General features: G+C 53.2%; 2 protein-coding genes across 2 annotated transcripts; one reads left to right on the top strand and one right to left on the bottom strand.

Moving 5' to 3' along the window:
• The first annotated feature begins 12,891 nt into the window (after positions 1-12,891).
• PTGIR (prostaglandin I2 receptor) lies at positions 12,892-39,355 on the top strand. Its single transcript, XM_077318516.1, has 2 exons — positions 12,892-14,245; positions 37,852-39,355. Exons 1-2 carry the CDS (start codon positions 13,415-13,417, stop codon positions 38,098-38,100), a joined length of 1,080 nt encoding a protein of 359 aa, XP_077174631.1. The 5' UTR covers positions 12,892-13,414; the 3' UTR covers positions 38,101-39,355.
• Positions 39,356-49,704: 10,349 nt separating this feature from the next.
• CALM3 (calmodulin 3) lies at positions 49,705-58,573 on the bottom strand. Its single transcript, XM_077318438.1, has 6 exons — positions 58,398-58,573; positions 54,686-54,716; positions 54,181-54,324; positions 53,526-53,632; positions 53,075-53,210; positions 49,705-51,310 (listed from the first exon to the last, which is right to left on the bottom strand). Exons 1-6 carry the CDS (start codon positions 58,398-58,400, stop codon positions 51,282-51,284), a joined length of 450 nt encoding a protein of 149 aa, XP_077174553.1. The 5' UTR covers positions 58,401-58,573; the 3' UTR covers positions 49,705-51,281.
• Between the last annotated feature and the right edge of the window lie 9,579 nt (positions 58,574-68,152).

Raw genomic sequence — 68,152 nt, 5'->3', positions numbered from 1 at the left:
TGACGGAGGGGATTCAGGAGCATTGCAACACCTCTTCCCGCTTGACTATTGGCTGACTCTAGTGGAGGAGAGGAAATTATACAAATGCTCCACATCCAGAGGCATTAATCCTCTGAATCCCAGAGCCGGGAGGCTACACTGGAGGACGGAGTAAGCCTCTGGGCCCCATTCACAGTTTCGGTGCTTTTCTGGGGACCAGACACAGACTCTAAAATGATCTGAGCTGATAACTTTGAATTCTTACCAGCTAGGAGTGCTTTATCCGTCTGTGTGGACCTTCAAGAGCAGGGGGAGGCAAACTGTGGCCCTCCAGATGTCCATGAACTACAATTCCAATAAGCCCCTGCCAGCATTTTCTGGCAGGGGCTCGTGGGAATTGTAGTCCATGGACATCTGGAGGGCCACAGTTTGCCTACCTCTGCTCAAGAGGAACAGATACTTTTCAGGTGACAGAGGACTCCATTTTGAAATTGAAAGCCATGTAGTCCCTTTCACGAAGACCAACCCAAGTAGCACACCTGTCTCAGCAAGCGTTATGTACTTCCCCGAGCACTTTAATAGACAAAAGTCCCACCCAACAAAACAACACCTCTTCGTATCCGCTTGGCCGTCCATATCCTGTTCCCAAGCATTACTGACTTGCCCAGGGACTCTTGTCTTCTCATACTGGACCCAACCTAAAGCAGCCATTTTAGCTTCTAGGAAGAGTTCAGATGTGATTTGATCGAGAACCCACAGATTTGTCTTTTTGGCAGCCCCTGGGATCCGCAAAACTCTCCTCCAATGACACAGTTCAAAGGAATCCACTTTGTTCTGGTCCGCTTTCTTCGTTGTCCAATTTTCACGGCTACACATCTTGCTTGCTGGCCACGTATGCCTACCCGTAAGGAACTTCTGTGGAACCAACCAGAACCACACAAAACATCTGCAAGAGCCTGAGGGCCATTCCGCACCAGGATCTATGTAGCAAATTGGTTGCTGAACGAAAAAACGCCATTTTAAATAGTGGAATTCGTCGTTCTGCATACCTGCCTTTGTAGTGGAATCCAGTTGCGTTTCTATCGTTTCCCACAGGTTTCCGGTCTCGGCAAAAATCGCTAGCCAGGAAGCGATATTGTCGAGCTTTGTCCCGCCCCTGGCCATCAATCAAATGAGTAGCCAATGGGCGGCCGTTATCATGCTCCCAAAAAGCCCCTTTCCCTTTAAGGAAGGTTTTAAAAAAAACACGTTGCAATGAATCTGCGTTGATTCGTTGCAACGGAGAGACCCATCTAGCTAGCAGGTGGTGTGTCAGCTGCCGTTTCATCGTTGCCACGCTCCCCCTGAGTGAAACCCCCCCCTGCACAGGCGCGATTTTTGGCCGAAAATAAAGTGAAAAATAAAGGGAAAATAAACCAGTAAACGGGGCTGTGTGGTGCTTGGTGACTTAAAAGAGCTCTGGGGAGGGACTGCAGCCAGGGAAGCCTCGCTGGGTAAACGAAGGCTCGCTGGTACGTTGATCTCCGCTCGCTCCGAGAAAAAAAAATGGTGATCGCTTCGCTGGAAGAACAGAGGAGAGAGCCAGGGGGAGGGGCTTTGCAGTAACCGCAACAATGGTAACGCACAGAACTTTCCCGCTAGTGTTGCAGATTAGTTGCAAGAGTGTAGCGCTTTCCGGGGGGGGGATCCACTTTTTGGGATTTCCCTGAAAGTGCTACAATGAAGCGCTTTTTGCGGATTGATTTCAGGTGGCAGATTGTCAACAACGTTGTGCATAATTGCAAATTAGTAGCAATTTCAATTTGCAACCATTGTGCAATTTTGAACTAGTGCGGAATGGCCCTGAGTTTTCCTGAGTGCTCAGCGGCTGAGAGGACCACCTGATACCAGCTCCCCAAACAAAATGTCACCTGTTCATATCTGCTTGATTTCTGTACAGCGTTCTATAGAGCAGGGGTGGCCAAACTGTGACTCTTCAGATGTCCATGAACTACAGTTCCCATGAGCCCCTTCCAGCCCTCCGCTGCCCACAGGAACAGCTCCCTGCCCTCCTCTCAGCAACAGCCTTTCAAAGACTCGAAGCCATCATGTGTCTCCCCCCCCCCGCCCCCCAACCTGCTCTGTCCCTCCGCCTTTTTTCGTAGGGTTTCTCGGTCTCCAGATGATTCCGTAGCCTTTGTGGTTTCTGCAGTTCTAAACCACGGGGCCAACTGGGTGGTTATGGGGAACTTCCTGCACATTCTGGATCTCTTTCTGGACCCCTCTAGGATGGGTCTGCAACCGGAGAAGCTGAAGCCGACTTCCCAGCCACCCCCCCCCCCCCTGTTCTTGCCCCTTAATAATTTCCAGTCCCTTTCAAGACATTTCTCCTGCGACCTGGCTTTCACTGGTGACGGTGACTGAGTCATTTCGGCCATGAGTCAACGATGCAAACCGTTCTCCGTTTCTTGTGGAACTGAGCTGGGTCTCTTCTCTCTGGCGTAGCCCACTGTGGGCAAACCAAGTTATGGCGGTCATTTTTGGGCCCAGTTTGAGACCCCAGCAGCAGCTTCAGTCAGGCCCGATTGAGCCTCTCTCTCCTGGGGTTGCTTGGGGGGGGGGGTAGTGTGTGGGACCCAGGTTTGGAAACTCCTGGAGATTTGGAGATGGAGCCTTGTGGGGGGGCAAGCCTCCATATTCTACCGGGGAACCGATCTCTACGGTCTGGAGCTGCAGTTCTGGGGGATCCCCAGGTCCCACTTGGAGGCTGGCATCCCTAGGGTGAAGGCTGGAGATGGCGGGGTTTGGGGAGAGGTATGTTCTCACTAGGGCAGGGGTAGTCAAACTGCGGCCCTCCAGATGCCCATGGACTACAATTCCCAGGAGCCCCCTGCCAGCGAATGCTGGCAGGGGGCTCATGGGAATTGTAGTCCATGGACATCTGGAGGGCCGCAGTTTGACTACCCCTGCACTAGGGCATAGTGTTATACGGTCCCCCCTCCAAAGCAGCCACTATCTCCCGGGGGAACTGATCCTGTTCGTCTGGAAATGAACTGCAGTAGTGGGAAAGTCCTGGGGGTTGGCAAACCTCCAGCCTCCCCAAGTTGCATTTTATGCTGTGGGCAGAAGGGAGGGGATTTGCTCCACGTCGTCCTCCCAACAACGCAGGAAGCCTCATGGCAGGGTCAGAATTGGAAGCCAGGCCTCCCCAAGCCTGATATCCTAACCGGCGAGAAAGTGTTTTCCTTCTCTCTTTTCATAATCCCGTAGAGAGAAAACAAACTAATCCACAACACGGGGAGGGAAGGGGGGAAGCCTGGATCCGTTCTTCCACGCCTGCTGCCTCGGATTTCTCTAACGGCATAACTGGTCCCGAGGGACCCTCATCTGAGGCCTGAAACGTCGCACGTGGGGCTCGAGCCAAGCTGGTGCCTTTCCCGAAAGCTCTCCTCCTTGGCTTGATTTCCCACGATTCCAAATATATCCCAAGTCCCCCAATTCCTCCCAATTCCTCGTTCAAGCAGCGGCCTGGCTTTTCTCTTCCCGTGCCTGAGGTTTCCTGGATGCATGGGTTTCGTCTCCCAATATTTCCCCTCATCCTGTGACTCTTTTGCTGGAGTGAATCAGCCCTCCGGGGGGGGGGGGGGGGGGCTGCGTAAGTGCTCCAGCCGGGTGGCTTTCGGAGAAAGTTTCCCAAATGTTGTCACTTCGAACCTTCTGTGTCAGATCCCTGAAATTAAGATGACGGACTGTTCGAATCCCCTTTGGCCACCAGAGTCTGGGTTGTTTTTACTGTTTATTTTTAGGTTGGCGGAGAACAGATGTTTGCTCTGGATGTGTTTTCTCTCCGTTTTTTCGTCCTGGGAGGGAAGAAATCCTACTACTGCTGAACATGGAGATCTCTTTCCCCCCCTTTTTTTGACCTATGGCAACCCCATAGGGCAGGGATGGCCAGACTGTAGCTCTACAGATTTCATGGACTACAATTCCCATGTGCCCCTGTCGCAGTGGCAGGGGCTCATGGTAATTGTAGTCCATGGACCACTGAAGAGCCACAGTTTGGCCACCTCTGTCGCAGGGTTTCATGGCATGAGATGGGCAGAGGTAGTTTACGGCCTGCCTCTGTGCAGCACCCCTGGTATTGCTTGGAGTTTGCTGGCAGGGGCTCATGGGAATTGTAGTCCATGGACATCTGGAGGTCTTCAGTTTGACTACCCCTGAAGTTCCTTCATTTGCAAAGCATTCGAAAAATAAAGAAAGAACAGGCCAAACATCTAGAAACAGAATGCTAAGATATTCAGATGAGAAGTGGGGGGTGGGGGTTGCCAACTGACCAGGTGTTGTGCCTTTGACAATTAGCATCAACAGAGAAGAAGAAGAGTTGGCTTTTACACCCTGCTTTTCACTGCCCAAAAGAGTCTCAAAGGGGTTCACAATCGCCTTCCCTTCCTCTCTCCACAACAGACAATCTGTGAGAGAACCTGGAAAGAACTGCTCTGTGAGAACAGCACTACCAGGGCTGTGAGTAGCCCAAGGTCACCCAGCTGGCTGCATGTGGAGGTGTGGGGAATCAAATCCAGCTCGCCAGATATTAGAAGCCGCTGTTCCTAACCACTACACCTTGCCAGCTTTCTGGGTAGACACCTGGCTACCTCCTAACATCTGTGGAGCAAACAGGGTAGTCAACCTGTGGTCCTCCAGATGTCCATGGACTACAATTCCCATGAGCCCCTGCTGGTGTTTGCTGGCAGGGGCTCATGGGAATTGTAGTACATGGACATCTGGAGGACCACAGGTTGACTACCCCTGTATTAGAGCACAGCTGCAGGGGCTGATGGGAACACTGGCCTCCCTTGGAACAAGCAGGCGCCTTTTCACCCGGCCTCTTGGGACTACAGTTGTCATTGGAAACAGCAAAGGGATGGTGGTGTTAAAGTGAATGCTTTGGGATGCTTTGGGGTGATCCTGCATTGAGCAGGGGGTTGGACTAGATGGCCTTTATGTCCCCTTCCAACTCTATTTTTCTGTGATTCTTAAATTACTTTAGAATTGGTTTCAACCCTTTGGACAAATCAGGTTCCAGTTGGAGTTCCAGCTTTGGGTTGGGAAAGACCTGGAGCTTTTGGGGGTGGAGCCTGAAGAGGGCAGAGTCCAGGGAAGGGAGTGACGTCAATGGGGTGGAATGAGAGGGAGTCCCGCTTCAAAAGTGGCTGCTTTCTCCGGAGGAACTGGTGATCAATTGTCATCCAAGGAGACCTCCAGCTACCATCTGGAGGCTGAGACCTCTTCATGCTTCTGCCACAATGAACTCGTCTCTGAAATTTCGGTGGCAGGGGGAAATGCGGCTACTCTGCCATTTGAATCCTCACTGTGATGTTGTTATAAGGTGTAATCCTTTGGTCAGCCAGAAGAGGTCGCTGCATGATCTGATTCCCAAGGGCAACCAGCAGGGCCCAAACGGATTCTTGTTGAGGAAGGGGTGGCTTAGATGCTGGGGGGGGGGGGGACTGCATTTGGTGCGCAGGGGTCATAAGAGGGCACAGCCACTCTCTAATGAGAAAACACAGGGTGATGGGCTGTATTTCATGAGGATGCAGAGAGACACACCAGGACTGTGCTTGATGCTGTGTGTTTGGGTCAGGAGCCATGGAGAGCTGTCTAAGCATCGCAGGGAAGAAGGACTGCAGGCCCCATGGACATCCCGCAAGCGTTCGGCATCCCGTAAACCTCCGATCAGGTTTCCTAATATGTCAAAAGAAACCCTCCGGACCGCCACAGAAGAGAAAGCAAGCTAGACAGAGTCCATAGTTGAGGCACTTGGCAGGCTGTGCCAGCGTCCCCTTGGCAAGGGGCGGGCAATCCATCAACCAACGGCTGTGCCAGGAGGACGTGGGCTGGAGCGGGGCCCAGGCAGACCCTGAGAACCCAAACGCTGGCTTTTCTCCCACCAATTTAGGGGCTTTTTTCAGGGTCCTGGTTAGCAGCCCTCCGGTGGTGAATCTTCTTACACGAAAAATCTGTGGCAAATTGTGCACAGAGCAGAAGGCATCCCGAAAGCATTTTCAAATTAGGTTCATGGTGCAAATCAGAATTTGTTTTCCATAAAGGGGGCGGAGGGTCCTCAATTCGCTTGGTCCTCCCTGGGCTGGGTTGGGGGGGGTGGAATTGCCAGCTCCATTTTGGGAAACTCCTGGAGATTTGGGGACAGACCTTGAGGAAGGGAGGGATGTCAATAAGATACAACGCCCTTAGAAGGGGTGGCCAAAGCGGGGTCCTCCAGATGTCCATAGACTACAATTTGGCCACCCTTCGTCCACCCACCAAAGCAGCCCTTTTCCTCCAGGGGAACTGTTTCCTGTCATCTGGAGATGAGCTGTAATTCCAGGAGATCCCCAGGTCCCACCTGGAAGTTGGCATCCAAAACCCTAGGGAAGGAGAAAGGCTTCTGGATAGGATGGTCAGCTCTAATTTGACAAACACCTGGAGATTTGGGGAGTGAAGCCCAGGAGGGTGGGGCTTGGGAAGGACAGGACCCTCTGTGGGGTACAGGTGCCATAAAATCCCCCCTCCAAGGATGCCATTTTATCCAGGGAAAGCAATCTTGGTCGTCCAGTATTCAATTGTAACTGCAGAGGATCTCCAGGTGCCGCCTGGAGGATGGCAGCCCTGCCTCCGGAACTGATCTGGAATCCGATCTAGACTTGGCCTTTAAGCGGCTACCAGTTGCTCAGATCTGTAGCGAGCCTAACCTTCAGCACAGGGTTGTTGTGAACTGGGGGGGGGGGTGAATGAGGTAAGCCGCTTTGGCCCCTTCCTCCTGGAGGAGAAAGGCCAGACCCCAAAATCAAGGCAATCAAGAAATGGCTCTTTCCTGATGAGCCACTGGTGCATTATTAATGCTCCTTTCCCAGCTGGGTCGAGATGAAAACGACGGGTGGGAAGCAGCACCCAAAAAGGGCAAGCCAACGAAACCCGCTCCATTTCCAGCCAACAGAAGCCCTGGCAAGGTCTCTGCCTCCCCCTGCAGCAAAACCAGGGCCGACAAGGGGGTTCAGCCACGGGACGCCTGTCCCGGGTTTGTACCTGGTGAGCATTCCCCGTTTTGCGCCTCCATCAAGGTCTCTGGAGGGTTCATCCTCCTTAAGGAAGCATCTGGCTGCATGGACGGGCACCAGCGTTGGGGGCCAGCAGTGAGAAAGCTGCCTTCTGCCCTTAACAGGCCAACATCTCTGCCAAAGGATGCCTCTTCTGTCTTCCGGCCCTGTCCGAGAGCAGGAAACACGTCTGTCTTCTGTCCGGGGCCAACAAGCCTCTTATCTAGTCAAGACGAGAGATAGAGGTGAATAAGGGCTGTTTGTTCTATTTTGGAAGCTGCCCTGGTTCTCTCCCTGCCTGTCTTTTAGATCTTAATCTTTCTGCACCAACTGGAGGGTGGCCAGCACTGGGCTGGGGACAACCTGGAGGCTTTGGGGTGGGGCTAGGACCACCATGGAGTCCCCCCCTCCAAAGCAGCCCCTTTCTGGAATTCCAGGCGATCCCCAGGCCCCATCTGGAGGCTGGCATCCCTAGTGCCAAGCCACCCTGAACCAAAACAAGCCGTTCAACAATTCTTCCTTCTCATTCTTTCATCCGAATGAAGAATGTGAAATAGATTCTCCTTGTCAGAACCATCCCACATTTTAAAAAAATGACCCAGTAGAGCAGGGGTAGTCAAACTGGGCCCTCCAGATGTCCATGGACTACAATTCCCATGAGCCCCTGACAGTCAGTTAGAGTCAAGATGCAGAGGAACTGGGCGATTATACCTGAGATTGTACTATGGCAGGGGCTGTCGAATTGTGCACCTGCTGGCAGGGGCTCATGGGAATTGTAGTCCATGGACATCTGGAGGGCCACAACTCGGCCACCCCTGCTCTGTACCCCCTGCACAGCAGCCGTTTTCTCCAGGGTAAACTGATCTCTATCCTCTGCTTTAGGATGCTTTGGGCTGATCCTGGGTTGGGCAGGGGGTTGGACTAGATGGCCTATGTGGCCCCTTCCAACTCTATGATTTTGTGATTCTGTGATCTGGGGATCAATTGTCATCCAGGGAGATCTACAGGCTCCATCTGGAGGCTGGCAACCCTAGCTTGAAGCAAGAAGATCCCTGTATCATGAGAGGAATTCACTCCTACAAAATCTAACAGGTAGCCACCAGATAACAAGAGGGCCCTAAAAGGAAATTTGGACAAATTTAAGGAAGAAAGATAAACAAGCAGCTCTTAGCCAGCATGGTGTTGTGGTTAAGAGTGGCGACTTCTAATCTAGTGAGCTGGCTTTGATTCCCTGCTCCTCCATGTGTAAACCAGAGCAGTTCTCTCAGAGCTCTCTCAGCGCCACCTACCTCCCAGGGTGGCTGTTGAAGGGAGAGGAAGGAAAAGTGATTGGAAGCTGCTTGGAGACTCCTTCGGGTAATGAAAAACGGGGAATAGAAGCCAACTCTTCTTCTTAGCACTAAGGGCTAAACAGAACCTCCATGTTCAGAGGCAGTCTATCTCCATGATCTTGCTGCTGGGAGAAGTGTTGGCCTCCTTGCCCCCGTTTCCGGGTCTTCCCTTATGGAGGCAGCCTAGTTGGCCATTATGGAAACAGGATGGCAGACTAGGCAGACCTTTGGTCTGATCTCATAGGGCTGCTTTTATGTTCTCATAGAAACCCTTTTTGTGACCAGCGCTCCCTTCCTGCAGCCTGCCTCCCCAACCCCCTCAGCCAGGCCATGAGCTTCTGGCCCCATTTCTCTCTGGGCGATCGGCCGGTTCCCTTCCGTGCAGCCTAAGTGATTTCACGCTCAGGGCTGTAGCCGCAGGATCTCCGGGGGAAAGACCTCATTGGCCTTGGAGCAGGGGTAGTCAACCTGTGGTCCTCCAGATGTCCATGGACTACAATTCCCATGAGCCCCTGCCAGCAAACGCTGGCAGGGGCTAATGGGAATTGTAGTCCATGGACATCTGGAGGACCACAGGTTGACTATCCCTGCCTTGGAGCACAGGTGGTCACACTGTGGCCCTCAGGATGTCCAAGGACTACCATTGGGTGGTGGCCCCCAAGCCTTGTTGGCCTGGCTTCACATTACTTGACCACCCAGCCGAAGACATTCTGATTCTTGATTCTTCCAGTGCGCTGTGTGGTCCTCTTAACCTAGAGTGCGGTTTTTCTGGCAACACGGGGTCCGATTTCCCCCAGGAAATGCAAGCTCGTGGGCTTGCCAACCTCCAGGTGGTGGCTGGAGAACCGGGGATCATCACTGGCCTCCAGCTGACAGGGATGAGTTTCCCTGGAGAAAACGGCTGCTTTGGAAGTTGGTCTCTTTGGCATTATACCCCACTGCTATCGGGGAAGGAGTGGGGAATCGAACCCGGTTCTCCAGTTTCAAAGCTACCGCTCTTAACCACAGCACCACCCTGGCTCTGTTCTCCCTGTCTCTCTGGGGCTTTCATGGCTCTTTCCCAAACAAGACTTCTTGCAACCCTGCTTGGAAATGTCACCTGGATGGAGGAAGATGTCAGAACCGTCGACAGAGGGGGTCTGCAGAGGAAGCCCATGGGAGGCCCCCTGCCCGCCGCTGCTGAGCGTTACCCAAACTCTCCAGCAGGGGGACCCAAAGCGTTTCCCTCCTCCCTGATTAAGCCCGCTCTTCTCACTTCCCACTGCAGGCCTGAGAAACTCACAGGAGGCTTGGCAAAATTCCAGCCTGTAAGGTTGGACATGGGGGAAGGGGGGTGCAAGGATTAGCATGGCCTTTCTCTCTCCCTTCCATCTCAAGGCCTGCAAGAGGCAGAAATCCAACAGGGCCAACGGACACGCAGCCACACCTCTCTGGGCTGAAGTTCGGACACCCCCACAAAGAAAAAGGCAACCAGATCCAGGACAAAGACTCAACTCTGGGTTCTGGAGTGGGGGGGGGGCGGGCTGCAGGGAGCATGAAGCTTAGGGAAGAGTAAAAGCTCAGTCTGAGAGTCCCCCCCCCCCATTTTCTCCAGGAGAACAGACTTATTAAATCAGGTAGAATTCCAGAAGATACCCCACTGATGTCTAGGCAGGCAAAAATCACCTGCACCTGGAATTAGAAATGGCATCCATGGAACCAATTGGGGAGGGGCCCCAATTTGCACACTGGAGACCCTCAAAGCTGTTGATCACCACCTGGGGAAATGGGTATATTCAAGTGTACGCTTAGAATACACGGGTGGAGTTTACAAGAGAACAGAGCAGCCGTTGCTTAAAGGAGTCGAACAGTTTTGTTAAGAAGAGGAACAGACTTTGTGAGGAAGGGCGATAGCCTTAACAGTCTAACCGACTAAGTGTTCTGGAGGTGAGCAGAGAGGAAGTCTCCAGCCGAGCCGGTGGGGACACTGGAGGAGATAATTTGAAAATAGAAGGGAGAGCCTCATCTGACTATGCTCAGGACTCATCTCACCCGATGCCCCCTGCAGGACAGTCTTCAAATCCAGGACACAACACATTTTGCGTATTGAAGTCCAACATAACAGCCCGCTGTCAAAGGTGGCCCAGGCACACATTGTTTTGCAGCCCTCACAACGGCCTTGAAGAGTAGGATTGTCTACTCCAGGGGTAGTCAAACTGCGGCCCTCCAGATGCCCATGGACTACAATTCCCATGAGCCCTTGCCAGCGAATGCTGGCAGGGGCTCCTGGGAATTGTAGTCCATGGACATCTGGAGGGCTGCAGTTTGACTATCCCTGATCTACTCCCACGTGGCAGAAGGGGACATCAACTAAGAGGCTTCCCAAACACCCCTTAAAAAGCTCTATAGGCAAGATTTGAACTGGGGGCCTCCTTGAATCACCGGCTGCCCTATTGATCACTTGGCCGGCTGTTGTGTCACCAGTCACTCTCCAAATTTCCTCCTACCCAGAGCACAGAGGGAGGCCCAAGTCCCTTACCCCCCTCCAAAAAAGGCCTCCTATATATTATTTATAATCTCCGTCACCCACAAATGCAGCAGTAGTCTTTTAAAGGCATCCTTCTTCCTGTGCTTTTAATGGCATCCAGATGAGCAGCAGCTACGTGGGTGAAGCTTTCCCCCTTTATCACTCCGAAACTTCACTGCCTTCTGAGGCCCCAGAATCCACCCTCCAAAGCAGCCAGTTTCTCCAGGGGAAGTAACACAGACCAGCTGTAATTGTGCCTGTAGGAACAGCAGAAGACCCCAGGGAGGGCCCATCCAGTCCAGCCTCCCGCCTCACCCAGGGGCCAGCCAGTTCCTCTGGAGGGCCAGCCACAGGGCAGGGAGGCCGAGGCCTTCCTAAGGACATCAGGGGAGCCCTGCTGGGTCAGACCAGGGAGGGCCCATCCAGTCCAGCCTCCCGTCTCACCCAGGGGCCAGCCAGTTCCTCTGAAGGGCCAGCCACAAGGCAGGGAGGCCGAGGCCTTCCTAAGGACATCAGGAGAGCCCTGCTGGGTCAGACCAGGGAGGGCCCATCCAGTCCAGCCTCCCGTCTCACCCAGGGGCCAGCCAGTTCCTCTGCAGGGCCAGCTACAGGGCAGGGAGGCTGAGGCCTTCCTAAGGACATCAGGAGAGCCCTGCTGGGTCAGACCAGGGAGGGCCCGTCCAGTCCAGCCTCCCGTCTCACCCAGGGGCCAGCCAGTTCCTCTGCAGGGCCAGCCACAGGGCAGGGAGGCCGAGGCCTTCCTAAGGACATCAGGAGAGCCCTGCTGGGTCAGACCAGGGAGGGCCCATCCAGTCCAGCCTCCCGTCTCACCCAGGGGCCAGCCAGTTCCTCTGCAGGGCCAGCTACAGGGCAGGGAGGCCGAGGCCTTCCTAAGGACATCAGGAGAGCCCTGCTGGGTCAGACCAGGGAGGGCCCGTCCAGTCCAGCCTCCCGTCTCACCCAGGGGCCAGCCAGTTCCTCTGCAGGGCCAGCTACAGGGCAGGGAGGCTGAGGCCTTCCTAAGGACATCAGGAGAGCCCTGCTGGGTCAGACCAGGGAGGGCCCGTCCAGTCCAGCCTCCCGTCTCACCCAGGGGCCAGCCAGTTCCTCTGCAGGGCCAGCCACAGGGCAGGGAGGCCGAGGCCTTCCTAAGGACATCAGGAGAGCCCTGCTGGGTCAGACCAGGGAGGGCCCGTCCAGTCCAGCCTCCCGTCTCACCCAGGGGCCAGCCAGTTCCTCTGCAGGGCCAGCCACAGGGCAGGGAGGCTGAGGCCTTCCTAAGGACATCAGGAGAGCCCTGCTGGGTCACACCAGGGAGGGCCCGTCCAGTCCAGCCTCCCGTCTCACCCAGGGGCCAGCCAGTTCCCCTGGAGGGCCAGCCACAGGGCAGGGAGGCCGAGGCCTTTCTAAGGACATCAGGGGAGCCCTGCTGGGTCAGGCGAGGGTTCCATCCAGTTCAGCCTCCCATCTCCACAGATCTCTCTAATCCCCTTGTCAAGCTGTCTGTGGCCATCATGACATCCTCTGGGGATGAATCCTACGCTTGAATCCCTCTCTGTGTAAAGCAGTCTTTCCTTGTCCCTGTCCTGACCCTACTGCCCATCAGCTTCACTGGCTGCCCTGGAGTTCTAGTCCTTTGTGGAAGGGAGAAGAAGTCCCCTTGGTCGACTCCATGTGCAATTTATCGGCCTCTCTCCTGTGCCTCCTTAGTACTGCCTTTCCCAAAGGGCCCACCCCAGACTCTTCAGCCCGTCCTCCCAGGAAAGGGGCTCCAACCCCTTCCTTGCCTCAGTTGTGGGGAAGGCAGATAGAGCGCTGAGCAGGGAGCTGAAAGAGCTGGCCAGGCCTCTCTCCTCCCCGTCATGAGTGCGAGAGAGCGTGGGAGTGAAGGCAGGCGGGCCCTGGGCCACCCATAGGCCTGCCCAGGCCCCTCCCTGGCTCCCGCCTTCCTGCCGGGCTTGAAAGCTGCTCTCCCTCCCTCCCCCTCCTGCTCCGGCTCCTGACAGCTCAGAGAATCACCCACGCCGCTGAGGAGCAAGCAGACACGCAGGGACATCAGCCGAGGAGCTCGCTTCCCGCCTGAGAAAGGGTCCGGCACCTGGAGAGGACCGAGCACAGCCCTGCACGGGCAGCGCCCTCCAGCTCCTTGGTAAGCCAAGGGGAAGTTGGCCAACCTGCTACTGGCTGCGCAGACTGCACGGTTTCCCAAGAGGTCTGGCTGGCACTCGGGCACCGTTACGCTCTGTCCCCCTCCTCCAGGAGAACCGACTCCCTCCTGATCGGCCCCAGAGGCCTGCATTCCACTCCCGCTCCGAGCCGCTAGACTCCCACCTCTCCAACAGCCGGTAGCCCACCCTGGGAGACTGGTCACCAGCTGAGAATTCCGGGTCTAGCGCTCCTCCTGACCGTGGCTGGCTTTGCCCCCTCCGCCCCCCCAGGCCCTCCTCGCCGATCAGACCTCGGGCCTCCATCCCCCCTGCTCTCAGCCTCCCTTCCCCAAGAATTCTGGGGCCTGTCACGCCCTGATGCCCACGCCTCCCCCGACCCCCTGGGCGCCCTCCGTCCCCTACGACTGCAGCAACATCACCCTCCTGCGGGAAGACGGCGACCCGGTGCTGAGCTCGCTGATGTTCGCTGCCGGCGTGGTGGGCAACGTGGCTGCCCTGGCCATCCTGGGGGTCCACCGGAAGGAGCTGCGGACCAAGACCTCCTCCTTCTGCATCCTGGTCACCGGCCTGGCCCTGACCGACCTGCTGGGCACCTGCGTCCTCAGCCCCGTGGTGTTCGTGGCCTACTCCCGCAACGCCACCCTGCTGGGCATGGCCGAGGGCCGGAGCTGGCTGTGCGACCTCTTTGCCTTCGCCATGATGTTCTTCAGCCTGGCGGCCATGATGATCCTCTGCGCCATGGCGGTGGAGCGCTGCCTGGCCATCAGCTGCCCCTACTTCTACTCACAGCGCAACGTCCGCCACTGGACCAAGCTCTCGCTCCTCTTTGTCTACGCCTTCAGCACCGCCTTCTGCGCCTTGCCCTTCGCGGGCTTCGGGAAGTACAAGCAGTACTGTCCGGGGACGTGGTGCTTCGTGCACATGGACGAGTGCCAGGACACGGCCTTCTCCCTCTCCTACGCCACCGTCATGGCCCTCCTCATCGTGGCCATCTTCCTCTGCAACGCCCTGGTCAGCGCCAGCCTCTGCCAGATGTACCGCAAGCAGAAGGCCCGCCGGCGGGGCTCCATCAACGCGGCCCAGCGCCGGCGCAAGAGCTGGTTCAGCCGCGGGGAGGAGGAGGTGGACCACCTGGTCCTGCTGGCCCTCATGACCATCATCTTCGTCATCTGCTCCCTGCCGCTCACGGTGAGTCGCTCGCTGCCCCGGCCGGCCGTCAGCCTGGCCAGGTCCTCTGCAGATCGGTTAGGTGGTGGTGGTGGACAGATTGGGATGAGGGATGAGGAGGTTGGCCAGCCCCTGCCTCTGGAGCAACCTTGGTGGGCTCCCATCCAAGGGTGAAGCAGGGATGAACCTTCCACGATCTAGCAAGACTGGGCCAGCCTGGGCCATTCAGGTCAGGAACAGAGGGGCTGGCCCTTGCCTGCCTCTGCATAGCAACCCTCAACTTCCCTGGTGTTCTCCCATCCAAGTCCTAACCAGGGCTGACCTTGCTTAGCTTTCGAGATCGGGTGAGATCAGGGTAGCCTGGGCCTTCCAGGTAAGGGCAGAGGCAAACAGAGGGGGTTGGACCTTGCCTGCCTCTGCAGAGCAACCCTGGGCTTCCTTGGGGGCCTCCAGGTCGCTAAGAGGGCTGAGCCACCCTGCAGCCCCACCATGGTGGTCTGGCTGTTGGTGATGGTCTCCGGATGTGTCAGACTTTTCCATTCATTTATTTACAGCCCATTCCCTCTCCCCACCGGGACTCAAAGCCGCTTAGAATGTCATCCCCCCGTTCTCTTAAAGCAACCACCCTCTGAGGGAGGCCTGTCCAAGTCCGGCAGGCTGTCCTCCTACTCCCCCCCGGATCTGGAACACAGCAGGGCCTTTATTGGGTCTGCCCCACCTGGCCCTCAGTGGGCGGGCCAGAAGACAGGGATTCTGCCTGGCCAGTGCAGATAAAGCAAGGGTTGCTTCTCTTTGTGCCTCCTTGCCTTCCCTCTCTTCACCTGCCGCCCCCTTGGCCTCTCCTGCTCTGTAGAGTTTTGTAAACTAGAAGGAATCTGTCCCGGAGGATGGTCCCAAATCGCTCCTCCGGCCTCCCGCATGGGAGAAATATCCTGCAATCGATGAATAGCTAAGGAAAGGAAGAGAGAGAGAGGAAACGTAGGCAGGGTTGCCAACTGACCCGGGAATACCAGCCTGGCCTGCTCCTCTGCCTTTCAGGGCTGTGTGAAGCAGACAGGTTGGAGGCTGTGCTCTTGGTTAGGGTGGCAGGAGCCATTCATGGGCCAAAAGAGGACAACCTGACACAAACGGCAGTATGCCAATATTATTACAAGCCGCTTTGAGAGTCCTTCGGGTAATGGTAAGTGGGGTGTAAAAAAAAAAACAGCTCTTTGTCTCCCAAAACAACCTCCTACCCCCATTTCATCAATGAATTTTGTCCAGGTGGCCCCCAAAGTTCTCCAGCCAGTTTTATTTGTTTGTCTCCAACAGTGAGGATTGCCAACCTCCAGGCAGGCCCTGCAGAGCGGCCGTGGCAATCAAGGCCAGTCCCCCATGAGAAAGTGGCTGCTGGGGGGACGGGACTCTGGTTTTATGACCTGCCAAAATCCTCCCTCTCTCCAAACCCCACCCTGTCCAAAATCCCCAGGTATTTCCCAACCCAGAGCGGTCAACCCTTCCAATGGCCGATCCCTTCCACGCGTGTCCTTTCTCTCCTCGGCCTTCCCAGTTGGGAGCTCAGCAGTGGGGTGGGTGGGGCAGCTCTCCCGGTTTCCGGTTTCTCAAATTATTGCCGGGGGGGGGGGGAATCTCCAGACACAGACGTGTGAATCAGGCTTCCGAAGGGCCCAACCCTTGTTCCTAAACATGAGCTGGAGTGAGTGGGTGGGTGGCGAGGGCAGAGAGATGGCACAGCTGCTTGGCACGCAGTCTCTGGCAGCCCAGGAGGCCAAGCAGCGCATGCCTGAATCCGTCCCCGGTGTGGATAGGAGGCAAGAGTGCCCTTGAGCCTCACAACATTGGGGGCAGAGTGTGATCTCTCCGCTCAGGTCTTCAGAGAGCTCAGATGGGTCTGCCTGGGGAGTTCATCAGCTAGGTCAGGAGGGCTGGCCTGTCTGGAGCATCAGCTAAGAGCCAGAGGCCAGGAGCACAAAACCGGTGGGCGGGGAGGAGCTCTTTGTGTCACTGCCCTTGTCTTCAAATAGATCAAGACGGGCAAGCCGGGTTAGTCTGTCCGGAGCAGGAGAGCAGGAGCAAGTTCAAGATGAACCCAACTGGTGGCCAAGGAGGAGCTTTTGGGAGCCACAGCTAGAATGTCCATAGACCTTGGAGGCTGGACCCAATCCCAAAGCCTGCTTGGGTCAGACACACATATTTATGATTTGTGCGGTCCTGGGGGGTAATAACAACAGCCCCAAGTTGGCCACCAGATGCCGTCCTTGTGCTAGAAGCCTGGAGGTCTCCTTATGAGAAAGTTCCTTCCTTCAGGTGCTGCTGGCTCTTCTTCCTTCCCTGCTCTACTCTCTGTCCCAGCAGTAAGGAATGGCTACCTGCATTTCTTTACAGGATCCCTGTTTGTGTCAAAGCCTTCCCTTAAAAGTTGTTTTTGCTTCCCTCCGAAGCAGCCAAAGAACGGAAGGGTTTAGCTTCATTCGTGGCCAATTGGATGGCCCATTTCAAAATGAATCCTCCCCCCCCCTGTACCGAACCAAGTATGCAGGCACATGAAAGCTTCTACCTTGAATACAATTTTGTTCATCTTAAAGGTGCTCCTGGACTCCCTGTTTCTTTGCCCCAGCTTGTTCTGCCACGTGGCTCTGGGGTGCAGTGTTACCCTAAGCACGTTTGCCTGTGCGGTCAGCAGTGCCTGCTGCCAAGTTAATGTGGGTAGGGTGGTTGGTCTTAAAGGCATAAGATGGTTGACCTTACATAAACTGTTGGTGAGTTTGGGGTGGCCCCGTGGAAAACCCTTGAGGATCCATGAGGATCTGTGCTGGGGAACCTTGCTATTGCTCTGTGGCATGGCCATGAAGGGGTGCTTCTGTGATTTCCGTGGTGTATGCTGTTACTCTTCATAGAATAGGGGACCTTAAGGTGAGTTTGGGGTGGCCCAATGCAAAAACCCTAAGCATTCGTGAGGATCCATGTTTTGGAACCATCTTTTTGCCCTGTGGTGTCACCGTAAAGGTGTGGAGCTGTGATTTTTGCAGTGTATACTGTGGCTATTGATAGAATTGTTGGATATTAAGGATTGGTAAAGTCTTAGGCCCATTCCCCACCAGGATCAATGTTGCAAATTGGTTGCGGGACGAAAAAACGCCATTTTAAATAGTGGAATTCGTCGTTATGCATACCTGCCTTTGTAGTGGAATCCAGTTGCGTTTCTATCGTTTCCCACAGGTTTCCGGTCTCGGCAGAAATCGCTAGCCAGGAAGTGATATTGCCGAGCTTTGTCCCGCCCCTGGCCGTCAATCAAACGAGCAGCCAATGGGCGGCTGTTATCATGCTCCCGAAAAGCCCCTTTCCCTTTAAGGCAGGTTAAAAAAAAACACGTTGCAACGAATCTGCATTGATTTGTTGCAACGGAGAGACCCATCTAGCTAGCAGGTGGCATGTGAGCTGCCATTTTATCGTTGCCACACTCCCCCGAGTGAAAAAAAAATCCCCACCCCCTGTGCACGGGCGCGATTTTCGGCCAAAAATAAAGGGAACCAGCAAACAGGGCTGTGCGGTGCTTGGTGACTTAAAACAGCTCTGTGGAGGGACTGCAGGGGAAGCCTCGCTGGGTGAATGAAGGCTTGCCGGTTCGTTGCTCTCCACTTGCTCCGAGAAAAAAAAATGGCGATCACTTCGCTGGAAGATCAGAGGAGAGAGTCAGGAGGAGGGACTTTGCTGAAACCACAACAATGGTAACGCACAGAACTTTTCCGCTAGTGTTGCAGATTTGTTGCAAGAGTGTAGCGCTTTCCAGAGGGTGAATCCACTTTTTGGGATTTCCCTGGAAGCGCTACAATGAAGCGCTTTTTGCAGATCGGTTTCAGGAGTGTGGCAGATTGTGTACGACGTTGTGTATAACTGCAATTTAGTAGCGATTACAATTTGCCACACTCCTGCTACAATGAATCTGTGCGGAATGGCCCTTAATATCCTTAAAGTGAGCAGAGTGCCATGATAAGGCAAGTAATGCAACGGCTGGCAGAGTGCTTGTGGAGTGAAAACAACAAACAAACACTCGTTCACAAACGTGGTACTTAACTAATATAATTTACTAAAGAACTTAATACTACATAGTTAGATGGCATCTCCCTGCCATCATGTTGCTTCATGGAGAGATGGAGAGATGGAGAGATGAAAGAGGATGGGGACTGTGGAAACAGGAAATTGCTCTCTAGGGACAGGTCAGTGAGATCAAAGGGAAGAGTGGTCAGTGTCCTCTCTATCTCACTAACTCTATGGCAAGAGAGTCCTGTTTACACCCCACAAGTCAGAATACATTGCACAGAGAGCTGTTTTCCAACAAGAATAGGTGATCTTATGGTGAGTTTGGGATGTTCTAGTGCAGAAATCATGAGGATTTTGACCACATTTTGGCCCCATTGAGGTGCCACAACACTGTGGACCATGATTTTGTGATCTACAGGCATGAATAAGGATGGTTTTATTTTGTTTCAATGTAAAAATCACATGAATCCATGAGGATCTGTTTGAGATCATCTCGATCCGGGAAGCTCCTGGGCATTTAGGCCCCAGCCTGCCTCGCGGGGGGGGGGGAGTCTCTCCTGGAACCTGGAAGACCCCTTCTCCAGAGAAGGCTCTAGGCAGAGGGGCAGGGCCTGGCCCGGCCACAAGTGAAATTGGGGGAAGCCAGAGGAGCAGCCAGTAAGGAACCCCCCCTTCTGAAGTGCAGGAGGCAGATGGTGCAACTGGGCGGGGAGTGGCAAAGTGTTCAGTGTTCAACCCCAAAACACAAGGGACTTAGCAGAGGGGTCTCCCTGCCCTTGGGGAAGGGTGATTCAAGTCAGTGAGTGGCGCAGTGATGCAGAAGGAGAGGCCCCGCCCAGGGAAGAGGCTGGAACTGGACCCACAGGCTGGGCATCGGCTGAGCAGGCAGCCTGTCTGTCACAGAACCTAAAAGCAGCAACTGGCAAGGGCCCCACTCTGGCAAGGGCCCCGAAAATCATTAAATCGGGCCTGGAGACGCGGCCTTAGGTTTGGGTGGATAGTTTCAAAGGGTGGCTGCGTCGGTCTGCAATAGAAGAGCCGGGTTCAAGTCCAGAAGCACCTTGGAGAGCCACAAGGATTCCAGGGGAAGAGGAGGAGGAGGAGTTCCTATATGCTGCTTTTCTTTCCCCGAAGGAGTCTCAAAGCGGCTTCCAATCACCTTCCCTTTCCTCTCCCCACAACAGACACCCTGTGAGGTGGGTGAGGCTGAGAGAGCCCTGATATCACTGCTCAGTCAGAACAGCTTCATCAGTGCTGTGGTGAGCCCAAGGCCACCCAGCTGGTTGCATGTGGGGGAGCAGGGAATCAAACCTGGCTCGCCAAATTAGAAGTCCGCACTCCTAACCACTATACCAAGCTGGCTCTTGGAGAAGTCTCTGTCCAGGCACTGCTTGAAGACTGCCAATGAGGGGGAGCTCCCCACCTCCTTAGGCAGCCCATCCCACCGCTGAACTAGACTCATTGAATCCTAGAGCTGGAAGGGTCCATGCAGGCCATCTAGTCCACCCCCTGCTCAGTGCAGGATCTGCCTCAGGCATCCAGGATAAGGATCTGTCCAGCTGCTGATTGAAAACCCCCACTGAGGGGGAGCTCCTTAGGTAGCCCATTCCACAGCTGAACTAGACTCATAAAACCCTAGAGTGGGAAGGGGACATCCAGGCCATCTAGTCCAACCCCCTGCTCAGGGCAGGATCAGCTTCCAGCATCCAGGAAAAGTACCTGCCCAGCCGCTGCTTGCAGACGGCCAGTGAAGGGGAGCTCCCCACCTCCATAAGCAGCCCCTTCCATTGCAGCATATCAGCTGCAGGAACCCAAAGGTCACAATATTACAAATACCAGGCATGTCAAACACCTCAGGGACATGTGCCAAAACTATGTGTTTTTCCCACTGCACAGAAAACGTTTGTTAAACTGGAGGGGGAAATGTTATCCAAGTTGGCAGGAAAATCCCCTGCCCGTGCTACCAGTTGGCACTGCTTTCATTTCCCGTAGGCCTGGCAGTTTCAAACAAGGATTGAGGTGTTAGAGTTTCCAACCTCCAGGTGACACCTGGAGGTCTTCCAGGATTACAGTTGATGTCCAGATGACCAAGATTGTTGTTGATCTTGAGGAGCTGGTTGGCCGCTGTCTGAGGCAGGGTGTTGGACTGGGCCCTCCCTGGTCTGACCAGCTGGGCTCTTCTTATATTCTCATCAGGAGAAGGCCTCAACCTCCCTGCCCTGTGGCTGGACCTCCAGGGGAACTGGCTGGCCCCTGGGTGAGACGGGAGGCTGGACTGGACGGGCCCTCCCTGGTCTGACCCAGCAGGGCTCCCCTGATGTCCTTAGGAAGGCCTCGGCCGCCCTGCCCCGTGGCTGGACCTCCAGAGGAACTGGCTGGCCCCTGGGTGAGACGGGAGGCTGGACTGGAGGAACCCTCCCTGGTATGACCCAGCAGGGCTCTTCTGAGGCTCTTCTCAGGGGAAGACCTTAGCCTCTGTGCCCTGTGGCTGGCCCTCCAGAGGAACTGGCTGGCCCCTGTGAACCCTTACTGGTTTGATCCAGCAGAGCTCTTCTGATGTTCATCTGATTTTCTCTACCACAAATACAATAAAGTTACAAACGTATCATTCGATAATTACAGACGAGGGTTTTATATAATCTAATTTGTTTTCTTGTGTATCATCAAAACTACTTATCATGAGCTCATTTTTCCCCTTTTCATGCAAAAAGTCCAAAAGTGGTTTCCAGTTATCATTAATTCTAGATATTATCTTTTCCCGGCTCAAGAAAGGAAGTTTATCTTACGTGAGTTCCATCCTCTTTATCAAGCAAGCCTCTGTTGTGGCTAAACTTTCCCTTTTGTGAACATAATCTTGCTGCTGTTGTCATGTAGGCAACACAAAGTTCCATGACTTTTGTTCTAGTTGTCTATCCATTATCCCGAAAAGAACTTCTCTGGTTTCATTTGTCTTTGGAATATTCTGAATTAATGAACATATACACATCCCGCGGTGCATTTTTTTTGGGCTTTATTACATGCCCATCATAAATGGCAAAATGTCTCTTTGTGTTATTCATATATCCAGGATTTGAAATATTTTAAATATTTTTATACATTTATGTCCACTAATGTAGTGACATGTAGCAAAAAGATATCATTTCATGACAATTCTCTCTAAGAGATTATCGTAGTTTGAATTTAAGACCCTGCAACCTCGTAATTTCCCCTTGTTCCATCTTTAACCGCTCCATGGGAGCGGTATAAATAAAGCAGTAAGGGGGGTTGGGGTGGGCCCAGTCCGGGATGGGGAAGGGTGCCCATTGGCCCCTTGCCCTGGACTGACAAGCGGACTGGGCCCACCCCCTAGCCACCGACACGACAGTTAGGCAGCCGGCCGGCCGGCCCAGCCTGACCTGTGGGCCTCGGCTGGGAGGCGGGCAGGGGGGATCTTTGGGGCCAGCAAAGGGACAGCCGACCCGGCGTGGCCTGAAGCCTGAAGTTGGGCGGGAGGCGGGGGGGGGGAGCTTCAGGGGCGACAAAGGCTGGGAAAGGAGCAGGAACCCTGCTTGTTTCCCCAGGCTGGGAATCCTAGCGCCCGCTGTATTTCGCATACAGTGGGCTTGCTTTTCTAGTTTGTATATTATATTCAAAGTTTTTATCCTGCCAGGACAATTTCTGCCGCTTCCTTTCTGCTTTACCAGCCCCTGTTCAGGCCGGGCTGGGGGGACCCTCCTTTAGCCCCGGGGGTCCCTGAGGATCTGGATTTATTGCCTTGGGAACTGGGACTTGTTAGGGAGACTTCTCTTCCTGAGAAATATTTTCCTCCCAGTCCTCTCTTGGCTGCTTCACAAGACCCCCATTCCCAGGAGGCACAGTTATTTTATTTATTCAGGTTGGTCTGAAGCAGCAGAACAAAGCTGGAAGGGGCTGGAAGGGCACCTGGAAGACCCACCACGTTTTACTCCAGGTAGAAGCTTTTATGTGCAGGCAAACTCTATATCTGCCGACGTGTGCATGCACATGAATGCTTGCACCTTGAATAAAGGTTGGTCTCAAAGGTGTTCCTGGACTCAAACCTTGTTCTGTTATTTATTTCATTTATTTATATCCTGCCCCTCTCCCCAATGGGAACCCAAAGCCACTGATATGATTCTCTTCACCTCCTTTTCATGCTCACAACAACCTTGTGAGGTAGGTTAGGCTGAGAGGGGGGGGGAGAGGGAGGGAGGGGGGAGGGAGAGAGAAAAAGAGCAACTGCCCTAAAGTCACCCAGCAAGCCTACATGCCATTGTGGGGATTTGAACTCAGATCCTGGCCTGATACTGTAAAGTTTGACACTAGCCATCTCTTATGCAAACCTGATATATTCTGCAGTTCCTCTTGTATTTTTAATCTAAAACTTTTATACCGCATGTACAAAAAAAGAACCAATAGCAAAAAGAACAACAACAACAAAACCAATAACGTCTTCAGAAAGTCCCTCAAGGATTGACATCTTAATTTTACACCTTTGACCCATAGCTGCTCCCAAACATCGAAACAGGTACTTTCACCAATGTTTTGCATCCTACCTGAGGGCCTTGGAGGGCGGCCGAAGGGTCCGTGAACTGAACAACAATTTTGGCAGCTCTCTAGTCCCTTTCAAGAGCCTGTGGCCGAGATATACGAGAAAAATACCAGCATCGTAGAATGACTGAGGGCCATTCTGCACTCGTTCAAAATTGCACAATGGTTGCAAATTGAAATCGCTACTGTTTTGCTGTTATGCACAACGTCGTTGACAATCTGCAACACTCCTGAAACCGATCTGCAAAAAGCGCTTCGTTGTAGCGCTTTCAGGGAAATCCCAAAAAGTGGATTCACCCTCCGGAAAGTGCTACACTCTTGCAACCAATCTGCAACACTAGCAGGAAAGTTCTGTGCGTTACCATTGTTGCGGTTTCTGCAAAGTCCCTCCCGCTGGCTCTCTCCTCTGATCTTCCGGCGAAGCGATCGCCATTTTTTTTCTCGGAGCGAGCGGAGATCAACGCACCGGCGAGTCTTCGTTTACCCAGCGAGGCTTCCCTGGCTGCAGAGCTGTTTTAAGTCACCAAGCACGAAACAACACACAGCCCCATTTGCTGGTTTATTTTCCCTTTATTTTTCACTCTATTTTCGGCCGAAAATCGCGCCCGTGCCGGGGGGGGGGTATTTTTTTTTTCACTCGGGGGGAGCGTGGCAATCAACGCAGATTCGTTGCAATGTGTGTTTGTGTTTTTTTTAACCTGCCTTAAAGGAAAAAGGGGTTTTTCGGGAGCATGATAACGGCCACCCATTGGCTGCTCGTTTGATTGACGGCCAGGGGCGGGACAAAGCTCGGCAATAATATCGCTTCCTGGCTAGCGATTTTTGCCGAGACCGGAAACCTGTGGGAAACGATAGAAACGCAACTGGATTCCACTACAAAGGACATAACGACGAATTCCACTATTTAAAATGGTGTTTTTTCGTTCCGCAACCAATTTGCTACGTAGATCCTGGTGCGGAATGGCCCTCAGTAGTTTTGAAAACATTTATCTGTGAAGATTTATCTTGAAGAGAACAGCCAACAACAAGAGAGGAGAAGCCACAGAGGAAAGGCCAGTCCTTGAACACGGATGTCTAGATTCTGTTCTGGCTTCAGCCTACTTTTGTTTTCGTGGTGTCAACTGGAACCAAGATATAAAGGAAGAGCAAGAAGAGACTTTGTTAAAATAGTTTATTATTCAGGAACTCTCTGCAGATGGGGACTGCAGCAAAGAAATTAAAAGACGCTTGTTCCTGGGGAGGAAAGCTATGGCAAATCTAGGCAGCATCCTAAAAAGCAGAGACATCACCCTGTCAAAAACAGTGCATCTAGTCAAGGCTATGTTCTTCCCAGTTGCAATATATGGCTGTGAAATTTGGACCATAAGGAAGGCCGAGCGTCAAAGAATTGAGGCTTTTGAACTCTGGTGCTGGAGAAGACTCTTGCGAGTCCCTTGGACTGCAAGGCGAACAAACCGGTCAGTCCTAGAGGAGATCAGCCCTGCCTGCTCCTTAGAAGGCCAGATCCTGAAGAGGAAACTGAAATACTTTGGCCACCTCATGAGAAGGAGGGACTCCCTGGAGAAGAGCCTAATGCTGGGAGCGATCGAGGGCAAAAGAAGAAGGGGACGAAAGAGAATGAGGCGGCTGGATGGAGTCACTGAAGCAGTCGGTGCAAACTTAAATGGACTCCGGGGAATGGTAGAGGACAGGAAGGCCTGGAGGATCATTGTCCATGGGGTCGCGATGGGTCGGACACGACTTCGCACCTAACAACAACAACAGTTCAGGAACGCTGCTACAGCTGGTTCTCTTCTTCTACTTTGGACCTCCGAACCAACTTTCCTTTCATTTGCTCAGCCTCCAGGTGGAGCCTGGAGTTCTCCTGGAATGACATGTAGTCTCCGGTCTAGAGAGATCAGTTCGCCTGGTGAAAATGCCTGCTTTGAAGGGTGGGCTCCATGGCATTATGGCCCTGCCCATCCCAAATCCCACCCTCCCCAGCCTCCATCCCATAATCTCCAAGGATCTCCCAGCCTGCCAACCTGCAGGCAGAACCCCCCTGATTCTCACCATCCCCACTCAGCCAACCCACCCCTCAAGGGAATTGATCCCATTTCCATAGCCAGAGCAGGATTGGGCTCTGTGCCTGGGGACCTGCAGGGACCTTCATGATGACAAGTGTTTGTGGAAGGGCCATGCCCAGGTAGCAGGATGCTAGCAACACAAGCAGGTAAATTTCTCAGAGATTGGGGGTGGCGGGGAGGGGGGGGTAAAGCAAGCTAGGGTTAGGGACATAAAAGATGCCTTGTTGAATCAGGCCAATAGCCCTTCCAGTCCAACACTAGTGTCCTACACTGGTCCAAAACACAGGAGCCATTAGGAGGTCCACCAGGAGGACCAGAACTACAGAAGGCCTCCCATGTTTGCCTCCCAAGAACCAAGAAGACCAAGCATCCCTGCCCCAGATTTAAGAATGTAAAAGAAGCCATGTTTGATCATCCATCCAGGCCAACACTCTGTCCCACAATGGCCCAAACCCAAGGGCCATCAGGAGGTCTGCGAGGGGGGCCAAGACTCCAGAAGCCCTCCCCCTGTGGCCCCCCAAGCAGCAAGAAGACAGAGCATCACTGCCCCAGACTAGAAACATAATAGAAGCCATGTTCAATCAGGCCAATGGCTCCTCTAGTCCAACACGCTGGAGAGCCAGTTTGGTGTAGTGCTTAGGAGTGCAGACATCTAATCTGGCAAGCCGGATTCGATTCTGCACTCCCCCTCATGCAGCCAGCTGGGAGACCTTGGGTTCTGTTCTGACCGAGCAGTGATATCAGGGCTCTCTCAGCCTCACCCACTACACAGGGTGTCTCTTCTGGGGAGAGGAAGGCAAATGGAATCCACTTTGAGCCTCCTTCGGGTAGAGAAAAGCAGCATATAAGAACCAACTCTTCTTCTTCTTCTGTAATATCGGGGCTCAGCCTCCCCTCCCTCCCAGGGTGTCTGTTGTGGGGAAAGGGAAGGCGATTGGAGGCCGCTTTGAGACTCCTTTGGGTAGAGAAAAGTGGAATATAAGAACCAACTCTGCTTTAGGATGCTTTGGGCTGATCCTGCGTTGAGCAGGGGGTTGGACTAGATGACCTGTATGGCCCCTTCCAACTCTATGATTCTATGATTCTTCTTCTTCTTCAGAACTATCAGGGCTCTCTCAGTCTCCCCTCCCTCACAGGGCACATTTTGGGAAGGGCAGGGCCTTACAGTCCACTCTCCCAAACAGCCCTTTCCTCCAGGGGAACAGATATCTCTAGTCTGGAGATGCATTGTAATTCTGGAGACCCTAACTCTTTTTCCTGACCTAAGTTCAGAAGGTCATCGGGCAGACGTGCACAGTTAACCAGCACACTCCCCGGCAGTCTTCTTTCCATCTAGCTCCTAGATGCAGCCAGCCAGAATTGTGGGGAGGGTGTCCATGCCTTAACTTCCCTGTTTTAAAAGAACAAAATAGTATTTCGTTAAGAACGAAAGTGGCACCTTGGATGTTTCTCCAATGGCAGCATCCATGTGCCAGGTTCCTTCATGCCCACTCCACAGAGTGAACAAGATGGGATCCCAGTTCTTAACCTACATCTGTGGCATTTCCCTCCCCCCACTTTTCTCTCGGTATGTTTCCCCTCTCACTTTTTTTTCGGTCTGTTACACTGAAGACACACATGGATTGAAGCAGCACAAAAGCCTGCTATCCACTTAACAAAAGCCACGAGGGGAAAGAATGAATCACCTTTGGATCAAGTTGTCCAGTTGTTGCAGGGAAAGGGTGGGTGCCCCTGGGACACGGCACCAAAATATACAAGTGCTAAGAGGACTGGCATGTGTGTGTGTGAGAGAGAGGAGAGAAACACAACACAGGATCGAGAGATGCTTAATTCAGAATTCTCTGCTCCTGGTTTGTGCTCTCAACGCACAAGACTGCGGAATTCCTCAGTTTCCCACCTGTAACTGGGAATCACAACTGTTCTTTGCAAAGAGGGGGCCTGGGAGGAAATCCAGTGAAACTGACTGTCACAAGGTTTCAAAGCTCTGGCAGCTTGGGTGCAAAATTCTGCACTGTAAGCTCTCTGCCTACTCAAAAAAGCTCTCTGCCTACTCCTAGTGATCATGACGGGAGAAACAAACTCCAGTCAGCAGAGGCAGTGCTTGGGCAATCCCAGGGGCATTTCCGCACCCGTTAAATGTAGTGTAATGTTTGCCAAAAGAAGTCGCTATATTCCGGCCCTTCCATATGACGTCACCAACATCCAGCGTCTGCACAGTAAACGGCTCTCTACATCGTTTTAAAGCACGACTTCGGGAATTGCCAAAAGTAGATTCCACAACCTATTTAGCACTAGCTAAGGGAGATTAACCAACAGGCAACCAGCAGAGGGAAGGTGTGGAGGTTCAAACATGCCAAATCCGCCTGCCTCATCCTGCCCTCCCTCCCGCCTCCTTAAAACCTTACATGTCAGCGGAATCGTGTTTTTAAAAGCTACTATCATACCAAAGTTAGGATGTAACCCAACCCTGGAAGAATCCGTATTTGAATTCAGGATTCCCCCCATGTCCCTTTTCTCTCTGGACGGGGGTGGGAAGGAACAGCTGCCGTGCAGCGGCTTGGGAATTCACAAGGAAGGTTCCCAGGTGAGTAAGGGATGCCCGGGCACAGCCCAGCTCCGCGGTCCCTCGCTTAAAGCTGCGGCACCCATGCAGAGGGAACAGTAAAGAGTTCAAACTTGGGGTATCAGGCCGAACATTGTGCTTGTTTGGCATTGCCACAGCAACGGTCGGGGCGGGGCGGGAGGGCAGATAATTGAAAGGCAATATTGAACCAGTGGAAGCCAAGGGTGGAGGGAAGCCAAGGGTGTGGAGGCTTGCACAAGAGGCCCACGATAAGGGAAGCCGGAGGAGGCGGGCATTGGGGCATCCTGTTCCCCATACCAGGGCAATCACTTCATTGGTCTGCTAGGTCAAAGCCGGAGGAATCGGCTGCCCTGCAGGGAGGGGGAGGGGGGCAGCCGCTGCCTAAGTGGGAACTTGGAGAGGATTGACAACTTCCTGGTGATTGCCAGGAATCGCAGTTGATCTCCAACTGAGATCACATCCCATGGGAAAAGGGACAAGAATGGACACTCGAGCATTATGCTTTGTTGGCATCCCCTTCCAAGACCTGCCTTTCCCAAGATCCACCCCCAAAATCTCCCAGAATTTCTCCAGGCAGCCAATCGTAACAGGACGTGCCACCGACTCCCAAAGACCTCTCTCTGCCCACGTCAATTTCGCTCCACCCACTCTGCACCTCCCAATATCCCTCCTCCCTCATTGGTGTACAAGCTCCATTTCCACCTTACATTTTTCTTGAATTGACAAGCGGCATGAGTCCATCAAGATGAGACTATCGCAGAGCAATGTATCGCTGAAAAGTGACTGGGGGGGAAGCTGTGCAGGCTTCAGTTCCCTGCTGCTATTGACTTGAAAGGGAGTTCGGAGTGTCCTCAGTGCCAAAAGCAAAACAAAAAATCAGTGCTGCATATGAACAAAATGGGGAGAGGGGTCATCAGCATGGAATGAAATTGAGCTGGGATGGAGATGGGGAGAGAGAGGGAGGGAGGATGGGAAGACTAAAGGTTTGAATTTTTCTTCCCTTTAATGTTTAGTGCCCAAAGTTTTTTCGGGGGACCTTTTGGGGGGTCTCTGGGATCCTAGCATTAAAATGGCAGCTGAGCTGCAGGGACCTTCTGAGAACTTCCAAATTTAAGAACCGTTTGAGACTGATCCATTTGGAGGCCAGAGGGCAGGCTCTAAAAAACTGCCAAGATCACAACCAGTGTGCAGGATCCAATGAGAGAATCACAAAGAGAAAATCATGTGCATTTGCAAGGAAGGGCAGAAAAATAGTGTTAACTGTGCAGCTGTCCCTCCCCTCCCCCATTTAAAAAATATTTTAAATAAAAGACAGAAAAAGCTCTCCTTTGTCCCACTTTCTGTTCCTTTTCATTCAACAAAATAAAACTAAAATGCATGTGCAAAACTTGAATACTATTCTGCAGTAACTGTAAATTCTTTTTAAAAAATGGACCCCCCCCACACACACACATACATACACACACACATCACAAGTGACATTCCATCCTGATGTGGACAAGTGCTTTAAAAAAATTTGTAGCTGTGTCATAAATACACTGGAGTAAAATCAATGATGTGTGCGGCAGGCACCGAACTAGAATTCATGTTTAAAGGCCTGCTGCTCTGAAAATCTTTTGGAAGATGTGTGAGTGTCGTGGGTTTGTGTCATTTCTTTAGGGCCACTGGCCAAGGGTATTCATCCATCCAAGCCTAAAGGCACATGGCTGGGGAAGGCCAGCCTGTGAGGCTTGGGGTCCAGCTCTCGTTAGTGGAGTCTGTGAAGCGTCTGGGGATCCACCGGATGCTCCTCTGACCTTGGGCAAGCAGGTGTCCACCTGCTGCAGGGCAGGCTTTTGTCTAGCTAGGCCAGGCATGTTAGTTGGCCCCCATCTCTCCCAGTCAGACCTGGCCAGAGCAATGCAGAATAGACTACTACTTTTGGTTCCGACTGGAACCTCTTGGTCTCCACTTATACCAATGGTGGCCAAACTGTGGCTCTTCAGATGTCCATGGACTACAATTACCCTGGTAGTTGTAGTCTACAGACATCCAGAAAATCACACTTTGGCCTCTGTCTTGATGCAGCTGTATTGGCTGCCTTTTGGTTTCTGGGTCAAACCCAAGGTGCTGTTTTTGATTTTTAAAGCCCTAAATCAGGGGTAGTCAACCTGTGGTCCTCCAGATGCTCATGGACTACAGTTCCCATGAGCCCCTGCCAGCAAACGTTGGCAGGGGTTCATGGGAATTGCAGTCCATGATCATCTGGAGGACCACAGGTTGACTACCCCTGCCCTCAATGGCCTGGGACCCTCATATCTGAGGGACCCCTCTCTCTTTACAGCCCCTCTTGGCAGCTGAGGGCATTATCATGTGGCCTGATGGTGGTGCTGGGTCATTGGGATGCACATTTGGCATCCATGAAGGTTAGGGCTTTTTCAACTGTAGCTCTGTCCTGGAGACTCCTAGTGAAAAGCACGGTACAGAAAACCAGCTGTAGAACCTTGCCAGGTCATGCATAGCCTGAGCTTTTCCATCAGGCATTCTCCAGTTAAGTGTATTTTGGGGGGCTTAACACTAGATCCAATGCTATCAGTTGTGAATTGTTTGCTTTTTCTACCCTGAATTTTATACCATATTTATTATCCCTGCTTTAATGTTGCTCCAAACCACTCTAAGCCCCACCATGGGGGGAGGAGCGGTATATCTTTAACACTTAGCTGTATAAATATTTGTGCAGAGCCCTCCTGGGTGGAGCCGGTCCGGCCTCTGCTTCTGGTCCCTGGAACATGACAAGCCAATCAGGACTGTGCGCGTCCTGATTGGGCCAGCCCCGCTTGCATTCCTCGTCCAACAAACTGGGTGAGGAGCACTCCTGGCCTGGGACTGCAGCCTGAGACAGCAGAGGGCCTGCAGCCAAGACCAGGGCATAGAAGGGAAGGGAGGTGAACCCAGGCCTTACTGGCACGTGGGGGTTCGAGGAAGGCTGCGACTCCCACCTGTCTTCCCCCCGGGGCCCAAAAAGGCCCGCTGCAGCCTCTCCAGACCTTGGTGAGTCTGCCCGTGACAGGGCAGAGGGAGGAGACGAGTCCCCACCAGCACTCCCCCCCTGCCCTGAGAAGGCCCGCCATGGCCCCTCAGCAGGCCTGCCTGAGGTGCAAGGAAAGAAGGCTTTCAAGTACAATGGGCTATTTTGCTAGGAAACTGAATAACTAAATATTTGCTTCTGATTTCACATAGACAGACAGGAATGCCTCTTCCAAGACAGATCCTATTATGAGCACCATCTTAGGGAGAGACATTCCTCTGCTTTCACAAAGATCGGTAGAATGCCTCTTCCATCCCGGCCTCAGCTGTGACAGGGGGACCACTAACTTAGGACAGGTATTCTTCTGCTTTCCCAAAGAGAGGTAATAAACCTCTCCCAAGATGGCCGCTGTTGGGATCATCTCTAGGCAAGAGGTCTCTTTCCCTTCACGAGCCCCACTCTATCTGATGCATATCCAGTCACTTGGCAGCTCAGTAAACAGGCCCGTTATCTTACTGATCAACAAATATAGACCAGTAATTGTCTAAGATAACTTGAATCCTGTGGCAGATGTTCAGCAGAAATGTTGATACAACGAAAAGGATGCAGGAGTATTTCTCAGGATGAAGACAGCTGGGAATGATTCACCTCAAGAAAAACAGAACCCGGAGGGGAATCTCTGTTTGCAAATATTTAAAAGGATGTCCAAAAGAGAGGGAATGTCATGTGGGGCCGGATGTCGCGGAATAGGTTTAACTGCCAGCGAGGTAATTAGTGGTTAAGAGTTGGGATGAACCTCCTAATCTGAAAGGGATACATATAAATAGGCGTCAGCTTTGTCAATTGCCAATATTTCCATCTGGACTATTTCTAATTTGCTATTCAAAAATGGTAGGCATCTCTATAGATTACTATTTTTTTGTCCAAGAAATCCTTGCAGTTGTAGTCAAATACCTAAATATTTTTCCATTTTTAAAATCCTTATCACTGTCCAGAAAACCCAGAACATAAGATTCTGGTTTCAATAACATAGTAACTTTTAAAATATTTAAGAACTCAATATGGATCTTCTGCCAAAACTTCTTCGCTTTTTTGCATGTCCACCCATATGTGCCTCTTTCTTATCCACATTTCCAACATCCATCAGAATTCCCTTTCTACGTTTTAAATCATTCAGATGGTGTCACATACCAACAATAACAACACTTGTAATAATTTTCATTAACATAGTGACTTCTAGTAAATTTTAATCCTTTTGTCTACATTTTCTGCCACTCTTCCCGTATACTATTATGACCTACATTTATGACTCACATAATCATGAGATCGTTCTCATCCTCAGAATCTACTGTTAAGCATAAATTATATATCTGATTAAGAAGCAGCACATTTGAAAAGACAGATGTGTTGGCAGTTTTTTAAAGAAATTATTGGCTGACAGTCCTTTTAGGCACATCTGTTTAGGGCTCAGGCCCAACTCTCTGTCTGTGCAGCCTGAACATATGATTTCTTTCACGCGTCTGCTGTGCTCCATCCGTCTGGATTAAACTGATCGGAAACTCGTTTTCCCTATTATGGCTTCCTCCATTGATGCCTGGTCTCTGGGATTTTGTGGAGATCTGGAGAATTTTTTTCCGCAGAGTTATAATTTCCATAATCTCTGGATCAGGAATCATGGCATGTTTGTAACGGGTTTAAACATTTTGTGTAGGCATCCCATTTGTCCTCATCCCAGTCCTATTTGGCTGCAAAAATGAGGGTTTATGTTCTAGACCAGGGGTAGTCAAACTGCGGCCCTCCAGACGCCCATGGACTACAATTCCCATGAGCCCCTGCCAGCGAATGCTGGCAGGGGCTCATGGGAATTGTAGTCCATGGACATCTGGAGGGCCGCAGTTTGACTACCCCTGACTGAACGTGGCTGTGCAGATCTGTTATTTTTAAAAGCGCCCTTGTCAGCGAAAGTAGCATTTGAACCCATGAAGGTGTGCTATACAGGTGTAGGAAACTCACGTTTCCTTTGTCCAGGGTTACCAACCTCCAGGTGGGGCCTGGAGATCCCCCATAATTACACCTGATTTCCAGATGACAGGGATCAGCTCCCCTGGAGAAAATGGGTGCTTCGGAGTAGGCACCACAGGGCGTCTCTTCCTGCTAAGCTCCCCATCTCCAGGAATTTCCCATCCTGGATCCCTCAACCCCACCCCGTCTCCGGCTGCAGGGCTGCCAATTTCCCGGCCTTTTCTCCAGGAATTTCTCGGTCCAGAGCTGACGACTCTCTAGCCAGGGGCAACTTAGCAGCCCTGGATCTAGCTGCCATTGTCTGTGATAATATTTTTATTTCAAAAACCAAGATAATAATATAAAAGGGATCCAAAAATGATTGTATATTACTGGGTGTACTGAACTTGGTTTGTTCTGTTTTTTTTTCCTTCCTTTCCCTTCCTGGCAGCAGCTTGCAAAATTGCTCCAATTCAAAAGCTTCACGTTTCCTAAATTGTAGCCGAGGACGTTCCTTCTGTGTTGTTGTTTGTAAATCTCCCAGGTTTTTTTCTTCTACCTCTCCCATCCTCCAGCAGTACGAGAGTATCTCCATCTTCCCCTTGGTTTTCTGTTCCCTTGCCAAACTGCCTCTATGGCTTTACGAGCTGTGAATATTTCCAGTTAATGCGCTGCTTAATCTAGGTGCAGAACTAATTTTGGGGACGGATCAGGCTGACATTGTCAATAGATCTGCTGGAATAAGAGAGGAGAAGAAAGAACGTGACCCCGGCCGCAGCCCTGGCCTCGATGGTTCCTTTCCCCTTGACGAAGGCCCACATTTCTCCCTGGACACCCACCCAACACAAAGATGTAATCCAGTCAGGCTGCATCTCTCGCCTCGTATCACTTTCTGGGCCTCCCTTCCTGCTGCCACACCAAGGGCCGCTTCCCGGGGCTGCTGGAGTCGCTGGCCTCAACATTTGTGCCGTGACGCTATTATGTTGTGGGTAATGGCTGTGCAACCTGATTAGCCTTTGAGTTATAAATCCCCATGTGTGTTTCTGGTATGACTTTGCCCACGGAAGGTTGCAAGGTTTGTGGGCTAATGTCCACGGTGCACAGCCTCCCTCTTTGGGGTTTGAATTCAGCATATTATGCACATTATGTACAAAACCTGGCGGAACCTTTAAGACCAGCAGGTTTCATTCTAGGGAGAAGCTTTTGGCCCTTCTGCGGACTTCTAATCTGTCAATCTGGGTTGGATTCCCTGCTCCTCCACATGCAGCCGGCTGGGCGACCTTGGGCTCATCATAACCCTGGTAATGCTGCTCTCACTAAGCAGGTCTGTCAGAGCTCTCTCAGCCCCACCTACCTCCCAGGGTGTCTGTTGTGGGGAGAGGAAGGGAAGCTGCTTTGAGACTCATTCGGGCAGTGAAAAGCGGGGTCTAAGAACCAACTCTTCTTCTTTTCATGCTCGGTGTAGGAAGGGGAAACGGGTGGCAACCACATTGAGGTCACCTCAGCCCAACTCCCCGCAAGCCAGGAGGATCATGGGAATGGAAAGTCTTGCAACCCTGTAAATAGGGCTGCCAGCATGTGGGTGGCAAAGAAGAAAACAGGCCCCTCTGGGTGGCGGCTACAGATCTCTTGGGGTGACAGCGGATCTCCAGCCAACAGAGGTTAGCTCCCCTGGAGAAAATGGCGGTTTTTGGGGGGTGGACTCCATGATGTTATGTTCCACTGAAGCCCCCCCCCCTCCTTCTCTGGTTCCACCTTCCAAAATCTAAGGCAGGGGTAGTCAAGCTGCGGCCCTCCAGAAGTCCATGGACTACAATTCCCATGAGCCCCTGCCAGCGTTTGCTGGCGGGGGCTCATGGGAATTGTAGTCCATGGACTTCTGGAAGGCCACAGTTTGCTGGCAGGGGCTCATGGGAATTGTAGTCCATGGACATCTGGAAGGCCACAGTTTGCTGGTAGGGGCTCATGGGAATTGTAGTCCATGGACATCTGGAAGGCCACAGTTTGCTGGCAGGGGCTCATGGGAGTTGTAGTCCATGGACATCTGGAAGGCCACAGTTTGCTGGCAGGGGCTCATGGGAATTCTAGTCCATGGACATCTGGAAGGCCACAGTTTGCTGGCAGGGGCTCATGGGAATTGTAGTCCATGGACATCTGGAAGGCCGCAGTTTGACTACCCCTGGAATCGATAGCCTCACCTGGATCCTGCTGCGTGATTATCCCCAAAAGTCTCCACTGATTAAAGGTTACTTTATTGCTGGATTTTTTTTTTTTTTTTAGCAAAAAGCACACAGAGGAATTCCTGGTTAGCTTAAAAATACTATTCGCATCTCTCTCTGAACTTACCTTACGCTGAATCAGACCCCCAGCGTTAGGTTTGCAAGGGGCGAACTGGAAAATTCCTGGAGCTTTTCGGTGCAGTGGCTGAAAAAGGCAGGTTTTGGGGAGGAATCCCAGCAGGCTACAATAGTGCCAGGGCACTGCACTCACCTCCCATTTCGTCCAGGGGAACTGATCCCTGCAGTGCCGTTCTAGGAGCTCTCCATCCACCGCCAGGAAATTGGCAACCTTAGTTCAGTACTGTCTGCTCAGACTGGCAGCAGATCTCCAGGCAGAGAAAGGTCTCTCCCATCCCCTCCTGCCTGGTCCTTTCAGCCGGCGATGCCGGGGATTGAACTGGGGACTTCTGCAGGCCAAGCAGAGGCTCTTCCACTGAACTACAGCCCCACTTCACGGGTCTCCAGGGTCTCAGGCAGAGGTCTTTCACATCCTCCTCCTGCCTGGTCCTTCTAACTGGAGATGCTGGGGATCGAACCGGGGACCTTCTGCATACCAAGCAGAGGCTCTTCCCTTGAGCCTCAGCCCCATATCAATGCTATCTTTGGAGAAGGATGTTGTTGAGGCAAGGGAGGAAGATCCCTAGACATTTAACCCACCTCTTCATCGCAAGGCAAGGCTGTTGGTCTTTTCCCTTCACTCGCTGCACCCCCAGTTCAAATCTGCCCTTGCCAGTTCTTTTAAATGTTGATATTATTTAGGCACCGCCTTTCTCTCCAGCGGAGACCCAGCCTGGTCTTCATTGCTCTGTTGTATGATCACAACGGTCCTGTGAAGTAGGCTAGGCTGAGGGTGGGTGATGAATCAAGGTCACCAAGCCAGCTTCCATGGCGGAGTAGGGATTTGAACCTGGGTCTTCCAGACCATGAAGGGGCAGGCGCCAAAGACAGCAGAATCAGACCAATTAAAGTCTGCTTTCCTGAGTTGCGAAGCCCCCTCCCCACACTGGGTCAGCAGGGGAGGTTTGGGAAACTGGGAGGGATGTGCCAGCTGGAGAGGGCACGGGGCGTGGCACACCGGCCCCAGCAAAGAGCGGCAAGCAGATGAGGAAGTCGGAGTGCAAAGTCAGCTCGCTAGAGAGAGAAGTGTCTTCTGTTTCAGTCACACATCCCTCTCACAACCGTTGCACAAGGTGGCATTGGGAAAGCCCATCCCCCCACCCCCCTCGCGTGCCCAACTTCTGCAAGGCCTCTGCGTAGCAATCCTGGGCTTCCTGCCTGGTCTCCCATCTGACTCGATCAGGCCAGTCTGGGCCATCCAGGACGGGACAGGGAAGCCTGCCTCTGCATAGTGACCCGGGACTTCCTCGGTGGCCTCCCATCCAAAGAGTCACCAAGGCTGGTCCTGCTGAGCTTCTCAGATCTGGCTGCCCAGGTCAATGTTTCAACAGGGGATGACAAAGTTTATAGCATGAAGGGGGCACCATCTACGAAGCTAAGCGCGTCCAGTATGTAGACGGACGGCCACCAAGGAAGGCTCTGCAGAGGCAGGCGACAGCGGGCTGCCCTGGAAACCCCCAGGAGAAGGGGGGGACACGACAGAAGAGCTGTGTTTAATGGCGTAAAAGGCAGACGTGTCAAAGAGGGGGCCAACTTGTTGGCTGCAGCTTTAGAGGCAAGGACTAGGAGCCGTGGGTTCAAATTAAAGGAAAGGGGGTTCCATTTACATCTGAGGAGGCATTTTCTGAGGGCGAGGGCTCTTCATGGGTGGGATACGCAGCCTCATAGATGGTGGAGTCTCCTTCGCTGGAAGTTTTTAGGAGACTGGATGAGTACCTGTCAGGAATGTGTGATTTTTAAGTCCCCAAGAAGGTGGGGTGGGGGGGCTCGACTGGATGGCCCTTTGGGGTCTCGTCCAGCTCTGGGTGATTCTGACTTTCTACTCTGTTCTGCTGCTTCAGACCAACATGGCCACCCCCCTGAATCCCAAAGAACGGCCCGTCATTCCTTCCCCAGATTCAGTCACTGTGCCGTTCAAAGCTTCCTGATGGGCCACTGGCCTAAGCAGCTCTCCAAGGCCTTGATGGGACTCTTCATTATTATTACAGGCTGGAAGCATCTTAATAATATAGAATACCAATGCAGACCAACTGGGCAGCCCCCCTAAATACTAAGTTTTCAATCCACTCCATCGCAGCTGCAGAGAGCGCAGAAAGGTCCGTCACATCTCCCCAGAAATCACGACACTCACATTCCTCTGACATGGAAAATAGTTTGGCGGCCGCAACACAATCACATTCGGGACTTGGCGTTTTGCCGCACTTAAATGACAGGCCTGTGCAACTGCCAAGCCTGTCCGTATTCTGTCAGCCGCCTGCCATGCTTTACGTGGCGAGTCAAATCCTGCGGCTTAACAGGATTTAGCAGAGCGGAGCCGGCTTCAGGGATCAGAAAAATCTACAGTAGTGATCTGGCAGCCCAGAAATTTGGGCACTGCAAAAAGGTGGCTCACGGCTTAAGAATGTGCATTAGAGACACGCGTCGTTAAACCCATTAAAACCAAATAAACACACACCAAATGCACAGACAAAAACATCGCTAGATTTTGTCAATCATAGTAGTTCCGGAAACTCTTTATGAACTTTGGTGATTTAATTTTTCTTTGAAACTATCCCCGCTTAAATTCCCTATTTTCATAAGAACCTATTGGTTTATAATATTTTGTGATAATTGTTCTGAGGTTATGTGTTCTTGTACCTGGCTTAGAGCTGTATATTAGTAAATATGCACCTGAATCACATCACATCCAAAAACACAAAAACAACGTTGGACAGGAAGGTGGGATCCCTCCAGACAAAACCAAAATGTGTTCAGTTCCTGGCAGAAGACAGCTGTAGGCAAATCTCCCTGAGGAAAAGAGTGCGGCTGTTTTTGGGCCTCCACGGAGAAGGTCCTGCCTCAGACGGATCCCAGGCTCCCCAAGAGCAGGGCCCTGGGAGCAAATCGTAGCTGCAGGCAGGTTGAGAAAGGAGCAGGCCAGCTGGGCAGCTGGTTGGAAAAGTCTCTTCAGCACTCATCTTTTGTTTCCTGCTTCTTCCACACAGATCCGCGCCTACATCGGTGGCATTTCCCCTGACGGCCGAGAGACGCAGGACATGTTGGCCTTCCGCCTCAGCGCCCTCAACCCTATCTTGGACCCCTGGCTCTTCATCATCTTCCGCAGCTCCGTCTTCCGCAGCGTCCGGGACTTCTTCCGCTGCCGCCTGGGCTGGTTCGCTTTGCCTGGGAGGCGGAAGGCCTCGGACAAGGTGGACATGCGCGAAGGCCTCTCTTTCCAGGGCAACTGCGCCTGAGAACCGCAGGGGTCACCCTCAGCTGCCAGGATGGACCTTTTCTGGTGGGGGGCAGCTTCTCTGGGATCGGGGAGCTGCGGAGGAAGATGAGGAGGGGAGACGACCTCTTCGAGAAGGACACCAAAGGGGCTGGGCTTCTACCAAGCTACAGGCACAGACCAGCTTGTCGGTGTCAGAGATGGGAGATCACGGAGGGCTTTCTGACCACCCTTGGGGGCATCTCCAGCAGGATGGGGATGCGTTGTTTGACAGGCTGCCAGCTCCAGGTTGGGAAATCCCTGGAGACTTTGGGGGTGGAGCCAGGAGTGGGCAGGATTTGGGGCAGGGAGTAGTTTACTGTACGCCAGTCGAGTCAAATGCTGAGGAGTCTCCCTCCAAAGCTGCCCTTTTCTTCAGGGGAGCTGATCTATTCAGTGTGGAGATGACCTGTAATTCCAGGGGCATCCCTAGTTTGGCGGCCCATCTTCGGCTTCCCTAAAGGGATGTAAGTAAAGATGAGGGGAAGCTGCGGGTCAAAGGAACCTCCAGTTCCCCTGCAGAGGGAGAGATGGTGAAGGTGTGTTGGCTCACATGTACTGATCGTAGTCATTGTGAAGGCCCCATGCAGCCTGCCCTCTCTGACTGCCAGCTCTGGGTTGGGAAATCCCTGGAGATGTGAGGCTGGAGCCTGGGGAGGCCATGGGTTGGAGAAGAGAGGAGCCTCAGCCAGGTCTAGCGCCTTGGAGTCCCCTTCCACAACAGCCGCCGTTTCCAGGGGGAACTGATCTCTATCGTCTGGAGGTAGTTGCCGTTCTGGGAGATCTCCAGGTCTGGCCAGGAGACTGGCAACCTTAGGATGCCCCTCAAACCACTGCCAAGGGCGTCAAGAAGGTCTCTCAGAGGCAAATGGTTAGCAACGGCTGGGGTCTTCCATGGTTCTGGTGCCCGTTTGCTCCTGAGCACGGGATTCGACAGGTCTTTGAAATGCAACAGTGAATGGTAGAAAATGCAAAAAGGAAGGGAGGGCTTGTTTCAAATGTACTTGTGCTCCAAATATATGGATCCTCCTACCACAGGACATGCATATATTTTGCCCTTCCTGAAAAAGGATTGAGAATAAAACAGCCAATGTTGTGATATTCCTGTCTAGATCTCTGGTGCGGCCTCGTTGGGAATAACAGGTACAATTCTGGCCTGCATCTGCCAAAGGGCAAAACTGGGGGGAAAGAGCAGAGCAGCTAAGATGTGGGGGTGGGAGCACCTTCCCTATGAGAACATGAGAGATGTTGGATCAGGCCAGTGGCTCGTCCGGTCCAACACGTGTGTCGCACCCAGTGGCCCAAGCCCAGGGGCCATCAGGAGGTCCACCAGCAGGGCCAGAACTCCAGTAGCACTCCAGCTGTTGCCCCAAAAACTCCAGAAGCCCCCCCCCCAACATCAAGAACACAGAAATGGTGGTCTGGGACTTGCTCATTTAGAAAAGAAACAACTGGGGGGGGGGGGCAAGAAGGAGGTTTATACAATTATCTGTGTGGTGGGAAAAGTAGGGAGATTTTTCTCCCTCTCCCAAAACATTAATACTTCGAGAGCATCCAATGAAACTGACGGGCAGTAGGTTCAGGACGGACAAAAGGAAATGCTGTTTTACGCCAAGAGAGATTCAAACGTGGTATTTGCTGTCAGAGGATATATGGATGGCCACAGAAATAGGCAGCTTTAAAAGTGGATCAGAGAGATTCACGGAAGATATGTCTATTAGTAGCAGACTGGCCCTGGGGGCTGAGGAGAACCTCCACATTCAGAGGGACTAAATCTTTGGATCCCAGTGCCAGGAGAAAACATCAGGGGAAAGTCTTGGCCTCTGAGGCTAATTGTTGGCCCTCCAAGGGAAATGGTTGGCCACTGTGTGAGATGGGATACTAGACTAAATGAACCCCTGGTCTGACCCAGCAGGGCTCCCCTGATGTCCTTAGGAAGGCCTCGGCCTCCCTGCTCTGTTATTGGCCCTCCAGAAGAACTGGTTGACCCCTGTGTGAGACGGGAGGCTGGACTGGATGGGCCCTCCCTGGTGTGACCCAGCAGGGCTCCCCTGATGTCCTTGGGAAGGCCTCGGCCTCCCTGCCCTGTGGCTGGCCCTCCAGAGGAACTGGCTGGCCCCTGCGTGAGACGGGAGGCTGGACTGGATGGGCTCTCCCTGGTCTGACCTAGCAGGGCTCCCCTGATGTCCTTGGGAAGGCCTCGGCCTCCCTGCCCTGTGGCTGGCCCTCCAGAGGAACTGGCTGGCCCCTGCGTGCGACGGGAGGCTGGACTGGATGGGCTCTCCCTGGTCTGACCCAGCAGGGCTCCCCTGATGTCCTTAGGAAGGCCTCGGCCTCCCTGCCCTGTGGCTGGCCCTCCAGAGGAACTGGCTGGCCCCTGGATGAGACGGGAGGCTAGACTGGATGGGCCCTCCCTGGTCTGACCCAGCAGGGCTCCCCTGATGTCCTTGGGAAGGCCTCGGCCTCCCTGCCCTGTGGCTGGCCCTCCAGAGGAACTGGCTGGTTACTATGTGCAACAGGATGTTGGACTAGGTATACTATCAGCCTGATCCAGCAGGGCTTTCCTGAAGTTTTTTTGTGGCCAGGTTGCTGCCGAAAGCTGCCATAGGCTGCCATAGTAAAACTAGGGGAAATGTGGGTTCAAAACTCTACTCTACGATGACGTTCAACCGTGAGTCTATCATGACTCTTGTATGAGCCCGCCTTTCAGGGTTGCTGCGAGGAGGGCAGAGGGGCGATCTGCCTTGGGCTCCTTTGGAGTAAGAGCAGGACAAAAGCACAATAAGCATCCTCCCTGTGGATCGTCAGAGACAGGCCAAAGAAGGCAAAGGGAAACACGGACACCCACCTCTCCTAATTTGTCATAACAATACAACCTCCCCAGTTAATTAGCCAGAAGTAAACCCAGATGAAAGTGCTACAACCCACAGCCTGTTTTTCTGATCCTGTTTCAATCCCCCAAGAAAACTGCTGCTTTTGACAGCCTTGATATTCTCCTCAAATTGGGTGCAAGCATGCTTGAAAATGCATGGGACGGAGGGGGGCAGCACTTTTACCCTGGTGCCAGTGGTTGGGGGGGGGGGAGGCTGCTCCTAAACTGTCCTATAAGCCAGCAATAACCCACATCATCAGCTCCCCCGTTCAAGCACCTGCAGGTCACCCCCCCCCAAAAAAAAATCCAGGCAACAGACTCCAGAAGCTCAGAATAAATATTTCCGTTGCTGACTAATCCCCTGTTCGCTCCTCCTGATGTCTCCATCCCCGGACCCTTCCCAGGGCGGAGGAATAATCCTCTCCTGTCTAAACATTTGGAGCAGCAATTCCAGGCAGGAGGGCCACAATTCCCCACCTCCCCCCCTGCGGCCTGCTTCTCCCGCCCCACACACGGTCACCCTAGTTGAAAAGGGGGGCTGGCACCTCTGCCTTTGGGACCCCCATGTGGCTCATTTCAATTTGGCCCAGTTTCTCCAGAAGCACGGATCTCACAACAGAAAGGATGGTGGGGGGATGCAAGAGGTCTTTGGATTTTCTCCTCCTAATATTTGTTCCTTGGCTAATCTACAACTTGAGAGTCTCCGAGCATCTGCTTGCCATGCAAGAGGTCCTAGGTTCGCTCCCCGGCATCTCCAGCTGATCAAGGAGCAGAAAGTTGGTGGCATGAAAGACCTTCAAGGGAGACCTGGGAGAGCCACTGCCAGCCTGAGCAGACGATACTGACCTTGATGGGCCAAAAGTTCTCAGGATCAGGCGGCTTCCTGTGCATACTGTGAAAGCAGCTTCTGTAACCATATGAAACCGATGAGAAGGCAATATTCTTGTGAATCAGATAAAACACGCAGTCAAGAAAGCAAAAGGAAGTCACAGGTCACTGGGGAGCTCCGCATGAGTGATGCTTAACTTGAATTAAGTTCAGCGTTAACAGGGCCAAAGGATTGAGCCCCCCTGGTGACCCCAAAGCTTTATTTAAAGGTGGGGCAGGATCCAGGAAGAGGACAAATGAAAGCTGAACTGTAAACCCTCAAAGGCTGGCAGATGTGTAAACACGAAAGCTGCAGGTTCCAGCGATTTGGTGCCCGGGCTCCTGACCCAGCTGGACATGCCAAACCGGCCCCCTGCTCGTCTGAAGCCCTGGGGAGAGGAACTAAAGGCGTGGCCAGAGGCCATTGCAGAAAGATGCCTCCTGGGACATGGCTGCCAGTTCTCTTCCGCCTCTGGAGGCCAAAGGGGGCCACTGGTATTCTGTGTCGACTGAGTGAAGTATCTACCATGTCTTTGGCCAAGAAACCCACACCATGGTCCGAGAGGGATTCGAATCTGGCACTCACAACGAATGACATTCATTTTAAAAAATCAACAAAGCACAGTTCCTTTTGTTGTTGTTGTTGTTGTTGCATAAAATGACTCCGTTTGCACACTTTATAAGGCCATGGAGTCCCCCCTCCAAAGCAGCCATTTTCTCCAGGAGACCAGGTGTAATTCTGGGAGATCTTCAGGCTCCACCTGGAGGTTGGCAACCCTAGGTAAGAGCAAAATGTTGTGACTCTGAATGCTGCTAAGGGCTCTTGCCAGACAATGGATGGTGTTGTTGTTGTCCAGGCCCCAACCATAAGGCCCTAGAGGTTGCTAAGCAACAGCATTCTCTCTGGTAGGCTGCAGGGAAGATGGAGTGGTTGCTAGGCGACAAATAGGCCCGCTGTGCTCTGGAGGGCAATGGTAGGCCCATGAAGCAACAGGCCGACCTTCAAGGGAGCCAAGATTTCATTCTCTGACCAGTAGGATGTAAAGACCGGAGGAGTTGCCATTTGGGCTTTAAGCCTGTACACTTCTGTCCACTCAAAACAGGAGTACTGTCTTATTTTTGATATGCATTCTTAAAAATATTAAAACTGCAAGAAGAAAGAGCAACTTGCACAAGCTCTGAGGCGTTGGGTACCAGCTCCTCTTCAAAATCTGAATGTTCAGAGAAGCACAGCCTCCTGTGCCCATGGCCCAAAGGCCAGAAATCTAGGAAGTGGGGGACCCGAACTCAGGGCTTTGCTAGATCTTGCTTTCCCACAGATGCTGAAGTCACACTGTAGTGCCAGCCAGTGGCCAAGGGGACTCGACAGCAGCCTGCTTCAGGATCTGCATGCGACACACACTCCTCTCGGCCCTACCTGCTCACTTCCTGGGATGGCCGCTGACTCTGCACATCCTGAAAGGGTGACCTCAAAAGAGATGACGGGAGCTTCCTGCCAGCCGCAGGGGTCCAAAATGACAGTTTGGGGAAGTGCAAGAACCTTGGGCTACGGGCTCAGCTGGCGGAAACGGGGAGATGGCATCAGCGAATTTTCATGCCCTTTGCCCCAGGGAACACCCAACCACAAGACGATTGTCCTCCTCTCCCCCTCCACGGGTTCTAGTCCTCACTGCAAAGAAAAACATAATTTGAGAAGATATAGAAAGTCCAAAGAAACCAGAAAGGGCCCGCTGGCTTAGGCCACAGGAAAAAAACACAATTGTGGTAGGATGGCTAATCAATGCAGAGCAATTTAAATGGAACCTCCATGTCCAGGTGCAATCTACCTCCCAATGCCAGGCGCGGAGACAAATTATTGGGGGGAGCTGCTTTCATGCCCCTCCTTTGTAAGCACGTGGCTGAGTGCTGGTGGAAAACCAGTTCACTGCATTTGATTGGTTGACCTCCCCCCCCCCACAAAAAAAAACAACCCTCTCACACTTTTAAAATGCAGGTTTTAAATGCAGCCAAGCCCTAGCTTCCCCTCTCTGTGTTAACAATTCCCTCCAAAACGACAACTGCTGAGCGTAAGCTGGAGTAGAGCACAGAATTGTGACTTTTCGAGAAAACCAGATATTTATTTATATGCTGCCCTCCCTTGCAGCTCAGGGCGGTTTACATAGGAATAAGTTCATTGAAACTTTATATAGCACATATGAAACAAATCTCACCTGCTTTGGCATGATTTCTGTGCTGCGCTTCAGTGAAACATGGGGGGGGGGGCGAGAATGCCAGGAGACATGCCCGTCCCTCCACACACACACACACACACACACACACACACATACTCTTCACTTAGCCGGAGAAAGCCAGACGATATCCGGAACTTCTGGAAACAGTTATCGCTTTTCTCTTTAGCAAACAGCGAAAGCCGCAAGCCAGCTAGCCAGGCAGGGAAATGACATTGCAAATATTACAGGGCCTTCCCCCCCCCCTTCCAAAAAGCCATTAATGGGAAGGCAGACAAATGGAAGAGTTTGCATCTCCTCCCTCCCTCCCCCCACAACTGATTTCCTGTTTACTTCTTCACAGTTCTGCACTAGCTCTTTGCTCATGGCTTCGCATCAGTAAATGGGACCCCAAAGGACTCGGGTGGGTCTGAACGAGAAGGGGCCAGAAAGCGGATTCAGTCGGCCTGCAGCCTTTGCTGTCAGGAGCTGCAGGAGGGGGGGGGTTGTCGCAGGACGTCTCAGCTGGGCAGTCACCAGACAAGGCCAAATGGCAGAGCAGAGAACAAGAAGCGTTTTTTGCAAACTGCATGTCACTCACGCCTGGAGTTCTCTAAGCCAGATCTAAAATGCCCACCTAGATTACTTTTCTAATTTTAAAAAGATTGCTGTAAGAAAGGTCCGTCACAATAGCCCCCAAAAGGAGAAATTCGATCCCTGCAGACACCTGAACACAAGAACCAACCACAGAGGCTGGGCTTGCAAGATGCCAATGGTGCCTAGATGGCCGCGCTGGGTCAGCGGGGGCCGGGAGAAAGGGAACCACCCAACAGGTGTGAGTCCTGCTCCTCCTGGCTGCCGTGCAGCTCACTGGGCAACCTTGGCCCAGGTACCTCGAGTTGGGCTCTGCTCCCCTCCCATTTACAGTTACGTACACCCAGGCATCTTACGTCCTTATGCCAGAGCTAGTGATGTTATGTTTTCTTGGTGCTTGAGGCACAAACTGTGAGAGGGCTTCTGGATTTCCAGCTCTGCTGGTGGAACCCCCCCCTGGCCCCGGGGGAACTGGCCAGGGGGATCTGCAACCAGCCCAGGAAAGTGCGACTTTTTCAGGGATTTGCTTCTCTAACCTTGTGCTCCTTTGGAAGTCACCTTGGTGGGCCCTCCAGAGGGAGGCAGACAGGACAGAAATACAAGTAGGGCATGACCCATCCCCACCAGTGCTGCTTGCAAGTAGGGCTGGGTGCTCCGGCTCGCCTCAGCTGCTTCAGCAAATGCTGAAGTAGCCGAGGCCCGATGAAGCGCCCAACTCTACTTGCAACCCCTTGGTTGGGTTTGGACAAATCCCCAGTTCTCCTCATGGTGTTCGGAACCGACTGTGCAACGAGCCAGGGGGCAAAAGAGTCCCTTAGCTGACGGGGGATATTTCAGAGGCAAGGACCAAGTCCGCCGTTACCCAGCTCTCCCAGGAGCCTTGAGGCAGGGCGTGGGTCGCTCCCGGTTTCTCCCAGCGCCCCAATTTGCCCCCACCCCGCCTAGTGTGGGACGGAGCCAGCCTTCTCTAGAAGCCAAGAGTGTGTGCTGGGGCACAGGCACCTGGTACAGTGGAAAATATGCAGCCCCAAGCCCAGGCATCAACCTGGGGGACTTGGCATAAACAGTTGCCCGTCTCTGCCTCTCGTCAATTCCGGGGAGGAATGTCAATGCCTCCCGGGACGGTGCCCTCCTGCTCTCCCAGCCCCCGAACGCTGCGGAGGCTGCGTGGCTGATGGGGGCTCCTTGTGTTCAGCCAGCCCTTGAAGGGAGACGCGGGCGCAAGGGGCGGGGGAGGGGGCCCCTGCTTGAGTCTGTAAAAGGAGAAAAGGATTTGTTGGAGGGTTACGTTACCTTCAAGAATATCTGAGAGTAGCTCTGCGGCACTAGGCGTTTATTTCAGGGAGAGTCCCCTCGCCTGCTGCTCTTCAGAGGGAGCGATCTTGCCTCCCAGATGGCAGAGGAGGGGAGCATGGGGGTCCCCCCCCAGGGGTGCCCCTCACTCATCAGGTTGTCTTCCTAGCCCTTCTGCCAAGGAGCCAAGGCCGACCCACCTGGCTCGCCCTGCCTCCATTTCATCATCATGCTTTGAAGGACCAGCCCCAGGAAGCCCAATCATAGAACCATGAAAGGGACCTCATGGGTCATCTAGTCCATCCCCCTGCACTGTGCAGGACACTCCCAACCCTCTCGCTCACCCACTGTCACCTGCCACCCCCTTGAACCTTCACAGAATCAGCCTCTCCATCATATGGCTCTCCAGCCTCTGTTTAAAGATTTCCAAAGATGAAGAACCCACCACCTCCCGAGGAAGGCTTTTTCACTGAGAAACCGCTCTGACTTTCAGGAACTTCTTCTGTATGTTGAGACTGAATTTCTTTTGCATTAATTTCATCCTATTTGTTCTGGTCTATCCCTCTAGGGCAAGAGAGAACAACTCTGTTCCATCCGTTACATGGCAGCCTTTTAAATACTTGAAGATGGTTATCAGATCCCCTCTCAGTCGTCTCCTCTCCAGGCTAAACAGACCAAGCTCCCCCAACCTTTCTTCATACATCTTGGTCTCCAAACCCCTCACCATCCTCGTTACCCTCCTCTGGACACGCTCCAGTTTGTCAACATCCCTCTTCAATTGGGGTGCCCAAAACTGAACACAGGACTGCAAGTGAGGCCGAACCAGAGCAGAGTAAAGCGGTACCCTCACCTCCCGTGATCCAGACACGATATTCCACTTGATACAGCCCAAATTCCCATGAGAACCCTGGCAACAGGGAGATTTGAAACCAAGTCTCTATAGTCCTCGCCTAGCATTCAACTGAAGCAAAAAAAAAATCGTATTTAACTCCCCCCCCACACACACACACACACAAGCACACTGATTTTATTTTAAATATATGAAAGTAAATGCATGTTTAAGCCTAATCTGAGAGCATGCCTTAAGGGGAAGAGAAAATGACTCATGCAGAGTTGCAACAGGAGGTCTCCACAGGGAATGGCACTGTGGCCGGGCTTATTCAATCACGCCCATTGCAATGGCAGTGCAGACTTTGTCATCTCAGAAGAGGCTTCCAGAGCGAAGGGCAAGGGGAGAGCAGGGCCTCATCCAGAGAGACAGCATGCCTCCGTGTGGGTGAACAGATACATTCATGCATGCTAGCTGTGCAAGTAGGGCTGGGCGCTAGAACTCTGACCAGGTGTGAATGAAGAAAACAGAAGAGATGGTTGTTTATACCCTGTTTTTTACTGTATAGCCCATTCCAACTCTATGGTTGGTTTTTATACCCCTTTTATACTCCAACATGGCTTACGAGCACTTTTCTCCTCCTCTCCCCACAACATACTCCCTGTGAGTTAGGTGAGAGAGCTTTGACAGAACTGCTCTGTGAGAACAGCTCTAACAGGACTGTGACTAACCCAGGTTCACCCAGATGGCTGCACGTGGAGAAGTGGGGAATCCAACCCCGCTCTCCAGAGTAGAGTCTGCCACTCCTTAATCACTACACCACACTGGTTTCAGGTTGCTTCAGCATTCTGGAGGGGGGGTGGGGTGGAAATATGAAAATAAAAATACAGCCTCTCTAAAGACAATGGGAAAGTCACCTCCCTCTTTCCTTGGTGTCTGGCTCCCCCTGCAGGTCTCCGGGGCTCAGTACAGCCACATGGAGCACTTTGGCTGTTTGGCCACTTCGGCAATCCCCGAAGCAGCATTGGCCGAACCAAAGAGCTCCACCCACCAGATTTCACCTTGCCACTCCTGCAGCCTCGGTCATGCCTGCCCAGATGTGCCTCCGTTTGAGCAAGAGGTGCCCAGTATTGAACTTGTCCTTCGAGGAGCCCACGGGACTCACAATTCTGTTATGTTTCAGACCAGCAGTCACCCTCCAGAGGCGCCTGTTCTGAGGACTAGCTCTCCTCCTGCTCCGTCACACCCTCACTGCAGTCTTCCCTGCCTGGCTGGGGAGGCCAAAGGGGCCCCGTGGACTAGGACTACCATGAGCCCCTACCAATTTGCCCCGTCTGCAGGGTGCTAGCACCTGCTGCCCCAGGGAACTCCCTCTGGGAGCAGAGACTGGCGGTGAGGGGGAGGGTCCTTGGCCCCCCACAGCATTTCTCAGGCCTTCCTTTGTCGGGGCCACAGCAGCTGCCAGCCCACTCAGGGATCTTGCAAAGGCAAGGGGGGAAAAGCAATGAAGGAACTTGGGAGCTCCGCCCACTGCAACCCAAACCCCACCCACTTTGCCCCCCCCCACCCGCAAATGGAGAACGGATCTTGTTGGCAGGACCTAATCCTCTGAACAATGTAGGGGTGGCCAATTTGTGGCGCTCCAGAGGTTCATGGAAATTGTAATCCATGGACATCTGGAGAGCCAGTTTGGCCACCCCTGCCTTTTGGGGCGGCCCTCAGGCAGCTGCCACCTCCCAGCAGAAGCAACAAAGCCTGCAGGATCCAGTTTTCAAGGTTCCTTCCCCTGCCACGAGAGGCCTGGTGAAACAGGGGCTAGACCAGGGGTAGTCAAACTGCGGCCCTCCAGATGTCCATGGACTACAATTCCCAGGAGCCCCTGCCAGCGAACGCTGGCAGGGGCTCCTGGGAAATGTAGTCCATGGACATCTGGAGGGCCGCAGTTTGACTACCCCTGGGCTAGACTGAGACCCGATGGAACAAGCCCCCTCTCTGCCAAGGAGGTGCCCGCCCTTTTCAGTCTCATCCACCTCGCAAATGGAGAAAACCAACATCTCCAGCAGAAAGGACCAGGCAAGAGGTGATGCTCAGGCAGACACTCTGGTGAGCCACTGGCAGCCTCAGAAGACTCCGGGGCCTCCACGGGGGAAGAAAGGGCAGCATGTGCAAGTCCTCACATCAATTCTGCAGGATCCAGCCGGCGGCATCCCAGGAACAAGCCCTCTCGTGTCACAGAACTTCATTTGCACTTGCAGCAAAACCACCCTTGGAAGGCAGGCCCTCCGGTTAAGCAGTTCAAGACCCAAGTGTCTGTTCGTGCCCTTCGACTCCGGATCCCTCAAGCAGAGCAGCCCGTAAGTTGGGAGCAGAACTCGTTCAGCAGACCTGGACGCTCTTGTCAGCTCTTCCGGCCGCAGCCCCCACAATCCCACCAGCACCGAGAGCTCCAGACATCTGTCTGCACAGCAAAGGCACTCCCTGGGCACGGGGCGAGGGACATTTCTCTGGACCCCGGGGCAGGGAGACCACTTCATGTGCACAGCAAGCAACGGGAATCTCCCGGAGACCAAGTGGTCCTGGGCGGAGCCAGCAGCTGCATCACTGTCTGAAGCCTGGCCAGGACATGAAGGGAACCCGCTCAGAAATGGGAGCGCTGCGTCTGCTGGGCCAGGGGTGACTCGGTCACTCCACCCCTCGTCCTCCACAAGGAGAGCAGCCCTGGGGGGGGGGGGCTGCCAGAAGTGACAGGGACACAGCAGCGCCTGGCAGCCAAGGGATGACACACACACAAAAGGGGATTGTGGCCCACAGCTACCCAGACGGCAGGAAGCCAAGGGGGCGGGGGCGGGGGGGGCACTACACACTTGCTTTCCAAAGCTGCCACTGACAGGGCCGCCGCGTTCGAAGCCACATCAATCAAGCCCATTCAGGTAGTCACTGCATTTTATTGGAAAACATTGATATAATTTTATTTTCACAGCTTGAACTGAACACAACACCACCTGCTTCCAAGGACACCTTGTTCCAGCCTTCCCCCCATCCCACGACCCCCCCCCTTCCAAGCTCTCAAGGCGAGAAAAGACCCCTCCAACCTCCAACTCATGGCCAGGGGTGCGGAAAGACCCGGGGGGAGGGAGGGAGGGGGGAATAAAACGGAGGCGGCACGGGTCCAATCCGTCGGCGGACGGCACAAAAAGAACTCTTCGTTCGCCTGGTCGCCAGGAAAATCCCGCTGCTGGTTTCAGTTCCCCCGCCAAAGCTTTTTGCATTTTTTATTGTCATTGATTAAAAAACAAAATGTGGAGAGAGAAAAAAAAAGAGAAGCTGGTTTTGCAGCTCATGCCGTTTGTTGCGAGGAGGGGGCGGGGGGGGGCATGTGCGCAGGCGAAGGAAAGCGACATCAAGAGCACAGACTATCCATACCAAGCTGCCGAGGGACAAGCGTGAAAACCCAGAGCCACGACGAAGGAAGGAAGGAAGGAAAAGCCTTGCATGAGGAAGGGGGGGGGAGGGAGCCCTGGGGCAGACGGCATCCGCTCAGCAGCGGCTTTGCCCTTTTATTGCGGTTCCATCCCAATGCCTCATGCCCCCCTCCCCACGCTGCCCCCCTTACAGCGCCTGCCATCTCCACACCCGCAGGGGCCCAAACCGGGCCATTGGCATGAGGTATTTACATAGCAGCTCATGTCAGAACATAGACGTTTCGGAAAAACCGGAAGGACATTTACAATTTATACAGGGTTCCAGAGCAGAGGCAGGAGTGAAAGTCGCAGGTGTTGGGGGAGGGGAAGGGGGCACTTTCGGAGATATGCTTTTCTAAACGGCCAATCAGATCTTATTAACCACCCCCCCCCTCCTGATGGAGCTCCCTGGAACCCACCTTCAGCTACACGTCCCGGAGTTTTTTGTGATGGCTCCCCCGCCCACGAAAACTAAGACACGCACACACACCCCACACCCCTCCCCAGTTTCTTCCTCGGAGCCCCCTCGGTGTTCCGCAGGGGGCAAGACCTCTGGTGGCAACCCCCGGGCCAATGCGCACGACCACACTGCCAGGCGCATGCAACACGATGAAAGGAGGGTTTTCCCGGCTCTCCTCCACCCTCCCTCGCATGGGTTCTCAAAAGAAAAAGGATCGGCGCCCCTGGGAGAGCGGCCAGCACGGACTGCAGAACAGAAGACCCGATGGAAACAAAGACGTCCACAAGGCGAGGGGAGGGGGGCTGGTTTCCTTCCAGGACGTTAAGGGGCTGCCCCAGGAGGAAGAGGAGGAGGAAGGAAGGAGGGAAAAGAGGGAGGAGGAGCGAGGGGGAGGGGGGAGAGTGCAATCATGCAGCTTGGGAAGGGTTTTTTTCTTTCTTTTCTTTTTTTAATCGCTTGGTCAGATTTATTCCACAGCCGATTGTTTGCTTAGAGAACCAGGTTACTTAAGTAAGAGAGCATGTCGGAGAAAAAAGTATCAAAGGAGAATTGGGCATCGCCAGCTGCCCGCTCTGCAGGGCTCACTTTGCAGTCATCATTTGCACAAACTCTGAAAGAGACACAGTCCAGAGAGGGCCAATGAGTCAGGGGGCTCCATCCAGGGGTGCTGCTCACCCACATATCAGGGAGACCCCAGAGAACAGCCTTGCCCCACCCTTCTCTAGCCACCCAGGAGTGCCCTGAGGGGCCTTCTGTCTTTAGCACACCCACTTCCCCTTGAGTGTGGATGAAGGAGGAGCAAGGGCCATTAGCTGCTCTTGGGCCAGTCTACTCATTCTTGTTAATCATCACAGAGAATCTTGCTCAGCCCCCCCACCCCCTAAATCCCCGAACACCAGCAGGTTGGGACTCTACAAGGGATCCATGACAACAACTTCTTTTAGTAGGGCCAAAGAAATGGCTGAAGTTCGAGAGACAGTTGTACAGGTTTCCTGGAACCTTTAAAGAAGCAGGCCTGGCCAGTTAAGAGATCCTGGTTAACATCCAGTTAGACTGCCGCAGCGTGGTCTAGGTGGGGCTGCCCTTGGAAGCAATCTGGAAACCACAACTGTTCAGTGCTGATGGGTGGTCGCTCCAGCAAACACCACATGCACCAATTGTGGGCGGAGCACATGGGCTTCCATTCCAGAGCCTCCTCCACTGGATTTTGTCTTCCAGGCACTGCAAGGCTCCCTCTGGAGATGCTGCTGTATGATCCCACGTGGGCAGATATGTGTTCCGTGGGGATCCAAAGACTTTCTCACCAAGCACCCCTGACTACTGGAACTCCTTCCCTGCAGATGGAGAGTTGTCCGCCCACCCCCATTACAGGGATTCAAGAGTCATTTTAAGACAACTTTCCAGAAGACCTTTTGAACAGACTCTTCACCCCTGCTTCTTGAATGACCTGACCCCATGGTTTTAAACAGTCTAGTTCTCTGCAGCTTTGATTTGCCTTTAGTTTTTAATCTGGGCTGGTGGGCCTTCTGCAGCTGATGACACAGTCACGCGGGATGCTCTAATGGGATTATCTCTTTGTGAAGAGACAGCACAAATTTTCTTCCCAAAAACAACAGTCAGGGGTTTTGCCTCTGCTCAACTGAGAAACGCTCCAGGAGCTTTTTACTGAGAACCACTGTTGGCATAATATTATGGAAAAGCAACATGCCGACTCCCTCCTACATAAAGAAGGGCAGCAGGTGAAGTACAAACGGTTGGGCAGAGAAAACGAGTATGGGCATGCAGAACCAGTACGCGGACTGCAGACTAAGGCCTGTGCCAGGAGGCACACTGCCCTTCCTGAACAAGGCCACCGACAACCAGGGCTTCTTGCTTTGGAACTCAGCTTGCCTTTACAAGAAGCCACCCAAAGGAGACTGGCCAACTAGCTGGCTGAGAAGGCTGAGCCCTGCATTGGGCCCCAGCAGAATCCAACCAAGGCTAGCACATCACGGTACAAGCTGTCCCGTTCCTAAGGCTTGACGTTAAAACTGCATGGGTTAGAACTGTGCCCTGGGCACCAGGCTCTCCTGGGCCCAATATCCACCAGAGGGGGGGGGGGACCTGATCTTAATTACCCTTTGCTTTTGTAACGTTAACCTCCTGCTTGATGCTCAGTTCTGGAGAACTCAACGGGTCATGGGCTGTTCCAACTTCACGGCCTTTGAGCCGGCTCACCCTCAGCTTTGGCCTCGCCATCTCTTGCCTACAGGCACGCAAGCGAGGGGCCTGCAGTTGGGCACACGGGTGGCCCCAGGAGGCCTCTTCCTCGCACTTCCTGCTGGCAACCCCTCAGGCCTTTAGATTCCATGGCCTCCCGGAGGGCAGTGCTCACCTTCATAGTTGACCTGCCCGTCCCCATCGATGTCCGCCTCCCGGATCATCTCATCCACCTCTTCGTCCGTCAGCTTCTCCCCGAGGTTGGTCATCACGTGGCGCAATTCGGCTGCACTGATATAGCCATTTCCGTCCTGGGAGGAGAGGGTGCTGCTGAAGGCGGTCATCCCCGAGGGGCTTGGTGGGGCCCACATTCCCCAAAAGCAAGAAGCCCAGCCTGGCACCCGCCCCCCTTTCCATTGTGGGCTCCCAGTGGGAAGCAGCTACCCCCCCCCCCCAGAAGACTGCTCTGCCTGGAGCCCCCTAACGCTCGGAGACTGGTGCTCTTTCCTGACAGCCCTTCTATTCTCCCCCCGGGTCAGCCAGGCTGAGGGGAACTGGAACCCTCCTTCTGGACTCTGGCTGCTCACTGCTTCCTTCTTCGCTGCCCTCTAAGTGGCGCTCCTCACCTTATCGAACACTCTGAAAGCCTCCCGGATTTCTTCCTCGCTGTCCGTGTCCTTCATCTTCCTCGCCATCATGGTCAAGAACTCTGGGAAGTCAATGGTGCCGTTCCCTGAAAAGAGGCCTCCGTGAGCAGAAGCTGGCAGACGGCCTGGAAGCCCCACAGACCAAGTGAACCCTGGCCCAGCGAAAGGGGAGCGAAGGGGTGTCCACTCCCAAACCAACCGCATCGGCCTCAGTCTGCATTGTGGGGAACTGCAAGAACCCTGAGCCTGAGCTCCGTACTTCAGGCTCCACTCACCATGGAGGACCCCCAATCTGTGTGCCACCAGTAGCGTTCCAGCCCGCTTGGGCACTGCCCCACGTTGGATCACACAGAATGGCTGACTCAAGGCGGGCCAATGCTGAGGCCCGGGAGCCAGGGTGTGGCTTTCAACGGGGATTCCCAGATACCCAGGCCTTGCTGCCTCCTGCCCACCAGAAGGCCATCCATCCCAGCCCCCTCCACCAGCACTGCTACATCTACTCACCTGGCGGTAGCTGAGAGACACATTCTTCTCCTAAGGAAGTGCTTCCACCGAGGAGCTGACTCCAGTAAACCAACCCCAAATAATTCTTCTGCATCAGGGAATCCAAGGGCTCCCCTCCCCCCACACTCACCATCTGCGTCCACCTCGTTGATCATGTCCTGCAACTCGGCCTCCGTTGGGTTCTGCCCCAGAGAGCGCATCACGGTGCCGAGCTCCTTAGTGGTGATGGTGCCGTCCCCATCCTTGTCGAAGAGGGAGAAGGCCTCCTTGAATTCTGCCGGGGGGAGGGAGGGGAGCAGGGGGTGTTAGAAGCCAGGTACTGGCCACCCACCAGAGCTGACAGTTACATGGATTTCTTGCCCATCCTTAGTTCTTGGGACACCCACAATCCTACCAGCTGCTGGACACTGTTTTTGCATAAAACTTTCCCAAAGTGGAAGGTCATAAACCGGCTCTACGTGCCTCAAATTGTGATGCTGGCCCTTCAGCGTGCTGAGCATTCCCCATCCCAAAGATCGGAAAGCTTAGGCCTGGGCTTCTGCATTCTTCGGCAAAGGACCCCCACCGAGATCCAAGAGCAGCTTCTGCTGCCCGCCCTCTGTCAAACCACCACACAGAGACCCTTGGGGGCTCACCTGCGATTTGCTCTTCAGTAAGCTGGTCAGCCTGAAAGAGATGCAAAAGGAGAGTCACCGTCACACCCTGGTGGTTCAACCCTCGTGAGCTTTCCCACCCACCTCTGCAAATGACACCAACGCCCAGGAAGGAGCCTCAGTCCAGATCTGCTGATGGAGAGGCAGGAAAGGCAAACTCGGGCTATTCCCCACATCTCCTTTGGCCTTGGCAACACGGAACACACCAAGACAAGGGCCGATCAGCAGACAGGCACGCTGGCCTCTCCCAGGGGCTTCTGGCCTCCTGTGAGGGCAAAAGCTGGAAGACTGCTGGGCTGGACCTGCAAGGCCTGGCACTGCTGAAGCCCTCCACCCACAAGTGCCTGATGTGGCGCTGGCACAACACAGGCAGTCGGCCAGCCTTCACAGAACTGTTGTGAGAAATAAAACAGAAGAGTCTCAAGAGCCAAAAGGCTTTTGGAAGACGACTTCCCCTGCCTTCACCAGGGCTCCAGCTGCTTGCAAAAGGCTTCCGCTGACAAGTATCCATTACCAGAAGTCAGAGCAGAACTACACCTGGGGAGCCCACCTGCACATGCATGCTCAGCTCCCAGTCAATTCCACCTCTCCATTTTGTCACCTGTCGCCATGAGCTGACCCTGTCGTTACTCACCCTTCTGCCAAGTGACTGCCATCAGGTGCCACCAGGCAAGAGCAGCAAAGAGGGGAAAGCGCCAACCTCAGTGATTGCTAGTGGGGCAGGGGATTGCCCCTCACATTAAACTACCTCACTTGGTTGGCTGCCCCAAACCCAGAAAGCCGAAGAGCAAAGACCAAGGAGCAGCCAGCACGGCCCACAGAGCATGAGGAGACCACCTTGGTGCAGCACCACCCACAGTCAGGGCCACATCATGCTGCCAACAGAGGACAAGCATGCTGGCCACACAAGACCGGGATGACAAAAGGCAACGCAGGGTCACTAGACTCTGCCCACTGGGGGAAATCCAACCATAACTCAATCTGACTGGTAGCAAATCCAGCCACTGGGTCTCCCCAAAGAATCCCCATTGTTTGCTGTGATAAGATTGGGTCACAAGCCCCGTAAGTAAGTCCAAGGAGAAGAGGTGGGGAGGACAATCCAAGACCAGCCTCTGCCAGGCACCCATTTCTGAATTCCCCAGGAAGGTTCTTCATGCAGCCCTTAGGACAGTGGTTCTCAACCTTCCTAATGCTGCGACCCTTGAATACTGTTTCTCATGTTGCAGGGAACCCAACCATAAAACTATGCAAGGGTTCTATCACAGAAATTAAACCGAAACTTACCAATGGTGTGACAAGCCATTGTTCATGACTGTATATCAATTGTTTTTTTTCCAACTGAACTCAGTTCAGTTCTGCCTCTTGTCCCACCATGCTGATCTTCCTCTTTCCTGCTGCTCCAGACAAACACCCTAACTTAATCTACCCTGCAAGGCCGTTGTGTGGATGAAATGGATGAGGAGCAATGTTGGCCACCACTTTGGGACCTCTTGGAGAAGGGCGGGGTACGAACCGAGTAACGAAAACCAATGATTTGGAAGAACAAATATTGAGTCCAGGGGCATCTTTAAGACCAACAAAGATTTCTTCAAGGCATGAGCTTTCATGTGTGGACACCCTCCCACAGGCAAAATTGATTTGGAGACATCAGTAAAGGGACGTGGGCCACTTTGGGTCCCCCTTGGAGGGAAGGGTGGGGGAGAAGGCAAGAAAAAACATAATTTGGGGGAGGCAACAGTGGCCGGCCCCCCCACTCCGCTGGTCATCCTGCCATGACCCCTGTGAAGGGGTCTTTCGACCCCCAGGTTGAGAACTACTGACTTAGAGCAACACTAGTTCCTTTCCTCGAATCTAAAGAAGAGGTGGAAACGGCACATAGATGACTCATTTCCACTGGGATCCTTCTGAGGAATCTGACCCAGACTCAAGTCTCCCATGTGCCTAATCTGAGAGAGTCTCAAGGCGGGGACCAGGCAGTGCGCAATGATGCCTGGTTGCCACGACCACCTTCCCAACGGCAGCAAGGTTTCAGAAAGGCCATAAATCTCATGGTTTCCTGGTTTCAGTCTTTAATTCCCTTGAGGAAGAGAGTGCCTGTGATTGAGTGACCGGGACACACCGCTAGGCAGACGTGGGCCTGAAGCCTCAATCACTGAGCAACCTGAACCAGCCACTGAAGCTCAGGGGGGGGGGGGAAGCATGCCGGAGGGTGGGGGTGGTGAAAATGGGGCAGCCTGAGCTCTTTGGGCCAAGAGTGTGAAGAGACGTGCCGCAGCTCAAAGCCTGGCACTGGTTTCCACCAATGGGATCAAGGTGTTGGGCGACACACGCTGTACAGAGAGGACATTCTCCTCACAGGACCAGCCCAAGGGGCTCCCATGTCTGCATGGTGGCCAGGGAGCATCTGGCATGCAGCTTGCACCCACCACAGTGCCCTTGGCTCAGCATCTCACCTCAGCCTTTTTTGAGGGAAGACAAGTTGCCACCCAGGGATGGCTTGGCCTCCAGCACCCCCCCCCCACACACACACACACACACTGCAGCACAGCAAGCGCCAGAGCATCAGGCACAGGCGGCACCACAGAAGAGCTGCTCCTGGGGAAGCGCAGGCAAGCCCCGGGGACGGCCAAGGCTGCAGTAGCCAGAATGGCGCAGACGGGGAAGGAGGGAGGGAAGCCCCTGCAGCCCCTCCCCGACATTCTGGAAAAATCCTTCCTAACTCAAGGCGTAGGGACCTTAGGCAGGTACATGTGCGCTGCAGAGCAGGCAGCAGGAGAGCTCTCTGCATCTCGTGGGGGGGAAGAAGGGATGACCAAGCAATCTGGGGGCAACGGAGGGTCTTATTACACGGTGCCACAGCAGGGTCACACTAAGGGGGGGGGAGAAGGCTGTCCCGCAGCCCACCTGAGCTCCTATGGTGGGGCTGGGGGAGTAGAGCAACAGCCTAAATGGCAACATGGCTGAAAGCTCCCTTCGCAGGCAGAGCTCCGATTCTGACTGAGGCTGCCGGAGCCCACCCTGCGGAGGAACGTGCCGCCCACCACGGAGCTGGCAGGAGGCAGAGGCCCATTGGCCACGGCCCGCCGAAAGGGAGCGAGAGTGTGTGTGCTGGGGGGGGGAGGAGGGGGAGCTCCTCCGGAAAGTAGGTTAGCGTGGCTGCGAGCCGCTCGCCAGCAAATATTAATCCACCGGCTCGGATTATGCGGAGCCAGAGAGGGCTGCGGGAGGGGGCTCCAGCGGGGCCACCAAGGGCCCGGCGCGTCACCCCTGCGCCGGAAACTGCAGCAGAGGCCGAGGCGAGCAGCTCCCGGGCAGGAGACGCAACGCTGCATCCCGCGGCTTCTCGGCAGCTCCCGGGAGGGGCACGTGCCAGGCCAGGCCAGGCCAGGGGAGGGTGGGGGAGGCGGCGCGAGGCAGCCCCCGCCCCCTCCTTTGCACCTGCAGGGCGGGCTCCAGACCCCCCCCCGGCCCCCCCCCGCCCCAGGCCCGCACGGAGCCCGCGAGCATCGCCGAGGCCCACAGCTGGCGGAACACGGCAACCCCCCCCCCCGGACAGCGCCCCCCCCACGTGCAAGACGCGGCTCCCCCCCCCGGCACCCCCTTGCACGATCGCGCAGACACGCAGAGCCCCCCCCCCTGCCCTGGCCCCGCCCCCGCCCACGGTCCCGGGCTGCCCCCCTCCCTCGGTGCTCACCATGGCGGGCGGCGGCGGGCAGCGACTGAGGCGTCCGGAGGCTTCAGCGAGCGGCGTCGGGCAAGAGAGGCAGAAGCCGCAGCCGGACCCCACTCAACCGCCTCGCAGCCGCCGCACCGCGCGCCCGATCCCTCCGCCAACGGCCGCCCCTGGCCGCGCCCCCCTCGGTCTGCGGCGCGCGGGCGGGGCGGGGCGGAACGAGGGAAGGCTGGCCGGCCCCGCCGCGCGCCCGCTCTCGCCGCCAGGCTCCGCCCCTTCGCCCAGGATCCGGCCCGAGCGCGGGGACTACTTTTTATATTTCCCCGCCCCTCCGGCGGAAGGGCACGCGCGGTGAAACCGCAGTTGTTTCCCGCGTTCCCATTGGGTGCGGAGCGAGGCGCAGGATGAGAGTCCCGCGGCTATTGGTCGCCTCTCACCTGCAATGCGTCAAAATTGGAGCGGGCCATGTCGAGGAGGAGAAGGGGGAGGGCAGGAGGGAGAGGAAGGGACCAAGGGGGAGGAGGGGTGGGGCCAGCCCGGGAATAAACGGCGGGTGGGTGGGCTTGGAAGGAAAGAGGCGGGGAAGGATCCCACGCGCTCTAAAAAAAATGGTACAGCCCGAAGTTCCCCGCCCCGACACAAATAGAGCAAGGTGGTCACCGTGGTCCCGCCCCCTTTTCGCGGCCACGCGCGTTACAATTGAATTGACCCCGCCCCGTGAGGTCTGGCCACGCCCCTCGAACGTATCTCCGCCCCCTTTTCCTGCTTCGTCCTCTGCGGGGGCGTTTTCCCAGCTAAATTTCTGTCTTTTTCTCTGGCCTCCTTTTGGCAAGGCTCCTGTTTCTTTAAGAAGGCCCCATCCTTCGGGGGCGGGGGGCTGTGCATGGTGATGGCTGGAAGCTTTACCAGTTGAACTACTGCCTTTAGTGCAGCCCTTAGAGGCACAGGCTGCTACAAGTCGCTAAAAAGGTGGCAACGCTGTGGGCGTGGCCAAATACAAAATCTGGCGCACAGTTGAGCTCATTTTCGATGTCCAAACCACCTTTTATCAACATGTACAACAGCCCTGTCAGGCAGGCCACTCTAATGCAGATAAGGAACTTAAGGTGACAGACTTTCTAAGGCCTGCTGATGTAAAATGCTTGTAGATCTCTCTTTCCTCCAGACAACCCAGACCCAAGGGGAGCCACAGAATAAACGCAGTGGGATGGGTCTGTGAAAACAAATTATCCCCCAAAGACTTGCTTTGTTGTTGTTATGTGCGAAGTCGTGTCCGACCCATCGCGACCCCATGGACAATGATCCTCCAGGCCTTCCTGTCCTCTACCATTCCCCGGAGTCCATTTAAGTTTGCACCTACTGCTTCAGTGACTCCATCCATCCACCTCATTCTCTGTCGTCCCCTTCTTCTTTTGCCCTCGATCTCTCCCAGCATTAGGCTCTTCTCCAGGGAGTCCTTCCTTCTCATGAGGTGGCCAAAATATTTGAGTTTCATCTTCAGGATCTGGCCTTCTAAAGAGCAGTCAGGGCTGATCTCCTCTAGGACTGACTGGTTTGTTCGCCTTGCAGTCCAAGGGACTCGCAAGAGTCTTCTCCAGCACCAGAGTTCAAAAGCCTCAATTCTTTGACGCTCGGCCTTCCTTATGGTCCAACTTTCGCAGCCATACATTGCAACTGGGAAGACCATAGCCTTGACTAAACGCACTTTTGTTGGCAGGGTGATGTCTCTGCTTTTTAGTATGCTGTCTAGATTTGCCATAGCTTTCCTCCCCAGGAGCAAGCGTCTTTTAATTTCTTTGCTGCAGTCCCCATCTGCAGTGATCTTGGAGCCCAGGAAAATAAAATCTGTCACTATCTCCATTTCTTCCCCTTCTATTTGCCAGGAATTGAGAGGGCCGGATGCCATGATCTTTGTTTTCTTGATGTTGAGTTTCAAGCCAACTTTGGCACTCTCCTCCTTCACCCGCATCAACAGGCTCTTTAGTTCCTCTTCACTTTCTGCCATTAGAGTGGTATCATCTGCATATCTGAGGTTGTTGATATTTCTCCCTGCAATCTTGATCCCAATTTGTGACTCCTCTAATCCCGCATTTCTCATGATGTGCTCTGCATACAAGTTAAATAGGCAAGGTGACAGTATACAGCCTTGCCGAACTCCTTTCTCAATTTTGAACCAGTCAGTGATTCCATGTTCAGTTCTCACTGTTGCTTCTTGACCTGCATATAAATTTCTCAAGAGACAAATAAGATGCTCTGGTATTCCCATCTCTTTAAGAACTTGCCACAATTTGTTGTGCTCCACACAATCAAAGGCTTTAGCATAGTCAATGAAGCAGAAGTAGACGTTCTTCTGGTACTCCCTAGCTTTCTCCATGATCCAGCGTATGTTGGTAATTTGATCTCTAGTTCCTCTGCCTCTTCGAAATCCTGCCTGTACTTCTGGAAGTTCTCGGTCCACATATTGCTGGATCCTAGCTTGTAGGATTTTGAGCATAACTTTGCTAGCATGAGAAATTAGTGCGATGGTGCGGTAGTTTGAACATTCTTTGGCATTGCCCTTCTTTGGGATTGGAATGTAAACTGACCTTTTCCAATCCTGTGGCCATTGTTGAGTTTTCCAAATTTGCTGGCATATTGAGTGTAGCACTTTTACTGCATCGTCCTTTAAGATTTTGAATAGTTCAACTGGAATGCTGTCACTACCACTAGCTTTATTGTTGCTCAGACTTCCTAAGGCCCATTTGACTTCACATTCCAGGATGTCTGGCTCCAGGTCAGTAACTACCCCACTGTGGTCATCAGGGATGTTAAGCTCGCTCTTGTATAGTTCTTCTGTATAATTTTGCCACCTTTGTTTGATCTCTTCTGCTTCTGTGAGGTCCCTACCATTTTGGTCCCTTATCATACCCATCTTTGCATGAAACGTTCTCTTCATATCTCCAATTTTCTTGAAAAGATCTCTGGTCCTCCCCATTCTATTGTTTTCTTCTATTTGTTTGCACTGTTCATTTAAGAAGGCATTCTTATCTCTTCTAGCTTTTCTCTGGAATTCTGCATTCAATTGGGTGTATCTTTCTCTTTCTCCCTTGCCTTTCACTTCCCTTCTCTCCTTAGCTATTTGTAAAGCTTCCTCAGACAGCCATTTTGATTTCTTGCATTTCTTTTTCTTTGGGATGGTTTTAGTTGCTACCTCTTGTACAATGTTGCGAACCTCCGTCCATAGTTCTTCAGGCACTCTGTCTATCAGATCTAATTCCTTAAATCTATTTGTCACCTCCACTGTGTATTCGTCAGGGATATGATTTAGTTCATACCTGAGTGGCCTAGTGCTTTTCCCTACTTTCTTCAATTTAAGCCTAAATTTTGCAACAAGAAGCTCATGATCTGAACCACAATCAGCTCCTGGTCTTGTTTTTATTGACTGGATAGAACTTTTCCATCTTTGGCTGCAGAGCACATAGTCAATCTGATTTCTGTGTTGACCGTCTGGTGATGTCCATGTGTAGAGTCGTCTCTTGGGTTGCTGGAAAAGAGTGTTTGCTATGACCATTGTATTCTCTTGACAAAATTCTACCAGCCTGTGCCCTGCTTCATTTTGTACTCCAAGGCCAAACTTGCCTGTTATCCCGGTTATCTTTTGGCTTCCTACTTTAGCATTCCAATCCCCCATGATGATAAGCACATCATTTTTGGGCGTTGCTTCTAGAAGGTGTTGTAGGGCTTCATAGAACTGATCAACTTCATCCTCTTCAGCAGCAGTGGTTGGGGCGTAGACCTGGATCACTGTGATGTTGAATGGTTTGCCTTGGATTCGAACTGAGATCATTCTGTCATTTTGGGGATTGTATCCCAAGACTGCTTTTCCTACTCTCTTATTGATTATGAATGCTACTCCATTTCTTCTGCGAGATTCTTGTCCACAGTAGTATACCTGATGGTCATCTGAATTAAATTCACCCATTCCTGTCCATTTTAGTTCACTGATTCCTAAAATGTCGATGTTCAGTCTTCTCATTTCTTGTTTAACCACGTCCAGCTTGCCTTGATTCATGGATCTGACGTTCCAGGTTCCTATGGAATAAAAATCTTTACAGCATCGGACTGTCTTTTCGCCACCAGTTACTTCCACAACTGAGCGTCCTTTCGGCTTTGGCCCAGCCGCTTCATTCATTCTGGCGCTACTCGTACTAGCCGTCTGCTCATCCCCAGTAGCATATTGGACACCTTCCGACCTGAGGGGCTCATCTTCCAGCGTCATATCGTTATGCCTATTGGAACTGTCCATAGAGTTTTCATGGCAAAGATACTGGAGTGGTTTGCCATTTCCTTCTCCAGTGGATCACCTTTTGTCAGAGCTCTCAGCTATGACCTGTCCGTCTTGGGTGGCCCTGCACGGCATAGCTCATAGCTTCACTGAACTACGCAAGCCCCCTTGCCACAACAAGGCAGCGATCCTTGAAGGGGGAAAGACTTGCTAGGGACTCCCAAAATCTTTTTAAAGTTCACTTAGAAACTTGTGGAGTCAAAGGCTTTTCCAAAGGCTTTCCAATACCTTCTAGCACAGCACCTGGAGACTGGGATTTCCTTGGGAGATGTCTGTCCCCCACATCTTGACTGTTTGGAGCAGGGGTAGTCAAACTGCGGCCCTCCATGGACTACAATTCCCATGAGCCCCTGCCAGCGAATGCTGGCAGGGGCTCCTGGGAATTGTAGTCCATGGACATCTGGAGGGCCGCAGTTTGACTACCCCTGGTTTGGAGGGTAAACTCTAGGGCAGGGGTTCCCCAGTTCTTTACCCCCCTGAGCCCGCCTTGGGAATTCGGACACAGCATGGGGATGGGCACAGCAGCAAAATGGCTGTCACAAAAGGCAGAGCCAGCCACAAAATGGCTGCCACCGCTTCCCTTCACTTACACCGTGAAGACCCCAGTGCTGCAGTGACAGCTGCTCTCACAGAAACATTTTAAAATATCTGCACAGGCAGTTAAAACTCTAAAAGCCATTCAGGAGCCCCATGTTGTTTATTTAATTTCCCAGTACGTTTCTCAATAAACACTTGCTGGGCGCCCGGAAAGGTGTCAGTGGGGGGCCATGGTGCCCACAGGAACCAGGTTGGGGACCCCTGCTCTATCATGGATTATTGGTGAAATCACCCTCCAAATTCCCCTCTCCCCAGGCAACCCCCCAAATCTCCAGTAATTTCCCATGTCAGAGTTGTCAACCGTTACATTAAACCTTGCCATATGTTCTGGTCATTTTTGGAAGCCCAGCGTCGGCTCCCTCCACTCAAATTTTGAAACTCCCTCCCAAGTGAGATTTGTCTGTCTTCCTCTATGGCAGGTGTAGTCAAAGTGCGGCCCTCCGGATGTCCATGGACTACAATTCCCATGAGCCCCTGCCAGGGGCTCATGGGAACTGTAGTCCATGGACATCCGGAGGGCCGCACTTTGACCACCCGCTGCTCTATGGGTACCTTTTGCCATCTGGCATACCCCTCCCCACTAACCCTTACTGGCCTTCCTCCTGATGTTTATGGTTTTTCAACTGAATTATTCTATCATTTTAACTGTATTTTCAACTGCTTGATTTTTTAAAAATGTTTGCCACCTTGTGGAAAGGTAGCACTAAGAGGTTTTAAATAAATAATGTCGGTGAGGTGGAGAGAATTTGCAAGCCAGACGCAGATCAGGAGCAGGAAAGAGACTGGAAGGTAGGCCTTGGCCAGCGCTGTGCAGTGATCAGAGCGGCATTTGGCCACCCCTCCTTCAGGGCTTGCCTATACTAATGTCCCTGGCTGAAGAGGATGGTTGACCATCTCACACCCTGCGAGTATGTCATGCCCCAAAGGGACAGATTGCGACAAAGGAGACAGCAAGACAATAAGCCAGGGGTAGTCAAACTGCGGCCCTCCAGATGTCCATGGACTACAATTCCCATGAGCCCCCAGGGGCTCCTGGGAATTGTAGTCCATGGACATCTGGAGGGCCGCGGTTTGACTACCCCTGGCCCTTCCCCTGGAAGTAACCAGGGCTGGATGATCTCTGGGAAGGACAGACTCCCCAGGGGAGATGATACATTCTGTGGATACAGGGAGGAAGCTGTCTTGTTTTCTACTTTGCTCTTCTTCATGGGTTGGCAGAAGCCATGAAGGGCTTTTTTTTTTTTACCTTTTGTTCACATTTCAGCCACAATGCTGAGATTTTTATGCAACTATTATTATTATTATTATTATTATTATTATTATTACTATTATTATTATTATTATTATTATTATTATTATTATTTAATTTTTAGACCGCCCTTCTCCCAATAGGTCTCAGGGCGGTTTACAACATAAATAGTTAAAACACAATAAAATCCCCATAAAAACCCTTATTCTTAACTTATCCTAGTTAAATATATTTTGTTAGGCTGGTAGAATGTGATCTTCCCTGTTTACTGCTATTATTATGACTGCTGCTATCCATTCGATATAACTGAGTCTGATGTGCTGTTCTTGTTCCTCTACATTGCATGGGAACCGCCCTGAACCTTAGGGGAGGGCGGTATATAAATGAAATAAACAAACAAATAAATACATAATCTGGGAAATGGCTTTGATTTCCATCTTCTCCTCCACATGCAGCCATCTGGGTGACTTAGGATACTCACAATTCTCTTAGGACAGTTCTCTCAGAGCTCTCTCAGCCCAACCTACCTCACAGGATGTCTGTTCTGAAGAAAGGAAGAGGATTGTAAGCTGCTTTTGGGACTCCTTCGGTAGGTGAAGAGCAGGGTATAACCCCCCCCCCCCAGGTCTTCTCCCAAAGTAGATCTACAATTGTCAGCCAAAGCATCTCTGGACTTGAACTCAGCTCCCCTACTGCACCTCTTAAGGCAGGGGTAGTCAACCTGTGGTCCACCAGATGTTCATGGACTACAATTCCCATGAGCCCCTGCCAGCAAATGCTGGCAGGGGCTCATGGGAATTGTAGTTCATGGACCTCTGGAGGAACACAGGTTGACTACCCCTGATTTGCAGGCCAGGTGGCTGCACTGCCAGAGAGGTGATTCTTGGTTTTGCCTTCAAATACACACCTTTTTTGGGGGGAGGGGGGTGATGATGTGCTTTTCCTGCCAAGCTTTCTGCTGCTGTCCGTCCAGATCACTCCCCATGTGCCCAACGCACCTGGCTGGCTGCCCCGTCCAAGTAAAGCTGATCACCCAGCTCTGAGATTAACCATTTGGTAAATGGCTCTGGGCCACCCAGTGTAACGGAGACCTCAACTCAGGCCGACTCCTCTGCCTTTCATGGGCTGCGTGGGGCTCAGAAGATTCTTTAACGGCAGGATAAGGTTACCGACTTGCCTCCCAGCAGCCCAGGAGCTAGGGGAAGACACATCATGGGGGGTGGCCTTTCGCCCCCCCTGCTGCCTCTCGCCAGTCGACATGCCTGCTTGGAAGGCGACACGGCTTTGGGACTTGTAGCCACCCTGGCCTCAGCTGTGGCCTGGCCAGGAGCCACGTAAGGCACTGCTGTCAGCGAGGAACTTGAGACGACACTTTTTAACATCCTGAGGAATAAGATCAAGGCAGACTGGGAGCAGTCTGGGACGCTGAGGCTGGAGGGGAAATCTCCCATGCACCGGAAAGGAAAAGTCTGCGTCTCTGGGTAGAGGTGGCCATTTTTCAGTAAGGGGAGAAATACACAACCATCTCTGGTCTGGCAAGCTGAACTTGATTCCCCTCTCCTCCACAAGCAGACAGCTGGGTGACCTTGGGCCATTCACAGTCCTACTAGAGCTGTTCTCACAGAGCAGTCCTCTCAGAGCTCTCTCAGCGCCACCTACCTCAAAGGGTGTCTGTTGTGGGGAGGAGGAAGAGAAAGACATTTGTGAGCAGCTTTGAGACGCCTTCGAGCAGTGGAAAGCGGGGTATAAAAACCAACTCTTCGTCATATTTTTGCCCGGCCAAGGAGACTCATGGATCCAATTGGTTTCCAGAATGCTCTGCGGGACCCGAAACCTCCCGGCATCTCGTTGGCGGCCATGGTGGAGGACTGGCTGTCCCGCCTGTCAGCCACCATAGACGAGATTGCTCCCAGACGTCCTCTGTGCCCTCGACTCAAACGGGCACCCTGGTACACTGGGGAGATCCGGGAGAAGAAGAGGGAATTGAGACGAGTAGAGCAAGTGTGGCGGAAGGCCCGTGACAAGGCTACAAGAACATCTCATCGCACGTTTATGAGGGCGTATGAGATGGCAGTGAAAGCGGCTAAACGTGACCTCTTTGCCGCAGAAATTGCATCCGCTAGCTCTCGCCCAGCTCACCGCCCTGGCAGAAGGGCGCCAAAATAGTAGGAAACTGACCATCAGCTGTGAGGCATTTGCAAGCCATTTCGCGGATAAAGTCTTGTCGCTCCGCCACTCCCTTCCCGCCAAGGTTAATACAGTTAATGAACTGGAGGCCCGTTGGCCGCCTTTGGAGGTGACGTTTGATGGCTTCAGACGGCTCTCTCAACCCGAAGTGGACGGAGGATGAGGGCGAGGATGAGGATGAGGGCGACCACTTGCCCCCTCGGCCCCTGTCCGTCTCGGCTCCTTAGGAGGAACAGTGAACGGATAGGTGATCAGCTCAGGGACATTGTCAACTGCTCTCTCCAGTCGGGGGAGTTCCCTGAAGCATTGAGGGAGGCGGTGGTATGCCCTCTCCTCAAGAAACCTTCTCTGGACCCGCATGACCCCGCAAGCTACCGCCCCGTAGCGCATTTAGCGTTCCTGGGTAAGGTGGTAGAAAGGGCTGCGGCAGACCAGCTCCTAGTGTTCCTGGAAGATACTTCGGCATTCAATCCATACCAGTCTGGCTTCCGTCCTGCCCATGGGGTTGAGATGGTGCTGGTCTCCCTGTTGGATTACCTCCGTTGCCAGCTTGACCGAGGCGGCTCCGCTGTGCTAGTTCTTCTAGATCTGTTGGCCGCGTTTGACGTGGTCGATCATGAGCTGTTAGCAAATCGCCTTGCCGGTACGGGGATAAGGGGTACGCCGTTACGCTGGATACGCTCCTTCCTCCAAAACCGGATTCAGAGGGTAGCGATGGGAGAGGAGTTATCGGGCCCTTACCGCTCCCTTGTGGGGTCCCACAGGGCTCGGTGCTCTCTCCCACATTATTTAACATCTTTATGCGCCCTCTGGCTCAACTGGTACGGAGTTATGGGCTGGGTTGTCATCAGTATGCTGATGAGACCCAGCTCTTTCTCCTCATGGACGGCCACCCTGACTCCCCCCCAGATCCATTTGCCAGATGTTTGGAAGCCGTAGCTGGATGGCTCGAGCAGAGTCGCCTGAAACTCAACCCCTCCAAGACGGAGGTCCTGTGGTTGGGCCATAAGGGAGCAGATCAGGAAGCGCATTTACCCTCTCTGGCCGGGACGCAACTTAATATCGCGTCTCAGGTCAGGAACTTAGGGGTAACCATTGATGCCTCATTACCACTCGAGGCACAGGTAGCTGGCCAGGCATTTTTCCACCTTCGCCAGGCCCGTCTACTAGCGCCCTACCTGTCCTCTGAACACCTAGCCACAGTGATCCATACGATGGTCACTTTCAGACTAGATTTCTGTAACTCGCTCTACACTGGCCTGCCTCTGGGCTTGATCCGGAAACTGCAACTAGTCCCAAACGCGGCTGCTAGGGTCCTCACAGCTACACCGTGGCCAGTCCTGAGGCAGCTGCATTGGTTACCAGTTATATTCCGGATCAGGTTCAAGGTTTTGGTTTGGACCTTTAAGGCCATTCGTG

This window comes from Paroedura picta, unplaced genomic scaffold (assembly GCF_049243985.1).
Source record: "Paroedura picta isolate Pp20150507F unplaced genomic scaffold, Ppicta_v3.0 Ppicta_v3_sca21, whole genome shotgun sequence".
NCBI classification, from domain to species: Eukaryota; Metazoa; Chordata; class Lepidosauria; order Squamata; family Gekkonidae; genus Paroedura; species Paroedura picta.
The sequence above is the reverse complement of the archived record's forward strand: the minus strand, read 5'-3'. Positions and strand labels throughout refer to the sequence as shown.

Excerpts from the sequence above, each read along its gene's own strand:
- PTGIR (XM_077318516.1), top strand. The coding sequence starts at position 13,415 with ATGCCCACGCCTCCCCCGACCCCCTGGGCGCCCTCCGTCCCCTACGAC. Across the intron at positions 14,246-37,851 it reads TCTGCTCCCTGCCGCTCACG|ATCCGCGCCTACATCGGTGG; the intron begins GTGAGTCGCTCG and ends TCTTCCACACAG.
- CALM3 (XM_077318438.1), bottom strand. Across the intron at positions 54,325-54,685 it reads TACTGAAGAGCAAATCGCAG|AATTCAAGGAGGCCTTCTCC; the intron begins GTGAGCCCCCAA and ends TCCCCCCGGCAG. Across the intron at positions 51,311-53,074 it reads CGGGCAGGTCAACTATGAAG|AGTTTGTGCAAATGATGACT; the intron begins GTGAGCACTGCC and ends TGTCTCTTTCAG.